The sequence below is a fragment of the Helianthus annuus genome, chromosome 13 (assembly GCF_002127325.2).
Source record: "Helianthus annuus cultivar XRQ/B chromosome 13, HanXRQr2.0-SUNRISE, whole genome shotgun sequence".
Classification (NCBI taxonomy): Eukaryota; Viridiplantae; Streptophyta; class Magnoliopsida; order Asterales; family Asteraceae; genus Helianthus; species Helianthus annuus.
This window is the reverse complement of record NC_035445.2, coordinates 14,346,055-14,418,143: the sequence shown is the minus strand read 5'-3', so window position 1 is coordinate 14,418,143 and position 72,089 is coordinate 14,346,055. Positions and strand designations below refer to the sequence as shown.

Sequence of the window (72,089 nt, the reverse complement as noted above, 5' to 3'; positions counted from 1 at the left end):
GGGTGTCACATCTGTATGGTACGCGCTGTACAATCTTTACAGATCACAAGAGCTTACATCACATATTCGATCAGAAGGAGCTTAACATGAGACAGCGACGATGGGTTGAGTTGTTAAACGATTATGATTGCGAAATCAAGTATCACCCAGGAAAGGCGAATGTCGTAGCAGACGCACTAAGTCGAAAAGAGAGGATTTAGCCCATAAGGGTTAGGGCTTTGGAGATGATTATACAGACAGACCTCTCGTTGCACATTCGTGTTGCGCAGAGAGAAGCTCTTAAGAAGGAGAATCTTGTGAATGAATATCTCCGTGGGATGGAGAAACAGTTGGTACCTAATAAGGAAGGAACATTGTGTTTTATGGGAAGAATTTGGGTTCCCCTCTTTGGTGGTCTTAGAGACGTGATTTTTTATGAAGCTCATAAGTCAAGGTACTCGATCCACCCAGGATCGGATAAGATGTACCAGGAATTGAAGGATTTCTATTGGTGGCCGCGATTGAAGGGTGATGTTGCAACTTATGTTGGAAAGTCTTTAACTTGTGCCAAGGTAAAACCCGAGTATCAGAAGCCTTCAGGTCTTTTGCAGCAACCCGAGATACCCATGTGGAAATGGGAGCATATTTCAATTGATTTTATAACCAAGTTGCCAAAGACACCCAGAGGTCATGATACGATTTGGGTAATCATAGACCGTCTGACAAAATCTGCGCACTTTCTGCCGATCAGGGAAAAGGATAACACTGGTAAGCTAGTTGAGTTGTACCTAAGGGAGATAGTTGCACATCATGGAGTGCCTATCTCGATTATTTCTGATAGAGATGGAAGATTTGTGTCAAGGATTTGGCAATCCTTCCAAGAAACCTTCGGTTCTCAGTTGAATCTGAGTACTGCTTTTCACCCACAGACAGATGGCCAGAGCGAACGAACGATTCAAATGCTAGAAGATATGTTTCGAGCTTGCGTAATGGACTTGGGTGGCAGTTGGGACACTCATCTACCTTTGGTTGAGTTCTCGTATAACAACAGCTACCATGCAAGCATTCAAGTTGCACCGTTTGAAGCACTCTACGGATGCAAGTGTCGATCACCGTTATGCTGGGCAGATGCGGGTGATAGATAGCTTGTTGGTCCCGAATTGGTTCAAGAGATGACAGATAAGATTATACAGATCCGAGAGCGCATCAAGGCGGCTCGTGATCGACAAAAGAGCTATGCGGACCATAGAAGGAAACCTTTGGAGTTTGAAGTGGGAGATATGGTTTTACTAAAAGTCTCACCTTGGAAAGGTGTAGCACGCTTTGGGAAGCGTGGAAAGTTAAACCCACGATATATTGGACCGTTAAAAATCCTAGAAAGGATTGGTCTTGAAGCTTACAAGTTGGATCTACCTGTGGAATTGAATGGAGTTCATGATACATTTCATGTATCTAATCTGAAAAAGAGTCCAACTCAAGAAACAGTTGTCATTCCTGCCGATGAAGTTCACATTAACGACACACTCCACTTTACCGAAGAACCTGTTGAGGTTACTGATTGGAAGGTTAAGAAGACTCGTAGGAGTAGTGTGAAACTCGTCAAGGTTCGATGGAACGCGCGTCAAGGCCCAGCGTTCACTTGGGAGCGTGAGGACCGCATGGAAGCAAAATACCCACATTTGTTCCCCAACTCCCCTACAGCTAGTAGCAGAGCTTAAATTTCGGAACGAAATTTTCTTAACAGGGGGAGAATGTGACAACTATAAAAAATCCAGGTATCCGTACAATTAATTAACCATGATTAGTGCCTAATGACTGTGCTGAATTACAATTAACTACTTTCTTATTACTGCATCATACTTACATGTGCATCACATATTTCATAATGACACATCATTATTACATGCAAACCGTATTGACATAAACGATGCACAAAGCACAGTTAGCGGATAACTCAGAAAAAATGCTGACAGAACTCAGCACATAGACAGACAATGTAATGAGACATAGAATAAGCCAGAAACCAAGTACTACACTAGTATAGTGTGTAGGAAAGTGAGGATCACAAAACTGTCATTCTAAATAATAGTTTAAGTGGCAGAAAGTGCCTAAAACCCACATAAAGTGCAGAATTCTACAAAATTCAGCAAAAATCAGCATTTTAACAAGCTAGTATCATGCAAAAATATGACTAAATGGTCCTGAATGCTTTCCTAAGTGTCGGGAATTAAAAGTGTCACAAAAGGGTACATAAAGAACACTAAACTGTATAGTTTAGCACTTTAATGAACCAGTATCTAACCGGACACTACCCGAAACACCAAATTTACACTAGAAGCATTGTTTTAATGTTTCCAAGCTAGTTATGATCCCCGAGTATCATAACACCGTATACAAAATATCTACTAACTAAAGTATGTAACTAACACTTGGTTTTCAACTAAATGGTAACTAATGGATTAAACCTACTCTACTCCCCCCCCCCACCTATGGACGGCCCATACCACTACCATACTTCAAGATTTGATTTCCTTATTTTAACGGATCTTGTTTTTGCTTTTTAGAGCATAATACACATGAAATAATTGAAGAACATGGATATAAGTATCATATGAGAGGTTAAGAGTTCATTACATTTCACACACCACTCTCTCTCCCTCTCTTGCTCTCACTCTCGGCCGAGAACAAGGCCACACACCACCACCATCGTCATCCAACTTTCATCCATTCCATACTCATACAAGGGTGCTAGAAGCTAAGTTAGGAAGCTTGTTGGGTTTGGAGATTGAATGACCTCTTTCACTTGCTTTTATCCACCACATTCATCATCTTCATCTTCTTGAGTTTCATCCCTAGCCTTGTGCTAGTAGTAAGGCTCTTATAATTTCTTGTTACTTCTTATGATATTGGTTAAAAGATAATGTATGTTGCTAATCATGAAGAACACTAATGATCAAGAAGATAATCTCTAACATAAAGCTCACTAACATAAGAATATATGTTGTTTTAGTATATGTGTGATACTTGATGATTGATTCTTGTGTTTATGATGTTAAACATCATATGGAACTTACTAGATTGTGATTAAACACATGATCTAGCAAGTTGAAGTGATGATCTTGTGAAAGAAAGACCAAGATGATCATACTTTATGTTTCACATGAACTTGAAAATAAGAATGATTTTGGGTATGATGAAGTATGAAACATGTTAGAAGTCTTGTATAAAAGTGATTTTAAACATAGTTTTCTCAAGAAACCAAGTTAAAAATATAAGTTTATTTGATCTTGGTTCTTACATAAACTTAGGGCTGTAAACGAACTGAACGAACACGAACAAGCCCTTGTTCATGTTTGTTCGTTAAGGAAATAAATGTGTTCACGAACGGTTCATGAACACTTACCAAACGAGATTTTACGTTCGTGTTCGTTCATTAAGGAAATGAGCGTGTTCGCGAACGGTTCACGAACACAAACGAACACAAATAAATTTAGCGAACGCGGCGAAGGATAAAGATAGATGGCCCAGAGAGTAGCACTCGAACTTGAATCCCTTATTGTGCAACAGTGGTTGATCGTATTCGCCGATGTAAATAATGAGAAATGAAAGGGAAATGATGCATAAACAAGGTGAAAGTGGGTTTCCTAGTTTAATTGTTATGATAATAAAATAAATAAAAATTTAATAATATAAAAAGTATAAATAAAATATAAGAAAGTACAAAGATCTTCAATTAAAACACAAACATATGAACATAAACGAACGCAAATCAACGAATGTTCACGAACACGTTCGCGAACACCTTACCGAACGTTCACGAACACAATCGAACGAACAAGACCTCTGTTCATGTTCGTTCATTTAACTAATCGAACGAAATTTCTTGTTCATGTTCGTTCGTTTATTAAACGAACGAACATAAACGAACTTCCCGCCGAACGGTTCACGAACTGTTCGTTGAACGTTCGGTTCGTTTACAGCCCTACATAAACTAATCTCATTTTTAGTAAATAAACAAGTGTAGAAACACTTGTGTAACAAGAAAATTTCATAAAGAAATATTTTTAGAAAATATGATTTGAAGTTGTAAACACCTAACTACTTTAAAAATGAAGCTTCCAAAGAACTAATTACATTTTAAATGGTAACAAGACTTACTAAGAACACTAGTAAGTTACTACAAGTCTTTATAAAAGTTCAAGTTCATGTTGGTGTGTAAATTGCATGATTTTGGCACTTGGTAAGTGTTGATTGAATTGTTAATTGTTTGGGATGATTTTAAAAGAAAATGATATGCTTTGAAAGCATAGAAACCTCCATTTTTAAGGGGAAACTATGGCAAAATTTTTGTAAAAATTAAATACTTAGAAAAATATTTCTAAACAAGTATTCACACGTATATTTTTAACCATGATTTTTATACAAAGTTCGCCATGATTTTTATTACAAAAAGTATAAATATTGGGGGTTGGTTTTTGCAAATAAAAATGACTAAATATGTATTTGAAAGATATATATTTAGAAGACACATGTGTGTGATTAATTGTATACTTTGTGTATTAGTTAGATTATTTTAGGACTTGAAATAGTATAACTTAACAAAATACCAAGAAATTACAATCCAAAATATTACCAAAAATCTCAAGGAATAAATATACAAGTTACACACATAATATTGTAAAACCGAATGAAAGAATATAACTTACAAAATATTCTGGAAAATACATTTATAAGTATATTTTTGGTAAATAATGTTTTGGATACAAAGAAATGAAAATATGATTTTTATGATTATCACAAAGTTATATCATATTTTGACAAGAAGGAAATATATAATTTTTGGCGATTAAAAATATATATGTTTCCTTGGAAATATTAGGCGATATATTATTTTTGGGAAAAATATATATTTTTTGGATAAACTTGAAATACATTATTTATGGATAAAAATAAGTTTATATATATTTTCTAAAATTAGACTTGAAAATATATTATTTTGAAACTACAAATATTTTTGCCAAAAGGAAAAAATTATAAATAATTTTTTCTAAGTAATAATTCTTAAATATAGATATATATATATCTTGGAAAATATATATATATATTAGTGGACTTTTATTAGAAATAATACTCCTGAAAGTTTAACACAAAATTAAGTATAAGAATACTTAACAATTACAAGAAAATACGTATTCTCGTACGTATAAATCCACACCGGAATATGACACCGATACATGGCAAAAATATACAAACAAATACAAATATACCCATCCTTGGGAAGGAAGTACAAGTATAATACTTGGGAAGTATTAAAAATAGGATATATTGTTTTAGCGATTATTCCAAAAATTAATTCGAGTTAAAATATTAATTATTATAACAAATAGTTGCATAACTTGGGATGTTATCGAAGACATAAAAGAAACGTAACTCAAAAACATTAATACTAAGACAAGGCACGACCCGTTCGTCTAATAGACATTAGTACATTGTAGGTAGTCGTGTTTATTGTAGGAACTTGAGTTACGATTGTTGAAGACGCAAGACTGTGAATTCATGTCCCCCCTTTTCTCTTAACTATTTTCAGCTTTATAACTTCGGGGGTGAAGTACATGTTTCAAATGATTACAAAATGCTTACAAACAAATACAATTGGTATGGTTAGCTTTGGAAAGTACAGTAGATCATGTGAATGGGTAGGCGCACTCTTAAGACCATTAATCCTCGTGTTAGGACCGAGGGGCATGAGTGATAGATCTATTTGGGTGTAGCGAGCCCACACCCATGAGGACCAGGGTGGCCCATGAGGTGACTATGTCTTACAGCCGGAGGCCCGGTACAAATTTGCTAGGTTTGAGCCTTCCTACGCCGTTGCACGCATGTCAATGGCCTTGCAAACCATTAATCAATCTGTTTCCTTGTTTTGCTTTCATACCGGGATTTACAAACATACATACACTATTCACAAAGGTTTTATACATAATATACACAAACACATGAACTCGCTCAACTTTTGTTGATGTTTTCAAACTACATGTATAGGGAATTAAGTGGATCTGGCGGGTGTTTGGATGTTCCAAGCTGCGTTATGAATAAAAGATGTCATCCGAAGTCATTAGGGTTTAGGAGATGTATCTTAATCCTGGACGAGATACATGGTTCTAAACTTGGTTTTATTTAAGGTCTTTTGTCGAGTCTTCGTGAACTCTTTAAAACATGTTGTGGTTTGTAATTTAGATTTGGAGTCTACGTTTCAGACAATTATGTTATGCTATATTCAAACTTAATTTATGGATGAACATCTAATGGTTTAATCATATAGTGTTGTTATGATTGAATGCAATGGTATTAAGAAGGTTACACCATAATCACGCTTCTGCAAAAGTCAGGGTGTGACAATTTTCACCAAACAAACTCAACATCCATTTTCACTACATTTCACTCTCATTCTTTCAAATCTTTTCAAAAAAATGAAAGGCTCAAACAAAAGTGAAGGCAAGAAAAAAATGGTAGGGTCCGGTTCGAAGGCGAGGGCTCAAGAAAAACGTTGTTCGGGTGGTTCTAGTGTGCCGTTTCATCCCCACCTTGGGTTTGCGAATCAAACCCAACTTCCATTTTATTTTAACCAACCCATGCATCAACCTTTCGGTTATGATACCCAACCCATCCAAAATTGGATGCAACAGGATCCGACGATAGTTCGACCCGGTTATTATGATTACTCCCTATATGCCCAAAATGCTTTTGACCCGTTTGTTTTTCAAACCCCAAGCTCACAATCACCGAGACCTTTTCAAACCCCAAGCTCACAATCACCGAGAGACATACAAGACGACTCCGATGAAGAGTTCGTGCCGGATACCCAAGAACAACATTTTGATGAAGATGAAGATGTTGCGGTTGAAGAAAATCCCGTGAACGAAAATGAAGCCGCACCGGAAAGAAAAGGAAAAGTGAAATGGGAAAGTTGGACGCCTAAACAAGAAGATGCGTTGACTTTTGTTCATTGCACTTTGAATAAAAAGAAAGGCAATCAACAAAAGGCGGATGGGTTTTGGAAGAAAGTTCTAAACCACTTCAATCAAACTGTCGGAGGAAGTAACCGAACCCACCACCAAGTTCGATCAAAATGGATCACGATGCAAACAAAATTGAACACATTGAACGGTCTATCATCAAGCGGTATACTTTATTTTTTTATACGATTTATTTTTTTAACGAAGTATTTGGATTAAGTTGTTGTAATTTATTATTTTAGGATCGTTTACGTCCTAGCGGGAGTGACGATGCTTTTGTAATGAAGCAAGCGCTAAAGGATTACAAAGGCAAAGAAAAAATGAATTTTGCTCATATTGCGGCTTGAGAGGTTGTTAGAACAAATCAAAAGTGGTCGTTGGTACCTTTGTTGGGTGAAGAAAGCTCCGGCTCGAGTCAAAAAAGAAAGTCTTCGGATTCGGGAAATTATAGAGCGGATACACCGAATGTCGAAGTCTCGAGCGGATTCGGTATTCCCGACATAAACGAGGATCCCTCGCCAAGACGACAAACGAGAAAGGAGAAAAAGGACAAAGGGACGTCTTCAAGAAGCGAAGATCCAAGAGATATAACACACAAATTTGAAGAGAACAACGCCATGAAAAAAGAGATAATAGAAATTAAACGTATACGAGAAGAAAAATAATTGACATTGGCGGATGAGCAACGAGAGGCGTTGCGACAAACAATGTTCGACAAGGACTTGGAGACGTTTAATCGGCCTACCGACAATGTTCAACCTGGGATGTTGGAAATCACACTCGCTAGAAAACGTGAGATCGCAGAAAAATATGGATGGCCTTGTGATTTTAAGTTTTTTTAAACTTAGATTTTATTTAAAATGTAACTAGTTTAAGAACCCGCAAACTTTGCGGGTTGGTAAAAGAAAATATCTTCATTATCATCATTGATATAAATAGAATGATTTTATACACAATAAAACACAAAGAAATATATTAGAGTACAACAACAAATTGAAATACATGAATATGCAACGATCACAATTCCTTGAAAATCTCGTCATAAACCATATTAGTTGTTCTATCCGTAGGTTTGTCGTCGTCGAACAAACAGAACAACAAACAATTACATAAATTCATCAAACTATCACCAATTCTGCCAATTAATCGCCTACTCCTTCGATCTGTTATTGACCCATAGTATTATAGCATGAAGTATGTTTTTTGGTACCTACTACACTTGGTTTAAGAGATCTAATTAATTATAATTTTTCCATTTTGCTTCCTATAAACATAAATAGATCAGACATGTGATACGGGTTGTATGACAAATCAAATAGCATAAAGTTATATCAGCCATGTTAGTATCTTACACATTAAATAGCTTACCAAGAATCGTCTGGTTCGGACCCTTGACTCAGCCAAAAATCTTCTGGTTTTGCCCCGTGATTCAGCCGAGAATCATCTGGTTCGGCCCCGTGATTCAACCAAGAATCATCTGGTTCGGCCTCGTGATTCAACCAAGAATCTTCTGGTTTGGTGCCGTGATTCAGCCAAGAATCTTCCGGTTCAGCCGTATCTAGATGTTTAGGTCTAGACATTATAAGATGCGGCGATAGCCAGAGCTGATGTTTGTAGGACGGAAAAGGAGTTATATATGAGTTCAAAAGCCCATGACACAGCTTATAGGAGTTCAAAGGATGACTTCTTGTAGCCTGCTGCGGATAGATGAAGATTCTAAAAAATTTAAAAAAATTTAAAAAACTTAATTAAAAAATTTAATCGTAATTATGTCATAGATCTGAAGATTCTAAAACTTCTTGGATGCAAATTTGAAGTGAAATTTACGCTAAATACACTAAAATTTCTAGAGGTAAACAAAGAAGCTAACAATTACCAAGTGCAGACATGCATATAGCATCTTCTGTTCTAGCCACTTGTACAGACATCTCATAATCATATATAACTAACTACTCATAGAATTTGACGCATACTTGAAGTAAAGTCAACTTACCAGAGCATTACATCTTACATTAACTCTTAATCAAGAAAAATATGACAAATCAACTTAAACTAAAAACTAATATAAAAGGTAAAAGAGAGAAATTGGTCTAGAGATTAGAATATATACAAATATACACTAAAACATCAGTATGAATGCAATTTACCTTCTACAAAAGTCAACATTTATCTTCAAGATGAGATGTGGGTTCTTACTTAACTCTTCGCATAACCTAGAAAGTGTAACCATAAATTTAAGTTCTTGCCAATAAAAAAAATTCAACTAATACTCCCGTATCTATGTACACATAGGAGGTATCTTCATACTTATTTTGAAACTTAACCACATTTCTATTACCCCTTAAAGCTTGCCATATCTTTACTTCAACTTTAACATTCTCGCGACAGCCAAAAGAATCAACTGTAAAAAAAGTAAATAGTATTATATATAAATCAAGATAGCATAAAAAGAAATAAAAGTAGGCAAATTGCTTGCTCCTCTAACTTTCCCAATTGAAAAAAAAAACAGTTAATAATAATAATCATAGATTCTTTCTCCATCAAACATTCTGAGTTGTTATAGTTTTATTCATAGATAGTGCTAATTCGAAATTTATTATAATGCAACATTATCATATTAACGCGTGGCGAAATTCGAGAACATTCCATTGGTACAACATGACCCGACAGCAAAACTATGCATATAGTATACGGAGACGAAATACATGATTTAAAAAAAAAACATATACCTTAATGACCCGCTTCCAGATGATAACTCAAAACGGTGCCTCAAGAGATTCATCCCACACATCTGCACTACCATTAGAGGCATCTTCGGCATTTTCCTCCATTGACAGCCTGATGTAGTCTCGATGAGCAAACCGATCCCACTCTGTTAACGTTGGATTCTCACGTTCCTGTATTATAAAAATGTTGATAAAATTTGTCAAAATAAATAAATAGCCCAACGATTACTTATTTAGCAAGCCATTTACATTTCATAATCATAATGAAAAAAAGCTCCATATAAAGACATAATATTTAAAAGAAATTGCGCCTGTGGAAAACTCAATGCATCGGCTAACATAGTTAGGGTTTGTGAATGATAAATCAAGATTAAATAATATGAAAAACGAATCATAAAAAAACATATATGGATCCAATCTAGGATATTCAATCCTTGCTATAGAGACCTAGGAACATCCAATTCACGAACTGCATACCAAAAGATTGTCAATGGTCAAACAACAACTTCATAATTAGATATAAAGACAACACAAAACCATTGATTTTTCTTTTGTATGAAGACCTACCAAGCGAGGTAAAGTCATAGAAGTTCCCCCTGTCAAAATACATTTCTGAAAAAAAAAGACATAAATCACACATCGACAACAACGAAACCAGTGAACAATAACACAATTTTATTGAATAAATTTAAGAAATAAACAAAAGATTAAATAACATACCTCTTTATACCTCCTTCAGTGCCTTGTTACTTTCCTGAATCATCTCCCTAAAAAGAAAAGTAGATGACCTATATCTTTTCAAATGGTGAGAATGGAAATTGACATGGTATTCAAAAGCAATAACAAATTTAAAATAAGTTGTCTCGGTATATTTGGAAATAAGTTACAATTTCCAAAATTTTGATAAGTATCCATAACAAATTAAATTTCAAATTTTGAAATAAAAAGTCAAAACATGCAACATAACTTTCAAATTTAAACATAATAATAATAACACTTTCTAAATTCAAAATTCTCTTTTATGGTTATATAATTTCTTGTCATCTTTTCACTAAAATAGTTATCTTTCATGAAGATCAATATAGAATAAGATACATATTTTAATAAGTCAAACAATAAATCATACCTTTTAGTTGTTCCCAAATGCAGAGCGCGATCCATCATTCAATTGTCTGATGTTGGTGAAGACAAAATCCTAAATCGATGCAGGGATCTGAATCGAAATATAGAAACCAAAAATTAAAAGAAAAAAAAACTATAACTATTGTATTTCCTAGTCAACTCATGAAGTTTTAACTTAAAAAACTACCAGGATCTGACTTCATAACAAACATATGCAAAAAAAAAAAAAAGATTTTTAAATGATAAAACAGATGAGAGTAAACAAACCCTAGATAGTATTCGAACCTGCAAAACCCAAAATTGATGAACAATCGATGCTAATTGGAACAAATTACTACAATTGAACATGATAGATTTGATTAAGACGAACATGATGAAGATTCATTGTTGTTGTTCAAAAAAATCAAATCTTTAGAAGTAAGACGGAGGCCAGGGGAGAACCGCAAGATATGGAGCGTCAATGGAGGAGCAAGGAATCTAGGGTTTGATCTTCGATTTGTTTGGTGAATTGCCTGATGAAAAAGAACGATTGAAAGAAAAAAAACCCTAAAAAACCCAAAGCGTTTTATGATTTGAAAAGCATAAATTTTGGGTTCTTGATAGGAAAAAGATGAACTAAAATGGTGAATGAAGTAAGGAAAATAGTATTAGAATTGATTGAAATTGAAATTAGGGTTTTAAGGATTGATTGAAGAGAAAGGAGAGAGCGTGTTTGAGAAGCCTCCTGATGAAAGAAAATAAAAGGAAAAAAATTCCCGCCCATGTACCAATTCTCTGCTCAAAGAGACATGCCACATCAATAAATGATTGTTTAAGAAAAGGACATGTGGCATTAAGTGTATTTTTTTATTAATAGGTAGATGCTTTATTTTTATTTATAAAAAAAACTTTGATGTTTTTTTCATTTTATCTTAAATTAAAAAAAAAAACAGAAAATAAAAAAAAGTTTACCACTTCAGCAAGTGTCTAAACCATTGCCAACACTTTTCAGCAAAGTTTAAACATTTTTCACTGATTGATATGACGCACTCTGATTGATTTTTTTTTTTTTTGTTTGCCACTCTAAGGTGTTTAACCACTCTGTACACAAGAATATTAGTACTTGTAACATATTTGCTTTTTTATGGTTTTCTCGACATAACATATTTTAGTAATATAATATAACGTTTCATAATTTCAAATATAACATTACGTGGTTTTTTATTCTTTTATCTGTGATTCGAAATATAAGACAACCGAACTGATATCGTCCGAACAAAAGACAACCGAACTGATATCGTTCGAACCACACCAGTAGCATACTCGTGTTATGGTCGCCTTGATGTGGTGGTATATAAGCTATAAAGCGTGCAAGTATGGTAACGATGGAGTCAATACCGGCCAGGCGGCCAAAGCGTCGATATTGATTTCACAGTTTTCAATCAATGCAAAGGCAATATCTCTTTGGGTTGCTATGCCAAAACGTTGGTACCATACAGATACTTTAAGAAACCAAACAATTGGAAGCTAAAGTTATTATATTAGAAGATTTTCTAAATTCTATTAAGCTATTTGCAAGTCTCTTTTTCTACCAACATTTTTGGCAGAATTCGAAAACCAGTCAACACGTATTAACAAACAGTGGTTTCAGTTGGTTATTCGTTCCCGCCAAGAGAGCTCTGATCAACAATGGCAAGAAGGCGTGTGTTGTTGTTCCTAAAGTCGTTGGATGCCTACTCGTTTTGTCAATCAAACGGTGTCTCTCGTCCTACAAACCCTAAGGTATCCGCCGTTGTTTTTTCTTGATTTAATGATCTTAAATTCAAGAATGTTTTAGTTTAGAATGTTACAGCACGTTTCGTCTACCTTAGCTGTAATTCTTGTCAATTTGAATCTTTAGGGTGTAATGCAGATGAGGTGTTTGATGAAATGCCCAAGTGAACAACCCCGTCTGTACAATTTTAATATCTTGGTTTGGTTGATTCATATACTGGTCTTCAGAAATCGCTGACCCACCTAAACTGAAGAAAGTCAGCTGGTTTGGTTCTGGTTCTGGTTCGGTTTTAACTGTTTGATTCTCACTGTTTGGTTTATGGTTTGGAACTTGGAATCGGTGTATATTGTCTGTGTTATGAACGATTCTTATAATTTTTAAAAATTTAATACAAAATTATGCCTTTTAAAAAGAATTACTTTTGCTGTGTAAAATCAGTAAGGTGAGTATAACCGTGAAAAATGGCCAGTTTGGCCAATTTACGGTTTGGAATTTGGAACCAGCGGTTCAACATTTATCATATATATTTTTTTTCATTTCAGGAATATAAGGTTATGTGTGTGTATATATTATTCATGAACAATCTTTATCATTTTAAAACTTGATGCAAAATTATGCTTTAAAAATGTTTCTCTTTTGTCTAAAACCACTAAACGGCCAACACCAAACCGTAACATAGTGAAAAGTTGCCGGTTCGGTAGACCCAACCAACCACCCGTCCGCTTTCAGTTTGTCTCTTTCTAAAACCATAGTTAGCGATTCAGCCCAAAATTTTCATCAAACCCGGTTGAAACGGAATTTGAACATCCGTAGACTTTGATTTTGTTTCTTGGATTTTTTTTTTTTTCATTTTCTAAACGCTGCAGGTATTGCATTATCTGGAGGACAGGTCCAGAGTTCATAAAAACGCCATAGAATTTTGCAAAAATGTTTTACAAAGAAAGTCCGTTGACTGGGATGCTACTTTTCGTAGTAATCTTTCACGACCCATTCGAAATGTGGATCTTGTTGTTACAGTAGGCGGTGATGGAACGCTTTTGCAGGCAAGCCATTTGTTGAATGATTCAATCCCTTTACTTGGAGTAAACTCTGATCCCACTATACCACAAGAGGTTAGCTCGTTCTTGAAGTGTTGATACCCTTGATTTCTGATTTCATATTCGGTTCATCATTTTGAAAACTTGTGGCCCGTGTGATTTGCTTAGGTGCAAGAAATGGGTAACGAGTTTGATGCTACCAGAAGCACCGGTTATCTCTGTGCTGCAACCGTCAAGAACTTTGAACAGGTGTGTCAAATACGATTACATAATTTCAGCAATTAACTAATGTTTGATAGAATGATTTAGGAGGTTCTGTGGAAAAGAAAAATAATTTGCAAAACTTTCGACCCATTTGAGCAGTTCTAGGTTGTTTTTTTTTTATTTTTTTTATTTTTTTTTTTATTTTTTTTTTTTTACATTTTTGACACGTTAGAGATAAAGTAACAAGTTTATATGAACATTATTGGATGTTGCAGATACTAAGTAACATCCTGGAGGGTCGAACAACTCCTTGTGAACTATCAAGAATGTCGATTCATGCAAACTCAACGCCACTGTCAACATATGCTCTTAACGACATTCTAATTGCAGATCCCTGTCCTGCTTCTGCTTCTAGGTTCTCTTTCAGGTACGAGTGGTTCTGTGTAATTTCTTGTGCTGGCAACATGGGTGAATTGGGTAACGGGTCAAAACAGGTTCGGGTTGAAACAAGTTATTCTGATTTTTTTTTTTTTTTAAAGAATTAGGAAAGACGACGGGTCAAGTTCGCCTCTAGTCAACTGCAGATCTAGTGGTCTGAGAGTCTCGACTGCTGCGGGGTCATCAGCAGCAATGCTATCAGCTGGTGGATTCCCTATGCCTATATTATCCAAAGATCTCCAATACATGGTGAGAGAGCCCATTTCACAAGAAGCAGCCCACTTGAGTTTAATGCATGGAACAATAAAACCTAAACAAGCCATGGATATTGACTGGTACACGAAAGACGGACTAATCTACATTGATGGGTCTCGTCCTGTTCATCCTGTCCGACATGGTGATACCATACAAGTATCTTCACATGCGCCGAGTTTGAAAATCTTTTTACCTGACCGTTTGTTACCAAGTGGGATCTAAGTTTTTTTTAGATTGTATACAAATGTTGCAAAATGCTTTCACTTGTTTTTCGTGATATATTATTGATATTAAAATGACCATTTTACCCTAATCTTTTGTCTTAGTAACAAACACGTCTTAAAGTTATATATTGATTGTGTGAATACAATGGAGAGGTACACGGGATAGTTATAAACCCAGTGGGCCATTAATGTTTTCATTGTAACATTTCCCATAAGCCCTTGCTGGTCAGAAGCCGGACCACGAGGCCAAGCACGGTTTAATGTTTACCTCAGTTTCGGTCTTTGGTCCGGATTTCAAACTATGCATTGCACACTCCTATGAAGATATATTTTGTGTAATAATGATATGTGTTTTTTTTTTTTTTTTTGAACGGTCAACAGAATCAATCCCGAGCACTCTCGGGGCACCCACTGGACAAACGGAGTACTCCGAGAGTAACCCGAGTCCACCACCAATTCCGGGGAAAACCCGATAACCCACCCGCCCGTAGGCATGACGGTGAAATTACCGGTAAAACTCGTTTGGCTCAAGGATCCAACCCAGGTTTCCCTAGGTCTTCTATCATTGCCCACCAATGCCTCACTCTGCACCAAGTGGGAGTTGACCTGCATCTCTCAAGAGAAATGCAAAGCTTCCACCACTTGATCTAGAGATCATTGACGTAATAATGATATGTGTTAAACGTAAAATCGAAAATGTTGAAGTCGCGCTAAGTATTTTGATGTAAACTTTGGTTATTGAAGATAGAGTAAACTGTCAAAATGGTCCCGGAGTTTTGATGACTTTTGCCACTTTAGTCCAAAACTCAAACCTTTTGAATCTGGGTCCATGTGGTTTCAATTTTGTTGCCATTTTCATCCAAAAGCAAAATCTGGTCAGATTTTTTAATTAACATCCAGTTTTTTGTTCTTTTTCCTCGCTTTTGATGAAGGGCAAAATGGTTACATTTTTTAATTTGTTATAATAAAACGTTAAAAGACCATTTTGACCTACATTAAAAGGGAGACAAAAGACAAAAAGAAGCTGGATGTTAATTGAAAAATCTGACCAGAATTTGAGTTTTGGAGTAAAGTGTCAAAAGTGAACAAACCTAGGTACTATTTTGACAGTTTACTCTTGAAGATAATATTATACCTTTTGACTTTTAGACAATATTTAACTTGTATGAATCGACACGCAACCACTTTTTTTTTTTGAAAAGTGAACTTCATAAAACCAACCAAAACCGACAACTATCACGAAGGCGGAGATAGAAGCCGAAAACCAAAACAATAGTTCAAATTACGTTACATCAAACAAACACCATCTACTCCAATCCACTACCCCCGCTTTAAATCTATGTTTATACCAAAGAAAACCCAATGACTTTATGCCCGCAACCAACTCTGTCACAATGGGCGCCTTACTATCGAAAACCTTGTCATTTCTAGCTCTCCACAATCTCCAACAAGCTATGATAATAATCCCCTGGAGGACCTTCTTCTTAATACCCGTCACCCCGCTATGCTCGTGAAGCTCCACCAAATCGTTGACATGAAAGACGAACGGTCTAGGAATATTACACCAACTAGCTAGAGAGTTCCACACCCCCGAAGCAATGGCGCAACCTGTCAGAACATGTTCTATATTTTCTTCAGCATCCTCGCACCACACACACGAAAGATCATCAATATTAATATGTCTTCGGGCAAGAGCCGTCTTGGTCGGAAGACGATCCAAGAAAGCGCGCCACATGAAGATGTTGCATTTGTTAGGGACCCAAGAACTCCACTTGAAACCAAACTCTGCGTTACTAGAAACCGGGCCACGTAGCCATTTTTTTACCCAAGCAATCTGAAAAATGCCGTCCGAACCATGTGACCAGATCCAAGTATCATCTCTATCCAACAAAGTGACCGAATGAAGCTGGTCTTCTAACCTCTGCTTGTCCGAGAGCTCCACTGTGGAAGAAGGAGCCCGAATCCAATTCCAAACCAACACACGAGAAGTACCAATACGCTTCAACCTGTCAGCGTCACCACCCATTTGGATTTTTCGAGACTATAGAGCGAAGGGTACACGGCCTTTAATGGTTGATTACCCAACCACGTATCCAACCAAAACCTCAATTGACGCCCATTACCAAGACTACCACGTAAAACGTCGTTTAAACCGATCCTATCCACCTTGTGTTTGTTCCAAAACGGGACACAATTCTTCCACACACCCGTGATTGCACTATTGACGGGAGCAATACCCCAACACCTAGCCGACCCGTGAATGGACACCAAAACCCTTCTCCACATCGAGTTAGGCTCATTCAAAAACCTCCAAAGCCACTTAATTAACAAGGCATTATTATTAGTTTCAAGAGGCGCAATCCCCAACCCACCGTTTTTAATGCTTTTAGTAACAACCTCCCAAGAAACCCAACTCATCTTCCTCACTTCGTCCGAACCACCCCATAGAAACCTCCGCATCAAACCCTCTAGAACATCAACCACCTTCTTCGGGGCCTTGAATAAAGAGAAATAATACGTAGGCAAACTATCCAAGACCGATTTTATTAAGGTTAACCGACCGGCGATCGAAAGAGTATTGGCTTTCCATTTGGATAACCACCGTTTAAACGTCGTCACCACCGGCTCCCAACTTGACACCCTGTTCATATTCGCCCCAACCTTGATACCCAAATACGTGAATGGTAAAATACCCGGCTTACACCCCATGGATTCGGCCAAACTCACTACCTCGTCGGCTTCCACACCCACTCCGTAAAGCACCGACTTGTGTAAATTAATCTTTAGCCCGGAACATAGATAGAAAATACGTAAGATGCGTCTCATGTTAATAAAATTATGTGAAGACCACTCCCCCATAAGCATGGCATCATCCGCGTAAAGCAAATGGGACAAAACCGGGCCATCATTAGGGAGCTTAACGCCATGAAACGCCCCTACATCACTAGCCTGATTCATCATACCCGAGAAAGCCTCCATCAAAAGGATAAACAGAAAAGGCGAAAGCGGGTCTCCCTGACGGATCCCTTTTTGGCACCCGAATTCGAAAGTAGGAGAACCATTCACTAGCACTGAAGCTCTAGAGGAAACCAAAATACCACGAATCCACTCACACCAAACCAGAGGAAAACCCATCTGAGACATGACCGACAACAAGAAGTCCCAGTTGACATTTTCGTAAGCCTTATCAAAATCTATCTTGAACAAGAATATTTTCCTATTTCTCTTCTTAGCCCAAGCAATCACCTCGTTGGTCATAAGAGGACCGTCAAGAATATACCTCCCTGATAAGAAAGCCGACTGAGTCTCTTGCACTATTCGCCCCAATACCGACTTCAATCGATTCGCCAAAACCTTAGAAACAACTTTAATAATGCTCCCGATAAGACTAATCGGCCTAAAATCCCCCAGATTAGATGGATCACTCACCTTTGGAATCAACGTAATGAATGAAGACCCAACCCCGGGACTAAACCGACCGGCCTGATGATAGTGGTCCAAAATATCCACAAAGTCCTTCTCAAATAAATGCCAGAAATGCCTAATGAATCTAAAATTAAATCCATCAGGACCCGGAGCTTTGTCAGCACCGCAATCAGAAACCGCACTCTTTAATTCCTGTAAACTGAAGACATCAACCAAGCCCTCGGCTTCCACCGTGGACAGTGAAGAAATACCGTAACAACCAAGCCGAGGCCGTATACCCATATTCTCTCTAAATTTATCGCGAAGAAATCCCATAACTTCTCGTTTAATAATAACCGGATTCGTCTCCCACCTCCCACCAACCTCCAAGCCCGGGATATAATTCGAAGTCTTACGTTTATTAATAAAGCCATGAAAATACCTCGAGTTGTCTTCCCCGTGAATAGCCCAATTACAACGAGCTTTCTGTTTCAAATCACGGTAAAGATAAACATCAAGTTCTCCAATGCGTCTTTTGATCTCAGACAGCGTCCACTTCTCGTCCTCGGCCAAATCTCTGCTCTCCATGGTTCTGTCTAACACACAAAGTTCACTTTCCAACAACCGTTTTTCTTCCAACTCTCTAGGTTTAACATCAGCAACCCAATTAGAGATAGCACTGCGCAAAGCTTTAAACTTCAATAAAAGAATCGCATCAGGTGACCCCTCAAGCGTCCCGTCATCGATCACCTTTCTAACAACCACCCCGAAATCCTCCCTTCCAAGCCAAGAGTTATAGAACTTGAACGGTTTTGGACCGAAATTTCTCGAGCTCGTCTTCAATAGTAACGGACTATGATCAGATTTATTTCTCTCTAAGGAAATGTAATCCACACTAGTCCATTCCAAAAAGAATTCCCAATTAACAAAAATCCTGTCAATACGGCTCATCTTGTCACCTGCAACAAAAGTGAACCGTCTCCCTTTCAAGGAGTACTCATGTAAGTCCGAAGTATCAATAAAATCATTAAATTCATTAGCCTCAACCACGTTGAAAACGGAGTTACGACGGTCATCCACACCCCTCACTGCGTTAAAATCCCCTGCCACTATCCATTTACCCACCCCTTCGCCAACCAGACCATTGATCTCCGCCCACAACCTCCGCTTTGGAACAATGTACTGAGGAGAATAAACATTAATAACATGAATAGGGGAGTCGCTCCCCTTGACCACACCGGAAACCACATGGTTAATAACCCACCCGAACGACCCGTAGCAGGAACCCATTCAAAGGAAAAATCACCAAACCCCCAGTACCTACCCAGATTAATCGAATCCATAGAACTATGTTGCGTTTCCTGAAGCAAAATAAAACTGACCTCGTGCTTAGCTCGCATACTACAGACCCAATCCGCTTTGCCCAGATTCCCCAACCCACGAATATTCAAAGAGATAAAATTCATTGACCACTAACTTGATAACCTTCATTCCTTAACACTTCTTTTACTTTCGGAACAAAATCGTCCAAGTTCTCCACCCCCAAAGCGCTACTTAGCTTCACAGTCTCCAAGGCTTCTACATCAATCGGCTGTTGAATACCATCCACCTCAACGTTAGTGGTCTCACTAGCGAAACCCTCATCAAGGATCAACCCGGGAGAACCATTAGCCACTGCACCCGAAGGTCTTTCATTTAGATCCGGAGTAACGAACACATCATCTCCAACACCTACGTTACTGTCATTCGAGTCATCGGTTCCTGAAAGAATGCCGATTAACTTATCCAACCCAAATATGTCGTTATTTTCCCTATGTCTCTTCTTCGGACGCTCTAGAGAACCACTACCCTCGTTCCTATTCTTAAAAAGAGACTTTCTGCGAAATTTCTTTCTGACGGTAGCCGTAACCGGCTGTACAGCCGACGTATCAGCTACACCATGATCAATACCATCCTCGTGAGAACCGCAACTATTATTTCCATCCTCACCATTCACCTCATTCACCACAAACTCACCTTCCTCACAAGTAGCGTCCATGTTCGTATCTTGTTGTATATTGTCCTCCAACTTGTCCTCCTCTTGGCACGTCGAAACATCATCCTCATCAAGCTCAGTAACCCCATCCGGGATCCACTCACCAACGTCTTCATCAACCCATACGTTGAACGTTAATTCTCTCCAAGCGATATCCACCCAATCGACAATCCGTTTACGAACCCTACTCATCACCCCAATAAGCGTATAGGAGAAATTATGATCTTCGTTCGACATGCAACCACTCATCAACGCTTCTTACCAACGGAACTTGTGTACATGCAAAAGTCCTTTTACAAAAAGAAGATAAAAACGACATTACAATGTTTATTTGTTTTATAATTACCATATGAAACAAAAACGACACCATTAAAAAGATATTTATGTCAAACCTAAATCGTAGGACAATCGAAACCTCGTCTAATCAACATCTTAACATTTGTGTATTGGCACGTTTTGTGGGCCATATGTTTTGGAACATCTAGAAGGTTATTCTTCACACTTTTGTAAAAATCTACAGCAAAATTTGTCAGATTATAGTTTGGCTCATTTGATATTTATTAAGGGTTAGCATATAACACGAAGTTTATTTGGATAGAAATTAATCTTAATCATCAATTGATTTAATCAAGGGCTAAGATTAAATGAGTGAAATTGAAGGGAAGAAAACAGTCGCGTGGGTTTGTGTAAAAGCATTGTAGTCAATCCAGGACAATAGTTTCTCTCTCCTTCAATACCCCTCATTTTTTAAACGTTAATAACTTTTTCATACGACATTATTTTTTTATAAAAATTGCACCAAAAAAGAGCGTTTTTTTTATTTTTAAAACGAGTATACTATTGCTGTATTTTCAAAAAAAAAATTCGAAAACCCAGTTGCGTAAAACGCAATGGAAAGAAAAAACGTAAAAAATGACTTTTTTCTAAAACGCAATGCACCACCAAAAACACAAAGAAATGTCTTATTTCTAAAACGCAATGGCCAAAAACACAAAGAAATGTCTTATTTCTAAAACACAATAGCCTAAAAACACAAAAAAGTGTACTTTCGAAAACGCAATGGACCGAAAACACATAAAAATGTGTTTTACCTAAAACGCAATGCACCAAAAACACAAAAGAAATGTCTTATTTCTAAAACGCAATGGCCAGAAGTAATTAAAATGTCTTTTTTCTAAAACGCAATGGGCTAAAAACACATAAAAATGTGTTTTACCTAAAACGCGATGCACCAAAAACACAAAGAAATGTCTTATTACTAAAACGCAATGGCCAGAAAACACTTAAAAATGTCTTTTTCTAAAACGCAATGGACTGAAAACATATATAAATGTGTTTTACCTAAAACGCAATGGACTAAAAACACTTCAAAATGTGTTTTTCTAAAACGCAATGGCCAGAAAACACATAAAAATGTCTTATTTCTAAAATGCAATGACTTAAAAACACAAAAGAAAGTGTTCTCTCTAAAACGCAATGACTTGAAAATACAAAAGAAAGTGTTCTCTCTAAAACGCAATGGACTGAAAACACATAAAAATGTGTTTTAGCTAAAACGCAATGACTAAAAACACTTCAAAAATGTGTTTTTCTAAAACGCAATGGCCGAAAAACACTTAAAAATGGCTTATTTCTGATGCAGTTTTATTAAAGCAATTTAATCAAAAAAAATTTCAAGCTGACCTGGCAGCTCGACCCCAGCTAGGGGCTCTGGCCCTTGGACCCTGCTCCCAGGGGCGCTGCCCCCGGACCCCGCCAAGATCGTAAAACACAATGACTCAGTTCAAAAACTCGGATCGTAAAAATGCAATTTAAAAATTTCTTACATAGATCGAAGCCGATTTCTTCAGATTTCTTCACCGATTGACGAAATTTGAATGTTAGAAACACTTATCAGCGATCGAATCGAACGAATCGAGTGATTCGCTTCAAATCATAGGGAAAAATGAGATATTGTAAGAAATTAAACTGGGTTTCTTCAAAAAAGTTGAAGAACACGTTGATTGGGTGTTTGAATCATTGATTGGTGACGAAAATCGCATTATAATGTAGTGATTAGTGTGATAGAAAGCGAAGAAAAGGTTGAAGATGGTGGGTTTTGAAAATGGTGGGTTTTGAAGTTACAGAGAAAAGGAAAAGATAAGGTAAAATTGACTAAAATATTCTTTCTCTTTGTTTTAAATTTTGCCACATGTCATAATCATATTCCTTCCTATTCTTTATAGCTAATAAACTTCCTATTTGATTCTCTCCCCATTTATTAATTATCTTTTTAGGTATTTATTCAATTATTTTTATGCATGATTATTGTTCATATATTCATGCACAAATATTATTTGTCTATTATAACACCGATAAAAAAGAGTATATAAATAAGTTAAACTAGTAATAAGGCCCGCGCGGGTACAACGCAAAAATCGAATGAATTAGTCCAAGAGTTATGTGATGCGTTAACCATACGAACGTGCATTTCAACGTATCCGATTGAACTCAATGTAACCTATATAAGCACTCAGATTGAATAACATAAAATAAATCGAATTTATACTGTACAATCATAACGTATTATACGGTATTAATTAGGGTTTTTTAAAAAGGAGAAAACCCACAATTTGACTCCGCTCATTTCGGAACAAAATTTACGAAAGGTACATAAAATAAGCACGAAAATGTATTATATTTGACCTGGCTCGTTTCCGAAAAAAATTTACGTGTATGTAATATGAAAAATGCAAGAAGTTTGATTTTTCTAAAATCACTTTACAAGTTGTAAAGAATGAAATTCCATAAAAATGAGTTTTGTGAAACAAAAACCATGGATTTAGTGTTAGTAGACTTTACTAAACAACATGTTAAATTACTACACATTTTTGTTAAACTTCAAGTCGATAACATATTGTGAAAATGCATATTTTTGGCTCATGGTAAGTTATATGTGAATTGTTGATGATTGATGATGGATTTTTTAAAAGAAAATGATATGCTAATAAGCATGGAAACCTCCATTTTTAAGGGGAAATTATGGCAAAATTTTTGTAAAAATTAAACACTTAGAAAAATATTTTTAAACAGGTGTTTACAAATAATTTTTTATCTTGGTTTTAATATAAAAATTTGCCATAATTTTTATTACAAAAAATACAAATATTGGAGGTTGATTTTTGATAATAAAAATCACTAAGTATATATTTAGGAAAATATATATTTGGATGTCACAAAATTTGTGTGCTACTTGTATATTGATTGTATTAGTTATATTAAATTAGGAACCTTGAAAATAATACACAATACCAAAATACTAAAAATTGTAATATAAAAAATTGCCAAAATCACAAGGAAATAAATATATAATTTATACCCGAATACTGGACAAACCGGACAAGGACATTGGACTATATATATATATATATATATATATATATATATATATATATATATATATATATATATATATATATATATATATATATATATATATAGTGGAGGGTTCAAATGAGAAGAAATTTTTTGTAAGAAGAAAAAAGAAGAAGTTTCAACCAATAAAAATGTTTCATTTTACTTCATTTAATATTGCATTTAATTTGAGTATAAGGGTAGATTTGTAAACTTACATAGATCATTAATTTTTAGTCTTTCTCTTTAATAGCCAACTATATTAAATTTGTAACTTATTTTTCAAAACATATATTTTTTCAAAAAATAAAAAAATAATAATTTAGAGTGTTGGACAAATTACTAGGTGTGTAGGATAAATTTAAATATGTGTAGCATAAATTTCGAAACGTGTAGGATAATTTTTTATGCGTGATTAGTGTAAAGAATGATAATCTTTATGAGTAATTAATTACTTAAATAAAGTAATAAATGAGATGAATGAAAAACTACTTAACATTTTACAATTGTACCCTTTGTTCTTTTTATTCTCAATTAAATTTTATTCTCAAATGAACCTCCCCCTATATATATATATATATATATATATATATATATATATATATATATATATATATATATATATATATATATTCTAGATATAAACTCGTAATTCGACAAATGTGATAAACGGTATTTTGAAACCAAAGAAACGGTAAAATATAAATTTTTACAACTATTACAAAATATATCACATTTTGTCAAAGGGAAAATATGTTATTTTTGAAGTATATATTTTCTTAAACAATTCAAAAATATATTACTTTGGTGAAAACTAAAAATATATATATTTTTCTAATTTTAATCTTAAAAATGTATTATTTTTAAGATATATATGAAAATATACTTATTTCTGCCAAGTAAAATTTATAGATATTTTTCTATAAAAATTCTCTTAAAATATTTATATTTTAAGAATATTAAGTTGGTGATTTTTAGTTGTATAAAAATAATATTCTGGAAAATTATGCACAAATTAAGTATAAATTACTTAATAAATACAAGAAAATACGTATTCCTATACGTACAAATACACACCGGAATACACTACCAATACTTGGCAAAATACCCATATACTAGTATGCCTACACTTGGAAAATACATATGTGAGAAATACATAATAAACGAAGTTAAAATATATTATTTATAACAATATCCCAAATAATTGGATAAAAATAGTTTAAGTTAAATATTCTTATTTTAACTTATAATTATATAATTTGAAATTATATAATATACATCTAACATATAACTCAAAGTATACCAATTCCAAAATAAGTCTTAATAAATAAGACTGCGTGTCGTTACACGACCTAATAGTCTAATTAAACATAACACGTGTGTAGGTAGTTATACGACCGAGGAAAAGATCTTTGAGTTTACAGGACACCAGACGCAAACTTGTGAGTTCATGTCCCCCCTTTTCTTTTAACTGCTTTCGGTTTTATAACTTACGGGGGTGAAATACATGTTACAAATGATTCAAATGGTATGGTTAGCTAAGGAATGAACTGTTAGATCATGTGAATGGGTAGGCACAACACTTAAGACCATTAATCTTTATATAAAGACCGAGGGGCATGAGTGATAGATCTATTTGGGTGTTGCGAGCCCCACTCATGGGACCGGGAGTTGGCCCATGTGGTGACTATGTCGTTCCAGCTGGGTGGCCCGATACGAAATGAACTTGCTCAACTTTTGTTGATGTTTTCAAATTACATGTATTTCAGGAAACTAATTGGATTTGGTGGCGTTAGAAAGATTTCCAGAAGATATTTCAAGTTGATGTCATCCTTTTGGAAGGGTTTGGTTAGTATATTTTATCCTCGATAAGATATACGAACCAAAGCCTTAGTTTAAAAAGTCTTTTATTTTAAAAAGTCCGTTATGGAACTTGTTACCTTGTATGGTTTGTAAAAATAACTTGAAGTTTGTTGGTTTAACTTAACAACTTGGGTTTGTAATATTTTGAAACTTATGTATGGATGAACATCGACTTTTAATCATTTATTTGTTTATTATAATTGAATGCAATGATATTGAACATGTCACACATCACACGCTTCCGCAAAGGTCAGGGTGTGACAGTATGGGGGTGATAAGGCGCCAAGGCCGGATTGTTTTACGTTCATGTTTGTTAGAAGATTCTGGTATTTACTTAAACCGAAATTTATGGAACTAATGTACCAGTTCTATGAGACATGGTGGCTGCATTTTGGGTGCAACTCTTCTTTTTTTACGCTCATCCCAAAGACTAGTGACCCAACTCGGTTGTCAGACTTTAGACCTATCTCGCTCATCGGGATAGTGTATAAAATGATAGCGAAAACGCTTTCTTACAGATTAAAAAAGGTGTTGCCATCAGTTTCATCTCAGACTCAATCGGCTTTTGTGGAGGACAGGAAGATTTTCAATGGGTCGTTAATGGTGAACGAAGTGATCTCATGGGAGAAAAAGCAAGGTGTGAAAATGATGCTTTTCAAAGTTGATTTTGAAAAAGCATACGACTCGGTGAATTGGAGTTTCCTACTTAATAATTTAAAGCTTATGGGATTACAAAAACGTTGGAGAAGATGGATTCGTGTGTGCCTTTCTTCGAGTATGGCGTCGGTGTTGGCGAATGGCTCTCCAACTAAAGAATTTGTGCTGAAAAGAGGTCTGAGGCAAGCTGGCCCTCTGTCACCTTTCCTATTTATTTTGGTTCTAGAGGTTTTGGAGGGTTTCATGCTATGGCCAACTGGTCTGTATGAGGGTGTCGCTCTTCCGAATGGTGGCCCAGTATTTTCTAATTTATGTTATGCTGATGACATCATTTTTGGGTAAGTGGAGGGAAAAGAATGTTTTAAATTTGAAGAGAATTCTAAGAGTCATGTACCTCGTTTCGGGGTTAAAGGTTAATTTAAATAAGAGTAGTCTTATGGGAGTCGGGGTGGATGAAGAGACAGTTGATAGGATGGCGAATAAGTTAACTTTCTAGCAGGTTCTTTTCCTTTTAAATTCCTTGGGCTACCCACTGGTGAAATATGAAACGGGTTAAGGCGTGGAGACCTACTGTCGATAAGGTTTTAAAGAAACTTTCTAGTTGAAGGCTAAAGTGCTTTCGATGGGTGGTAGAATAACTCTTGCTAAGTTGGTCCTTGGGAGTATGCCTTCGTATTATTTGTCTTTATTTAAAGCACCAAAGAAGATTGTTAAAATTTTGGAGGGTATCCATAGGGATTTTATTTGGGGAAGGACGGGCTCGAGAAATAAAATTGGATGGGTGGTTTGGGTTAAAGTGGTGGCGCCTAAACATTTAGGTGGGTCGGGGAGATTAGAAGTCTTAACTGGGCCTTACTTATGAAGTGGCGATGGAGATTTCATAATCAACAAAATCATCTTTGGGCGGATGTGTTGAAATCTCTTCATGGTTGTGATACAGATGAGGAAGGGGTCCCTTTAAAAAAGGGTAGTGTAGGTGTATGGAATGATATTGTCAAAGTTAAAATGGAGTTATTCAAGGTTGGGGTTGTGGATTCAGAAAAGTTGAGTCTGGTGGTTGAAAACGGGCAAGAGGTAGAATTTTCTGTGGCAAATTTTAGCAAGGATGTGGCTGAAAAAATTGGGTCTAAAGTAGAGGTTGGTCGTTTCGAGTGGATCGCATGGGTTCCAAAAAAGGTGTCTTTTTTTATTTGAAGGGTTATTAATGGGGGTATTGTTGTTAAAATGAAGTTGGAAAGAAGGGGAGTTTGAGTAGGGGGTACTATTTATGTTTTGTGTGGTTATGGTTGCGAGACTACTGAGCACTTGACCTCCTCATGTGTCACGACTAGAGCGATTTGGTGGCATGTGGGGATATGGTTAAAGATTCCAAACGTTGGGCAGGTTGATTCGGTTGTAGATTTGCTGGAACGTTTATATTTGTTAAAGATGGAAACGGGTGGTTTGCGTCTGTTTGTTCGCAAGTCTTTGAATTATTTGGAAATCGAGAAACGAAAGGATGTTTTAGGGGAAAAAATTTCGGGTGGTGCACATTGTGGAGAGGATAAAAGTCGAGTCTTTTATTTGGTTTAAACATCTTTTTCTTTATGTGAGTCTTGATTGGGAGAGATGAAGTTAGTTTAATATTCGTAATGTGACTATGTAATGCTTTTATCTTTCTTTTGTTTGGGATTTCCAGTTTTCTCGATTGGCCCTTTTTTTCATTTATGATTTTAATAAAATAGTAGCGTTTTAGAAAAAAGTTAAAAGTTCGTAAAAATGGAAACTATAATTATTAATTTAAACATATTTAAAGATGCTACCTACATATTTTAAGTGAGTACATCGTTTTAAGCCACCTCATTCTCAGACCATGGGGTATGGTGTGGTTTGGGTTGGACATTGGTTGATACGTGGAATTTCAAAACCCAAGTCTTCAACTCTCTTTTGAAGGGGGTATGGTGGGCGTGGCTTGGCTGGCGTGGCCAAGCCACATCAGCTTTTTATTTTATTTTAATATAAATATATATATATATATATATATATATATATATATATATTTATAACCAAAAACTACATAAATATACAACATAATTATTAAAATAAACATACAAAATAATTATCAAAATAAAAACCTTTTCATTCTTTGTCGTCTTCGTCGGTTTCGAACCCATGAATCGTTGAAACATGTTCCACCAAATCAGATCGAAGGTTGTGATGTATATCCCTTGACTTTATAAAAAATTCATTTGCCGCTTTATCTTCGTCTGTTACGTTACCTGGTTGGGGGTCATCATCATCATAGTAGGTTACGACCGCTCTACCTTCATCCTCCAAAATCATGTTGTGAAGAATGATACATGTGTACATCACGTTTCCAATCTGTTCCTTGTCCCATAGTCGACAAGGCATTACCAATATTCGCCACCTTTTCTTCAAACACCGAATGCTCGCTCGACCTCTTTACGTGCAGCCATCTGGACCCTGTTAAACTTTAATCTCTTTGGATCTGCGGTACCGTGTCTTGTGAACGATTTTACGAAAACCCCTCACTCTGGGTAAATCCCATCAACTAGGTAGTACCCGTACACGTACTCAACCCCGTTTACAAAGAAAGTTCCTTTGGGTCCTATACCATTTACCCGATCATTGAAAAGAGGCGAGTGGTTTATGATGGTAATATCATTATGTGAACCTGGCATACCGAAGAACGCATGTCATATCCAAAGATCTTGGGACGCAACCGCTTTAAGCATGATGGCTGGCACCCCGTGAAATCCACTAGTGTGAGCGCCTTGCCATTGGGTAGGACAAAGTTCCCAAGGCCATTTCATACAATCTAAACTACCTAGCATCCCGGGTAGCCCATGATAATCTGCGTGATGTTAAATGTGGTAAGTATTTATAAAGGAAAAAAGATTTTTTTTTTTTAAATTGCCCCCAACGGCTAGCCAACGGTTAGTTTGAATGGGTCATTCACAACCCGCCATGTCACCTTGCTCCCCCGCCCCACGCCCGGCTTGAAACCCAAACCCGAAGGGCCACGCCCCAACTCAAGCCCCGTACCCCATGGCCTCATGTTCACACACACAGCCGCACGTGCCACACTGCCGCAACAAAAAATATCACACAATTGCCCACCCTAAAAAAAGTTGAATATATTCGTTGAATGCTCTTAATTGCTCCCCTTCCCCCTTTCTTTCTTTCGGTCGGCCCCATTTACTCCTCCTTCTTAAACCCTATCATAATACATACACACGCATCTCACCACTCAACATAAGATATTATTACTATGAAGATTCAGTGCAACGTCTGTGAGGCGGCCGAGGCGGTGCTGCTCTGCTGCGCCGATGAGGCGGCCTTGTGTTTGTTGTGTGATAAGCACGTGCATGCTGCTAACAAGCTTGCTAGTAAGCATCAGAGAGTGTTGATTCAAAACTCAAATTCGAAGCTGCCCAAGTGTGATATTTGTCAGGTGTGATCAGATTTCTGTTGATTTCATAGGGTTAATTGCCTGTTTAGGATATCATTGATGAGTTTTTATTTGAGTTTGTTTATGGAATTATGTGTTTGTTTGGAAAGTAGGTGGATCATTTTGACTTGGATTTTTATGAAAATTAGTTTGTTAAATGACTGTTTGAGTCTTGTCTGTTGTATTTATCTGATATTTCGATATCATTAATTGTGAGTTTTTGATATTTTTAGTTATTAATTAATGATTGTTTACCGGATACGCGATTGTTAGTTATGAGTCTGTCTGATAATTTGGATTGTTAATTGTCTGAAGTCTGTCTGTATTGATCTGATATTTTGATACGATTAGTCGTGAGTTAGGAGATGATGGTTCGTATTGAGTTTTGATATTTCGTGTGTACTAATTTGATATTTTCGCTTGATAATCAATCAATAATATCTATTTATGATATGTTTACCAGATACATGATTGTTAATTATGAGTCTGTCTTCAAATTCGTATTGTGATATGAGTGTTTGAATTCTGTCAGTATTGATCCGGTATTTTGATTTAGTTTATCGTGAGTTTCATTGAGTTAGGGCATGCATGATAATCGATTGTTTATAGTGAGTTTTGATATTTTGAGTTTCATTGAGTTACGCCCCGCTTGCGGTATGCGCATATAATGTATATATGTGTGGGCGCTCGGGGGCAAAAGTGAAAGTGCGCAAATTTTAATGTTATTTTACTAATTTCGTGAAAATAACGTTAAAAGAGGGGGATGGTTAATCATGCATCATGTGGTGGCGTTGATAGCCGAAAGACAAGGGGGTGCATGCACTAATCGGCAGTTGTCTCAATTGCTGAGTGTTATGTGCCTTATGTCCAAGGCTTGATGCAAAACTAGTATCGAGCCGGGGGTCTCACTGGAAGCAGCCAGCCTCTCTATTCCTACGGGGTAGAGGTAAGGCTGTCTACATCTTACCCTACCTTAGCTTTGCTATTGGTGGGATTTACTGAGTATGATGATGATGATTAGTTTGTTAGTTTTGGTTACTAATCATCGATTTATAACATGTTTACCAGACACTGTCTGGAATTTCGGATTGTTAATTGAGTGTATGAAGTTTGTTTGTATTTATCTGAAACTAGTGACTGATTTATGAAGCAGTAGCTGATGGAGTAATAATACTACTGATCATCAGGAAGCAGCTGGCTACTTCTTTTGTCTTGAAGACAGGGCTTTACTGTGCAGAAAATGCGACGTTTCCATACATACACTTAATTCTTTAGTTTCGTCACATCAGAGGTTTCTGCTTACAGGCGCCAAAGTAGGTCTCGAAGCTGTTGATCCCGAAGCAGAAAGATCGCGCTCTGTGCTGTCAAAGACGGTTCAAATGCCAGCAACGAGTCAATCCAACAAAAATATGCCTGTTCAAGCTGCAGGAGCTGGCGATTTCGTACCTTCTAAGATGCCATTTTCCGGAGGTTCTTCTGCTGACAGTGTTCAACAATGGCAGTTTGATGACTTTCAAGCATTGACAGGTTTCAATCAGGATTATAACTACTTGACCAATGGTTCATCGAAGGTAATACGTCACTAATACCTTACTAAATTACAACACGTAATGAATGATTTCTAGGCTGATGGTATGATTGAATGATTTGTAGGCTGATAGTGGGAAGCTAGCCGAGTCAGACGGGTCACCGATTCTAGGAGCGATGGGTCAGGTCCCTGACGCATCTTGGGCTGTCCCGGAGATGTCTTCCCCGCCTAATGCTTTGCAGGATCTCAGCTGGTCAAAAAACCGTCACCGGTTAGGTTATAATACTTTTGTCCCAGATGTTTGCTACTTGCCAACGTCAAATCTCTATGGTTCTCATCAAAAATACCAGTACTTTTAAAAGGAGACGGAATTTCTAATGCGGGTTATCACATTAGTGTCATGAGGTGAAGAAGGTGTTTTCGAGCCCTGATGTCACCTTTCGAGTGTGTAGTTTACAAGTGTATACCTCAAGTTGAGGAAGTGTAGTAGTGTGTTGTGAGTTGAGGAAGTGTAGTAGTGTGATGTCACCTTTCGAGTGTGTAGTTTACAAATGTAAAGAAGAATAACTTACAAAAGGGACACATTTTTTTATAATAAATTTGATTTGGGTTTTATGTTCAATCTTAGATTCTAAAAGGCTTGAAGCCGCTGGATAAACGCCTCAGTGAACGTATAGAAGATTTTATGGATGAATGCTCAAAACGATACACTGATTATTTACAAAGAAATTTCTAAATTTTTGGACGTAGGTAAACCGGACTCGACCTGATTTATATCGACTTGTATTGCCACCTAAACTATACAAAGAGGGAAACCTGGTTTATATTGCCACCTAGTAAACGATACAAAGAGGGAAGAATCGGGAGTCGGTAACTACTGTTAAAATTAGCCATTTTACAACAAACACGAATCAAGTTTCTTTACAGCTCGAGAAGATGGTATTTAGAATCACAAAACGAAGGAACTCGACTCAGGTATCCAGGATTAGATTTATGGAAGCCAGTATTGGAGTAGGAATTGTTGGATCAAGATGGCAAGTATGCTGCCTAGTGATATATTGATCACATTGACTGCATCATTAGTGAGCTGCAAATGCAAGACTATGATTATTAGATTCATAAAAAATCCAAACGTGTTAGCGTTTAAGGTTTAGCTTACCCATTTGAATCCTTCTTTATCTTGGAGCACAGCTCCTATCACACTCTCGCCAACGTTTGCAATTTGTGAAGCCAACACACATACGACCACCTCAGCAACCTTTATCTAGTATCGCATAAAACATTGCTTTCGTAAGTAAGTAAGAACCGGCCGCCTTACCAGTTCACTCGCCAGGACAAGACCTTTTCTGAAAGAACTGATAATGTATCCAAGGACAAAAAGCGTCTTTCAGATGTATGGGAAATAATAAAGATGTTACCTTGCCCAGAAGGCAACCAATAGAGGCAAGAAGAATAGAAGCCAGAACCCCAGCAACGGTCCCCTCAACACTAACGGCCCCTTCTGTTCCCCTTGGGACAACCTTAAATGTTGTTACTAAGTATCTACATCATACAAATATCACAATTAATGGCCAACCCGAATAAAATTAATGGCCAACCTGATAAGGCGATAACCAAATATGAATTCGCTTAGTTACACCCTGAACCGAATTCTTCTTTGGTTAGGTTTTTATCGGTTTCGGTTTTCAGTTATAACCGAATAATGAACACCCCTACAATATATTGCAATTTACCGGAGGTACAAAAGTTGGAGGGCCTAGTAGCTAGGGCCTCAGGTTGTACCGTTAAAACTCGAAACGAGCCTGTGCCTAAACCGGAGCTCATTTAATAAAAAGCACGAGTTTCATATATCAAGTCAGACTAGGCTCGCAAGCCTAAACAAGCATACTATATATATAAATATAACAGCTTTATTTTATATAATTACAAATTACATATTAAAAAGTAGTATATATAAAATTATGAAAACTAATAAAATAATATATATCTTGTTATATATAAAAATTATAACTATAAATATAGACAAAAGTTTATACATATAATAACAATATATAATTAAATATATAATAAAGGAGCAGAGCTCGAGCTAGGTTAAACCAGGCTTAGCTCAGATCCTTTACACCGACCACAGGCTCAGATCAGCTCATTTACATCCCTACAGGTCGAAAAGGGCCATTTTATACTGGTCGAAAAGGACTCACTTGACCTTATGGACCAAAGATTACGGAACTTTTAAAGCACAATTTATTTTGTCAAATATGATTATAACACTTTTTTTCGTTTTACCTTGTTAGAGATAAAACACAATCTGACTCAAACCTATTCATAATTAAATGGGTCAAAACTGCTAGCTCTAACCATTTACATAATAAATAAAATAAATAAATCATAAAACCAGGATTACTTACGTGGTTTTACCGTACGCCTTTCCTATCTCACTAGAGACGGTGTCACTCAACTTGGTACAAAAACTAGCAACAAACCCAAGTTCCCAAAGGCGAGTAAATGATTTGCCACCAACTCCATAAATTGAAAGGAGGGCGCAAACACAACCCGCAGCACTTGAACCTATTACACTCCCAGGCCCTCTTCTTCCTTTTCCCTTCTCTGCAACACCTTGGGCTTCCTTTTGTGCCATTTTCACTTTGGTTACTGCTGTACCCTACAATTTCAAGATCAGAATGATCAAGAATATATGGGTGGTGTTCGGGTTTATCATTCCAAGGCCAAAATGATTAATTATTTATCAAATCTTTAGAGGGTGTTTGGATGTGCATGTTGAAAGCAATTTCAGAGTCCAATAATTGGTTAGTTTTTGTTTGATCATCAATAGTATAGTATAGTCACTCTTACTCCAGAAAATCCACAAGTGGGATTGCAAATTTAGTTTAACCAAGGAAATAACCACACATCCAAACACCCCTAATTGGACCCATGAAACAGGAAAAGATGAAACAAATAGAAAAAGGTTGCAGTATTCTCGTTTCATCTCTATAAAGCCAAGGCAGCATGGTTCTTTAAAAGTTTGACTTGTATGGTCAAACAAAGTAACTTTAAACCTATAACTTCTACCTTACTTTTCAAAATAAAGAAAAGAATGATACCCTTTTCAAATCATACAACAAGAACTATAATCACAAAAATCTTAGCTTGAATTTGTACCAAAAGTCATAAGAAGAAGTCAGACAGACAGACTTTCCTAAATACAACTACTACTACTACTACCTTTGGCTTCATGTGTCACAATCCTAGAAGCCCCAAGTTTTCTTATCTTATTTCACCCTTAGCTCTATTCCCGAGTTAACTTAACGAGGGATAAGAAAAGAAAGCAAAAGTGAGAAAGGAAAGGACGAGAAAGGAAAAAAAAAAAAAAAGATGACTTTCCCACCGCTTCCTCCCAAATCGGAAGGAAAGAAAAATTAAAGAATTTAGCCTAGTTTTCCTGTCATTTCCTTTCTTTTCCTTCCTTAAATGAAACTCGGAAACACGACATGTTTTCTTTTCCTTCCTTAAATGATACTCTGGAACACAAAATATTTTTACTTTCTTTCTGTTTCCTTTCCTTTCCTTCCATTAATAAACTCTGGAACACAGTGTAAATATCGTTTTATAATTCCTAAATCTTCACTATTTAAATTTCACTGCCTCAACAACATACACAGAACAGGACCAAATCCGAAAGACACTCACAATAACAAAGTAAACAGCAACAAGAAGAAACCCAGACGGCCCGAACCCGCGCCACGTAAGAGTACCCAACAAGAAGGCAGCAACGATGCCGGAAACAGACAACCCGGTTACAAGAACAGGCGATCCCACCAAAAAAATCAACAAATTACTCAAAACAGCAGACTCCCACGTGGGCGGTGATAACTGGACCAATTGAATTGCACTATGAAGGCTCACTACATTAGAACCGCTGCTGGATTGGACTCTGGTGGTGGGTATTGGTGAAGGTTTGGTGAGAATGCGAATTAGGGGTTTACAAGGTTTGTGAAATGATGTGAGGTTGGTACGGCGGAGGGACGGTGGGAGAGTGGTGGTGATGATGCTGGCCGTTGCCATTTTTATTTATGGTTTTTGGTGGTGGACTGGACGGACTGGAGAGAGTGAAGGCAACGGCCGTGCCTTATTGACGACTAGAAAGAAAGTTTTGTTTGACAGGATTTCAAAATGGGAGTTAAAATTGGGTCGTATTAGGTACAACTTGGATTATTAAATCGACGCATTCAAATTTAACGTGCATCGTATAGGCCTATATAATGCGTGTCAAGGTTTTTTTAAATTTCAAGTTTAGACCGTGGGTATGGTGAGGCGGGAGTTTGGGGCATAGGTTGACATGTGGGTTAGGGGGGCTTCGCTAGGCGAACCCACATTGAAGACGATATGATGGGGCCGGGGTATGGGGCGTGGCCAGCCCAAATGGCTGTTTTATATTTTTTAAAACTAAAAATTTAAATTTTTTAATGTTTTTAAATAAAGAAAATTACATAAAAAAATTCCTAACGCTTATATTTTTTCTTTATCTATTCTCTCGTCTCCAACATTAGTTCCAACTCTTCACCCTCTAGGTGATCAATGGGCTGGGCTAGAAATTTCCCCATGTGAGTCTTGCACGTGAAGCGAAGCGTCGTTGTGGATCGTTGAGCACTGTACAGATTATAGTTTGGTTCTGTCAAAAAGCTTTTCTCTTTTTAAAACCAAGTTCACTATAACCAATGACTCTGATACCAATCTGTCACACCCCCAAAATCCACCATGCGGAGTATCACCGCTTGGAGGCGTGACATGACCAGGATCGAGCCACCAATCATATTGAACAACGTAATTAAGTAAATAAAACCAACCACAATACAATTGGTGACCAAAAGAGAGTAACCAACTTTAAGTTAACAGCGGAAGCATAAAACGTAAAACCAAAACTTAAGTTCAATAAGTTCATAAAGTTCATATGTTAAGCACGGAACATAACAGTCCACATCCCACAACGACCTCCTCCTCGCGCAAGCTCCATAAGCATCTAACGACCTGTAAGGCATGTAACAACGAGTCAACAACAAAGTTGAGTGAGTTCACAGTTGGTTGTTTAGTTTTAGGTTGTTTCCGAAAACATGGTTTGTCTTTTGTTGGCTTACTTGCCGTGGGGGTTACCCCATAGCTGAAAATATGATTAACCAGTTCCTTCTTTATTACCCAAACCATATCCATAATCAGTGGGGGCTTCCCCATGTGAACCACTAGACCGTTACCATATCGACTACTAACGAAAGTAAGTTGTGCCCTACGACAATGTCTATCATCATTGACAGTTTGCCATAGTCCATTAGTACACGCCCGTCCGACTGGCACGGTGTGAGGTTTGTTAAACCTAATAGCGCTATTAACTAATGACCCGCTCGCCATTGGCCTCGGCGATTAAGTCGATATAAAATGAGGGACTTAATGATAGAGTTTTGTCTAGTAAGTTTTATGGTTGTTGTCCTACCCAAGTAGGACGAACGTACATATTCTACCCAAGGAGAATACGCAGGATTAATATTGGCATCCTACCCATGGAGGATGGCGGTACATATCCTACCCAAGGAGGATATGTAGGTTCCGTTTTAATTCTTTACCCCATTCCCAACCACCGGGAATCCCATACCTTAGAAAGTGTGTGAACTCACCTTGGTTTGCTCGGTTAGACTAGTTATTCTAATAATCAGAAATCAAGCACGTCCTAATAAGGTACAGATAACAATCAGTTTCTCATGCATAACACGTATCCTACATACGGTTTATCTACTCATTACTTCTATCACGTACCACACAATTCTAATGTCAAGATACTTTGTTAAGTTATATTATTTTACCCTAAAATAATATAACTATCTCACAAAATAAACAAGTATCCACCCAAGTGTTCTAGTATAAAATATATATTCTAAATATATATACGATGTGCACAAAATGCAACATATAAATTACATCAATTGTGGCATAAAACCAACCCTTTTTTAGTACTACTGATGGAAAAAGTGTGCTTTTGTCTTCCTTTTGTATTTTCAGGATTAAATGAGCTCAAATAAACAAAAGAAGCAAAAAGGCAGCTAAATCTAACATAAATACAAGAAAAGGAGCAAACGTGGCATGCACGACCTCCCGACAGCATCTTCCCAAGCAAAACAAGAAGACAGAAGACTGAACACGCCCCGTGCTCAATGAGCACGGGGGCGTGCCCAAGTGTCAGCAGAAAAGACAAAGTTGTAGAAGCTTCCATCGCCCATCACGGGGCCGTGCTCAGCGGACACGGGGCCGTGGTCAACCATAAGATTCGTGGAATCCAGGCAAATCTTGATAGTACAGATATATGCTTCTGCACACGGGGTCGTGCTCAGCGGACACGGGGGCGTGGTCAACTAATGCAGACAAACTGCATTTAATGAAGAAAGAGAGGAGGATGGACATGGGGCCGTGCCCAATGGACACCGGGCCGTGCCCGAACTTCTGTTCAGCCTATAAATAAGAGTGCTTGGAGCTCTTGCAACTCATCCCTTGGCACACCACCTCTCTCACACTTCACCCACCACCCACCACCATCACAACACCATCATCCACCACCATCATCCATTGTCCATCATAGAGTGTGTGAGTCGTCTCGGGATCCAAGATTGATCGTAAGAGTTCTTGACAATCAAAGGCCATGTTTGCCTAAGTCTCTTACATCACTTGGTGAAGACAAGTGTTTAGTGTAATACTTTTTATTTTTAATCTTTTGCACTTTTTAATTGGTTTTGTATTAATGACTTTAATTACTAGTTTCTTATGTTGAAAGTGATTCTTCCTTATCGTTTGTCCGTGGTGTCTTGGCATTATTTTACTGTCTATATAAAATAAAAGATTTTCACCATTCATATCTCCACGGTCTATATGGAGGTATGTTGGCTACCTGGTCGGGGGTTAAGGGAACGATTAGGTAAGAGTCTTGCATTGTTAAGTGTATAGATCCTGCAAAGGACCTGGGTCAAATTTAGTAGGACCTCTGTAAAACCCGTGAGGATCACAATGATATCAATCTAACTTTGTGAGAGTGCGGAAAACCAAACACAAAGGTGATTCAAGAAACAATATATAAACAGATCGAATAAAACACAATGAATAAACAAACCAAACTTGCATTCAACTTGAAGATGACTGATACAAGATCGGTAGGAACTCGGTTCCTTGCTATGTGTCGCCCCTGCTTCTATTCGGTATCAACAACCCTTAATCTATTGATTAAGGGTGTTTAAATACAAAACATAAGGGCCGAAACTACTCAAGCCCATGCGACACACTTACAAGCCCAACCCACATAAGACTAACCCAAAACATAATTAAACTAATTACAAGATCAATCCCTATATATTGTTAACTTGCATGAATAAACCTTTAGGTTCCAACAATCTCCCCCTAGGTTTATGCATACAAGTTCTTCTTGCTTCAGCTTCCTTGATGACCACCACTCATGTTATCCTTGTATCCACCAAATCCCTTCCTGTGAATATGCATCACAGAGGCTACAGCAGACGTCCACCCTTTAGCAATTTCTTCATATTTTTCGGTGGCTCGGATTTGGTTGCTTGCCAGTACTGCAAGATCTTCAGGTGCAAGATTCAATAAATCAATCTGATCCACCAGACAGTAACTTTCATCTCCATCACAAACGATCACAGCTTGACCAAGTCTTTCATTATATGCCCAGAAGTGCATCGTCTTCAACGCCCCTTTCGGAATCTTCCTTACCAACGGAATAGTCTTTTCTTTATCAGTAGCGGGCCAGTGTACTATCTTCATCCGCTTGTTGGTGTATGGATCCCTGATCCCTTTTGCTGGTTTAACTGTGGTATCTGCTGTACGCATCGAAGGAAAGCCTTTTGCCACTTCCCTTTTCAATCTCTCGAAGAACATATAACCAGGACCATTAGGCTTATCATCCACATAAGGTTTATTTACCAGATCTGTCAAATCAACCTTAGTGAATGACTGAAATTGCCCTGATCGCTTGTACCATTCGACTGGTCCAACCTTCCTCTTAATCCACCATCGTTTACGATCGTGATCATACCCCCAGCTAACTACACCAGATCTATTCCCTTTCTTGTCATAGAGAGTTTCACCCACATCCATCAAATGATGTGTAGCATGCGCATCTTCATCGTCAGGATTAGCATTCTTGTTTTTCAGAATCACAAACTCTCTCTTCTTCTTCAACCTTTCAGCTTTCGCTTTTTCTGCTTCTGGATCAGTAACCCGTTCAAAGTACTTTTCCATAGCAGCAGCCTTTTCAGCATTATCCTTCTCGAAAGCTTTCTTTCTGTTCTCTACATCGGTGGGATCAGAAAACTCTTGACCAAACTTCTTCTCAAGTTTGCCTCGCATATCATAAACAATATTGAATAACAGGCCAACATCTCCCTGTAGTTGTTCAATTTGTTGATCCTTCTTCACAATAATGTCTTCAAGCTGTATGATCTTAGCATCTTTATGTATGGAATCTTGTTCGAGCACAACCAAACGCTTCTTCATTTCCCTCATACTTATGAACTCATCATCATCGCTTGAATCACTGTCAAAAGGCATTCTGAGTGGTTCAACAGGTCGTTTACCACTAGAGCTGCCCGGTTCTTCATGAATAGTACCGGAAGATCCAGCACCAACAGCTCCAGGGGGCCCAGCTTCAGTACGAGTCTCAACACTAGATACAGCTTCAGTTTGAACTTCAATATTAGGCACTACTTCATTTTGAGCTTCAGCATTTGCCATAACTGTATCATCACCTTGAGTTCCAGCATCAAACTCAAAGATGTTGTCTGTAGTGATCGTGGTAGTGGTGTCATCAACATTTCTTTCGAAATCAAAATTGTATAAACCTTCAGCATCATCAGCAACAGCAACAGATTGATCTTTCCTTTGTTCAATAAACATTTCAGGTCTCGGATCCCGTCTTTTCCTTTTTAGTGGAATATCATCAGAATCCCTTGGGCTTTCTTCAGGCTCTTCAGTAGACACTGACAGATTAGTAGGAGGATTACCCATCGTGTCAGTCACTTTCTTTAACAACAGAGCCAAGTTCTCAGCAGAAATCACTGGAGTAACAGTAGAAACGGTTTCAGCATTAGCTTCAGGAGGAAGCTCTATGTTATCATCATCAGAATCACACGTAATCTCAACACCTTCATCGTCAGAGTTGATGGTGATACGCTCTGGCTCAGGCTCATTTTCATCTCTTTGCTGGATGTCATGCTCTTCAGCTACTATGGCACGTGCTGGTACGGCTAGTGCCCTGACTGGATTCACAGCAACTTCTTCAGTCTCAGCAAACTGACCGAACTTCTCCAAAGCAATCAAACCTTCAAACTTCTTTTCTGTTCCTTTCTTTGTTGTAAGTGCTCCAAAACAAGAAGGACCCATGGGCTTTAATTCCAGTGTGTTGCCCGATCTCTTCAATTCTGGATATCGAGCATTCAGAATCATTTGTACAAACCTAGGATACATCAGAAACTTATCCTTTCTAAGCCCGATAGCATTCCTCTTCATTGCTTCTAAGACATATCGCGAATAATTGAACGGCTCATTTGTAATTACGCAGATCAATGCCGCCGTTTGTGTTGTGTTTAGTTGATCAGTTCCTCCTCGGTTCTCAGTCATGCACAATAGGAACGTGTGCAATAATAAGCGCCAATATGGATGAACAAACTTCTTGACCAGGGGCGGAAATCTCCCTTCATAGCTTAGACGTGGCAAGATAGCTTCAATTACCCCAGCAGCAAGCTCGATTGGATCCGCTTCTTGATCATTAAACTGCAACACCTCCCTGATACCCTGCTCTGTCACAATAATCGTTGTTCCGTCAATTTCAGCAGCTATCGCTCCTTTGCCTTCAACTATTTCCACCTTCGCAGTCTTCCAGAAGTCTCGGATAAGACTTTCATACACTACCGGATTGTCTCGAAGAGCGTGAGCAATGCGGCATGTATTCAAGCCTTTAATCAAAGACGTGTACAACTCCTTGTGCTTTACAGGTGGGGGTGCCAAATACGCAACTTGATTGTGAGAAGCAATAAACTTGAGGTCCATTTTTCTGCAAATACACAAACAACACATAAGTTCCCAAATTTAACAGTGATAAAAATAAGAATTAAAAATAAACACTGTTACTGTTCACTCGTAACCATGAGTCGCAACCCAAGGTTTCGAGTCGAAACCGTGAGTCGCAACCAGGATTACTGAGTCGCAACCATGAGATTGCGAGTCGCAACCGAACAAGATGAGTCGCAACCATGAGATTGCGAGTTGCAACCGAACAAGATGGGTCGCAACCATGAGTCGCAATCTCGAGGTTGCGAGTCGTAATCGTTGGTCTCGAGTCCAGTTGTTCTTGATTTCGACTGGAATCTTCAAGAATTCGCCGGAAAACTCATCGGAATCTTCAAGAACTCGTCGGAAAACTCATCGGAAACTTCAAGAACTCATCGGAAACCTGCAAAACTTGAACAATGACGTCATAATTTCTGTTGATGATCTACCTTAATTGCGAGTCGCAACCGGAATTCGAGTCGGAATCTTGATTTCGGCCGGAATTGTTGAGAGAAAATTAGAGAAGATTTCGAGTGGATTATGGTGATAATGACTCGTGATCAGCATTTATATGGCCAATGTTCTCATGGGCCCAAATTTGTTGGGCCTAGGCCTTATGAACTTGGGCTTAATATCTTTTAGCATTTTGGGCTAAATAAAATGATTTTCAAAAATAATTTCAACCAACCCAACTAAAAAATCTGATTTTTCAAAAATAAACCATTAACCCATTGAGCATTTGTGTTGCAAAATAAAAACCTAAAAAAAACAAAAATAAATAATAAAATAAAATATTATTTACAAAAATAAAAACAGGAAATTTGCATAGATGCTCAGGGATCAAATCACAGGGTCTCGGGCATGACTTCACTTATCAACACTGATCTACTAGAGGATGATCTAGACAATTGCCAGTATATTTGTCCTCTTAAACTCATCTCCCTAGATCTTTTCCATATAACTGCCTGTATCTCCTTTTATCATGTTTTGATATTTTAATAATGAACACCCAAACAAATACTAATCAAATCCCGGAATTATACACAGCTCACTCTATCATGCAAGCAGTTTCCCTACCACATATTTCACAAGCCCAATCCAAATTTCTGAAATCTTAACTGGGAATAGGTTGAGAAAAGAACAGAATAGATCTTAAAATGAGATGATATAATATACAGATCAAATGAGTTTTCTCAATTTGATATAGGTTTCTTGGGTTTCTTTTGGGCACTAGAGGGCCTCTTTCGGGTGTTTAATTGATCTACAGATCGACAACGTACAGCTAGGTCAGCATGTATCAGGATGCAGCAGAAGCCGACGTTGCCTAGCACCTCCAGGTCAGCATGTATCTGGATGCAGCAGAGGAGGTACACGACTTTTTCAGATAAGATTTCAGAATCAGACCGAAATTGTGTGTATCGGGAAAAGCATACAAACATTCAAATAGACATGAGCTAATTCCAAGTGATTTTCTTTTCTGAGGTCATGTACTGGTTTAGTTCTGAACAGAAACAGCCATTGTTTCCAATCTTAAGGATAGAGCCTACCAACACATCATACTAGAGTCAAACAATTTCGATACTGGTCTTACATGAGTCAGCCCTTGACCATAAAGTGAAAATTCATTTCATTTCCCAGTCCAGCCACACTTCCTTTTGAAACTCTTTTTGTATTTTTTTAATTTTCCAATGTTTTTGTATTTTTCGATTTTTCAATGTTTTTGTATTTTTCGATTTTTCTCCCCCTAAATTTGTGCATAAATAAAAACTACCTAAGAATAGAAAACTGTATGAACAAATTTACCTACGAAAATACAAAACATGCTCAATCAGTAAAACGGATCATTTTTAGAAAATCCACAAGCACTCTGAATTTCGAGCTGCTGACAGGTTTAGTGAACAAATCGGCAGCATTTGCATCTGTGTCGATCTGTTCAAGCGTAATCAGACCTCTGTCAAAGCAGTCTCGAATGAAATGAACTTTAATATCAATGTGCTTGGTTTTGGAGTGAAAAACAGGATTTCTAACAATTTGTATTGCAGCATCATTATCACAGTAAATAGTAGTGTTAAGATATGTCAAACCATAATCCTGCAATTGATGTTGCATCCACACCACTTGAGAGCAAGAAGCAGAAGCAGCAACATACTCAGCTTCAGCTGTGGATATCGCTACCGTTTGTTGTTTCTTGCACTGCCAAGAAATGAGCCGATCACCCAAAAATTGACATCCCGCAGAAGTGGATTTCCTGTCACTGTCAGTACCTCCAAAATTGCTGTCAGAGAAAGCAAACAAGTCAAAATTGGAATCTCTCGGATACCACAGGCCAAACCGAGGTCTGCCTTTAAGATACCGAAAGATCCGTTTAACAGCAATAAGATGAGAAGTTTTAGGATTAGCCTGATAGCGTGCACAGTTGCAAACAGCAAACATGATGTCCGGACGGCTAGCAGTGAGATACATCAATGACCCGATCATTGACCTATATTGACGTTGATTTACAGACTCTCCTTCTTCATCTTCAGTCAACAATGGTCTCTCAGCCATAGGTGTCTCAGCAGGCTTTGCATCCGTGAACTTGAACTTTGCCAGCACATCATCCACATACTTCCCTTGATGAATCAGAATTCCTTGCGAACTCTGCTTGACTTGAAGGCCCAAAAACAGAGTCATCTCCCCCAGAGCACTCATTTCAAACTTTTTCTTCATAACTTTCTCGAATTCCTTGCATAGATCCTCGCTAGTTGATCCGAAAATAATATCATCAACGTAGATTTGAACCAAGATTTGATCACTGCCTATCCTCTTGATGAACAAAGTCTGGTCAATAGTGCCTCGTGTATATCCATGAGCCAACAGATGTTCTGTTAGGGTGGCATACCAAGCTCGAGGAGCCTGGTGTAACCCATACAGTGCCTTGTCTAACTTGTAGGCATAATCAGGATGATCTGGATGCACAAATCCTGGCGGTTGCTCAACAAAAATTTCCTCCTTCACATCTCCATAGAGAAACGCGGTCTTGACATCCATCTGATAGACAGTGAATCCCATGTATGACGCGTACGCCAAAAAGATCCGGATGGCTTCAAGTCGTGCAACCGGAGCATAAACTTCATCATAATCCAGTCCTTCGATTTGCCTAAATCCCTGAACCACCAGTCTTGCTTTGTTTCGAACAATGACACCTGCAGAATCCTGCTTGTTTCGAAAAACCCATCTAGTTCCAAGCTTACGCTTTCCTGCTGGCAACTTGACAAGCTTCCATACTCCAAGTTTTTCAAACTGGTTCAGCTCTTCGTGCATAGCATCTACCCAGCCAGGTTCCTGCAAAGCTATATCAATGGTTTTAGGTTCGATTTGAGAAAGATAACTAGAATATAAGCAAGTGTTAATGGTCCCTGATTGACTCCTGGTCAAAACTCCTGCATTTACAGGACCAATCACATTTTCGATTGGATGATTGCGTTGAACGCTCGTCGGTATGGCCAAATCTGGTACCGTCTCCTCTTCAGTGGTGGTGTTGCTACACTCCCCCTCATCAGGTGCACTTGTAGTGTGAATTACAGGAGAAGTGACTGTACAATCCTCAGGGATTGGATCAGGAAACATTGCAGAGTCACTGGTTGATGCACCTTCAGGGGATTGATTGACCACCGGTGTCGGTGTAGGATGTTGCGTGAACACCATTCCCGGCGGATCAACAGTATGATGCTTTACAATTTCATCTATCTGTACTTCGTCCTCTGTATCTTCAAACGACAATGGTTGTTTTGGAACAGATTCACCTGCAACTGAAACATCACTTGACAAAATGTTAAATGATTTAAACAGAGCAGAATAATCATATAACCAATCTGGACCGACTCTAGCGTCCGTAGCATTCTCTTCAAGCCATTCGATGTTGCACGACTCAACGACTTTCCTAGTTACTTTGTTGTATACCCTATAAGCAGAGCCTTTAGCATATCCAACAAAGTAACATTCGTCACCTTTGACTTCAAACTTTCCATTTGAGTCCATTAGTAATAACACACATGGACAACCAAAAATACGAAAGTGTGAAACTGAAGGTTTATGTCCTTCCAGAATCTCGTAAGGGGTTTTCATGTGACGTTTATTAACTAAAGCATGATTCTGGATATAACAAGCCGTGCTAACAGCTTCGGCCCAAAAGAAGCTAGGAAGCTTTGAATCAGCCAGCATGGTACGTGCTGCCTCAATTAGAGTACGATTCCTTCTTTCAGCCACTCCATTCTGTTGTGGAGTTCGAGGCGCACTGAACTGTCGATCAATTCCCTTTTCACTGCAGAACGTATCCAAAGTAACATTCTTGAATTCTGTTCCATTGTCTGATCGAATAACCTTCACCTTAGTACTCGCTTGATTTTCAGCCAATGTAATAAACTGTTTCACCAGTGCAGCAGTTTCGTTTTTGTGACTAAGAAAATACACCCATGTGTAGCGAGAGTAATCATCGACGATTACTAGACAGTAGGCTTTCTTCCCGATACTCAGCACATTCACTGGACCAAAAAGATCCATGTGAAGTAGTTCGAGTACAGCCTTTGTCGAGGGTACTGGTTTAGACTTGTGAGGTTTTCGATGAGCCTTCCCTTTCGCACAAGCAACACACTTCTCTACCAACATGAAATCCTTGATCGGAAGATCTCGTACCAATTGACCTTTAGCTAGACGATTCAGATTTTTCATATTCACGTGCCCTAGTCGACGGTGCCACAATAAACCATCATGCTCTGAAATCTTCGAGAATAAGCAGGTGATCTCTTCACATGGCTTCTTGTTCATATCAATGACGTAAGCGTTTCCTTTTCTTTCAGCTGTCATCAAGAACCAGTCTTCTGGAATAACAATCCCAGGCTTGAGAACATGACAACCTTTCTTCGTAAAGTGAACTGAATTTCCTCTATCACAAATTTGCGAAATGCTCAACAAATTGTGCTTCAGTTCTGGAACATAGTTAACATTTTCAAAGCTGAGAACTCCGTTTTGAACAGTTCCTTTCAACGTGATTCTGCCAGATTCACCTCCCGCAAACGAGACATATCCACCATTAAATTCTTTGACATTCACAAGTTGGGATAAGTCTCCTGTCATGTGCCTGGAACAGCCACTATCCATGTACCAGAGGCGCACGGTAGTCCTCCACAGCTGTTCCTGCACGAATAGCGGGATTAGTTAGATTTAGGAACCCAGCCCATAGTGGATCTGGGTTTTCCTTGAGCATCGAAATACGTTACCCTCTGCCAGATTAAATTGTCTTTGTTTAAGAATTTAGATAAATTTGCATTGACAGAATTTTTATGAAGTGTATGAGGCAGATTGGAATGCTTGGCCTTGGGTTTAGGTTTCCAATATTGTTTAGACCAGTTGTTAGCATAATTACCAAACGCTTGAAATCTGTTTTCAGAAAAATGATTTTGCTGATTTTTATGTCTACGTTTGGCTGCATTCCAATCTTGATCAGAAGGCTTGACCTTACGATGGTCGTTCTTCATTGTCTTAGACTGATGAGTCGTCATTGACTTAGAAGGACCAGATCGATTTGGTTTGACTTTCTGATGCTGTGCATGTTTAGTTTTAGACTGCACAGAGGAAGATGGAGAGACACAGTTTCTGGCAATGTGCCCAGCTATCCCACAGTTGAAACAAATTTGCCGTTTCACTGCGGAAGATTTTTGACGATTCACAGAGGCTGCGGGTCTTTTGGGTCTTGTAGATGGAGCTTGCTTGTTCTGTTTTGATTTACTTGCTTGTGCCTTCCCTGAGCTTGTAGATACCTGAGGATCAGAATCAGAACTAGCACTGGCACAAGCATGAGAATCCGAAAAATTTGATTTTTCAATTTTAACTGCTTCATGAAAATCATTTTGATTAGAGTTTTCAGGTGTTGACTTATGATTTTCTTCACAATCATTTTCTTTTAAATTTTCATTTAAGAAAACTTCTTTCTCTTTTTGCAAATCATTTTGAGTTTCAGTCTCGATCGAAGCTGAGACGTCATCAACAAATTTCGATTCCTTTCGATCATTGTCGTCCAATGATGTTCCCTCAGATTCATCAGTAGAAATATTTACTGAATTTGATTCACACGAAAAATCAGTATGTGATTGATTTTCCTGTGAAGCATCATCAGTGGTTTCACTGGATGTGTTCTGAGGAACATCGTTGGTCACACTATTTTCTCCTAGAGAATCAGAAATATCAGAATCACAACTTTCAGCAGTTTCAAAACAATCATCATCACACGCAGTTTTAAAAGGTTCATCACAAGCATTCACTGTTTTGCCCAAAACATCAGGCCCAAAAGAAGACGAAACATAACTATGAAAAGAGTTCAAAAACGCTTGTCCAAACACACAACCAGAATTAGTATCATCAAAAGAAGTTTTAGAAGAATCAGATTCTAAAACTTGTTCACTTCCAAACACATCTCCCCATATCACTTCAGGTACTTTATCTGCACATGACGAAGAACTGTTAGGATCACAAGTACCCTTTGACACAAAACATGTCTCTGATTTTACCTGCTCTTCAGTAAATTTGCCATTGATTGATGACTTACTGTTTTTGGAACTTTCAACATTTACCGAGGGCTTATTATTTTTGGGTCCGTATGTCATTTTACTTTCATTCAGCATCTCCTCCTCGGTCATAGGCAAGTAGGTATAATTGTTATTGTACGGAGGAGGAGCCTGATTATAACCCAAACCCGACCCTTTCTTTTTAGAATAAGCCAGTTGTTGATCACAGAGATTCTTGACTAATTTACTGGAGGAATCAAATTTTTTAATATTTAACTCATTAATTTGATATTTATCCCGAACATCCTCCAGTTCCTTAGTTACCTCACACAATTTTTCTTTAACCATGATGAGTTGTGCCGTGGCTACACTAACATCGTCTTTGAGTTGGACGATATCCTTACGCTGAGCTTCGATTTTCTCTTTGAAAAGTTTTTCATTTTTCGTTAAAGTGAAATTTTTGCGTTTAATTTCATTATAATCTTCAATTAGCTCAGCGTTATGGATTCTATAGGCCTCAACTCGTTCCCTACATTCAGAAGTGCAAAAAACAGAAAGTACCTCTTCTTTGGTGAGACCCTTAACCGGAGCTGACAGAATTTGAGTCATGAAGGCGAAGTTTTCAGCTGACGACTCCTCCTCCTGTGCAGCCTTCACATCGTCACTCACAGAAGCATTGCTGGCCATGAAAGCGATATTGCTTGGGGTGGCTTGATTCTCAGGAGCTGAAATGTTTAATCTTTCGATCTCTGAACTCCAGTCAAAAGGCGAATCAGGCTGAACCACCAAAGCTTGGGCCAATCCCACTTGTGGGCTTCCACTGTTGACACTATCAGCAGGCACACCAGTTGTAGTCACAAGGGCTCTTTCTCGATTTGGTGTAACAGGAGCAGCAGGCTGAGCTGGAGTTTGTTCATCATTCACCTTGGGTTTCGTACAGTTTCTAGCCAAATGACCCTGTTCATGACAATTATAACAACGATATTCAAACGGCATCTTTACGGGTCCTGTGAACTTAAGATTTTGCCATTTGTTTTTCCCTGTCTTCCTCACAAAGTTTTTAGCTCTAAAAGCCGCCATAGCCATCTGCCACGTGATATCCATTTCTTCCACATCCTCTGGATGAATTTGATCCAAATCATCCATGGAAAACTTAGGAGGGTCAAGATTTCCCGAAGCAAAGGCGTTCATGCAATTTATGACAGATGCTGCAATTTCAAGATTTTCCTTTGACTGCCTAGAGAAGAAAGCAACCATTTCATTGCTAGCAACAGAAACAGAAGGTGCAGCAGAAGTCTTTCCAGCACTTGCAGGGGAAGCTTGAGTGGAAGACCCTGAGTTGTAGACATTTGCTGAAGTGGGAGCAGGTTTAGTATTGCGAAACATTTGGAATCCTCCTTGAGACAGAAGAGCTGTATTGCTGTCACTGGATGCAGTGGGGGCTATAGAAAAACCGGCAGCCAGCATACTGTTCTTGTAGTTAGTCTCTCTCTGCTTGTCATCCAATTCACAAGCTTTAATATGCGAGATCATCTCAGACAGGGTGCATCTTGCAAGATCTTTTGTTTTCTTTATCATAGCAACATGATGATCCCAGCTCTTGGGTAATGCATTGAGAAGTTGCCTATTTGTCGAAGCATTTGTGGTGTGAATTTCTTCCATTTGCATTTGAGTCACCAGCTTGACAAACCTTTGGATCTGATTATCCACTGTTTCACCATAAATATGGTTGAAGTTGTTGAAATTCTGTTGCAGCAAGTTCCTTCTGCTTTCTTTCATGTCCTCATTACCTTCATACACTTCCACCAGAGAGTCCCAAAGTTCCTTGGCAGATTTACAAGTGCGAAATCCCATAGCAATGTTTGGACCCAAACCCATGGTCAGATAAGAAAGAGCTCTATCATCTTCTTCAACAATAAGCAGATCATCTTCCGTGTATTGATCACGAGGCTTCTTTACTTTGACTTCAGGTTCAGTAGGGCTTTCCATCATGATCTCTCTTGGTCCTCTCAATATGCTGCGCCATAGCTTGTAGTCTTTAACTTTCAGATGCTGTTCAAATCGCCATTTCCACTCGGGAAAGTCATTAGCATCAGTTAAACGTGGAATACGCGTTGTGGTTCCTAGCTTTGAATCCAATTCTTGTTGCTGAGTTAAAGCAGACAATTCACTGTTGGTGGTTGACATTTTTAATAAATCAGTTAATTAATTGATTGATTTAATTAAGTCCAAGTCAACAGTCCAAAAGTCCGTTTCAATTTGTCGTTGCGAGTCGTAACTGGGTTGCGAGTGGAATGTGCGAGTCGTAATGAGGTGATTTCGAGTCGTAATGAGGTGTTTGTGAGTCGTAATCGTAGACGGTTGCGAGTCAGGTCAAACTTGAATGCGAGTCGTAACCAATATGGTTGCGAGTCGTAACAGGACAGGATGAGCCGAAACCGTGGTTGCGAGTGATGATCAAAAAGCTGGTTGCGAGTCGTAACTGGGCGAGATGAACCGAAACCAAGGCTGATTGCGAGTCGCAACTAAACCGTGATGAGCCGTAACTGGGAGATTGCGAGTCGGAACCTGCAAAACAGAAAGTGATAAGGACTGTTTACTCGCAATCCCGATTTTTCAGCAGTTTCCAAAATTCAAAGATTTGGTAATCTTTGAATCTGTTGAACCAATATCCCGAGATTTCAGCAAACACCGAGACTGAAATCAAACAGAACCAAAATCAGTAATTTTTCAAGGAATTTTCAGGAACAGTCGATGAACAGATCTGCATACACACTTCAACAAATCGAATCAGTAAAATATGAGATTCTTGAATCTGATTGATATCAAACCGAGCCTTTGAATGGCTTCAATGGCTCTGATACCAATTGTAAAACCCGTGAGGATCACAATGATATCAATCTAACTTTGTGAGAGTGCGGAAAACCAAACACAAAGGTGATTCAAGAAACAATATATAAACAGATCGAATAAAACACAATGAATAAACAAACCAAACTTGCATTCAACTTGAAGATGACTGATACAAGATCGGTAGGAACTCGGTTCCTTGCTATGTGTCGCCCCTGCTTCTATTCGGTATCAACAACCCTTAATCTATTGATTAAGGGTGTTTAAATACAAAACATAAGGGCCGAAACTACTCAAGCCCATGCGACACACTTACAAGCCCAACCCACATAAGACTAACCCAAAACATAATTAAACTAATTACAAGATCAATCCCTATATATTGTTAACTTGCATGAATAAACCTTTAGGTTCCAACAACCTCCTTCAATGCCCAACGGTATTGGATGGCGGGGGTCCAAACTCTTTGACCCCCTCATAAGTTAAACTACTATTAAAACTTTAACCCGGCTACCTAGGACTGTATCCTTGCTGACTCAGACTACTTAGCCGAGGGTAACGTCGCCTTCAAAAGAGGGGCCTACCACATTATACATTAATAACTTAATTAATTATCTTTCAATAATCTGACCCTTTAGGATTGTATCCTTGCTGACTCAAACTACTGGGTTGAAGGTAATGTCACCTTCAAAAGAGGGGCCTACTACAATAACTAAGTTAATCCCTTAAACAAGTGCAAAAGTGCGAAAATAATCAAAGGTTACACTACACACGAGTGGGATCCAAGTGATTCATCTTGTCTATCTGTTTTTACTTTAATTTTACTTTTCAACATTTTAGTTAGTTTTATTTTTCTAGTTTAAAAACCTTTTTTCTAACATTTTGATTTGATTAGACGTTGTGGGATTGTGTTGCGACCCGAACGAGTCGATCAGAGGAGTTTTAATCTATTTCAAAGGCGGAAACAGAGAAATAGACTTCGAAACAGCTTGAATATCACTTTAAACTTCTTTTTGATTGATATAACACAGATTACAATCACTGGACAAACCGGCAGTACCTCGGTATCCAAATCATACACTGTTACATATGATTTCGCTCGAAAGGCTATATATAGACTTGGGATTCCGCTTGAAAGTGTCAAGGTGCATTTCAAGCGGAATTAGTAATGTTATGATTCTGCTTGAAACTACATAATGACATTTCAAGCGAAATCAACTCCTTCAAGCGAAATCACCTTTAATTCTGTTTTCTCAAACAAAGTGCCCTGATCTAATCAATCTAGTACAAGACTCGATACAAGACGAAGTCGACAGATGCATGCACCAACAGACTCCCCCTCAGATGTTGACGAGTCTTCAGTGTCGAGTCTTCTCATCTTCAATCTTTATCAATCTTTGGGCTTTACTTTTTCTTTCAGCACCAACATGCTCCCTTCTAACTAAACCTTCTTTCGGATGTCTTCAGACTCCCCCTTTCGATGTGCTGAAATTGTAATCTGGCTTTCACAGAATCAGGATCGTTATCTTGCTCTCAAGCTTTCTTATTCTCTTGATCAGATCTCTTAATTCCTTAAGATCATCAGCAGATCTCTTGATTCCTTAAGTTCATCAGCAGGTCTCTTGATTCCTTAAGTTCATCAGCATCATCAGCTCCAGGATTATAACCTGGCCCTTCCTGCACAAACTCTACCTCACAATAAACTACCCACTTGAGAATCCAATCTCAAAATGATTTACCATTAAAATTTTGTGATAAACCACTTGTCAAAAATATCAATTTTCTTTTCAAACATCTTCAAATAAACTTTCCCAAACCTGTTCATCATGTTCAGCACTCGGAATTTTGAAAATCAGCTTTCCAACATCAGTTGTCGAAAATCTTTTTGAATTTTTTTTTAAATTTATGCTAAAACACACTGAAAATCTTTTTGGATTTTTGAGTTTAAATGAAATGCAGTAAAGAAATATTTACAGACAATATTTTTGTGAGTTTGTGTAAGAAGATCATATCAGTTTATGAGACAAATCACCAACACCGTTAAGCTTCATTTCATTTTAAGTTCTAAACAATTCACTTAGATTGTCAGTATATTGGTCCACTTAAATTTTCACACAAAGTTCAACTGTTTCGAGATATGATGATTAATGTCTTAAGCACTTAAACTTATTCGCGTGTCCCATCACTTGAATATACTCCCGTATCCAGATCCCAATATTCAGTCTTACAGGTGAGTATACCTAGATGATATCTGTAAAAGGGTTAGGTGCGAAACCGTGAGAGATCAGGTCAGAACTTCCGTTCAGCAGAGAGATGACGGCTCGACTTTAGGTGTGTCCCCTTTAGAGGATCTTTTCTTCAACAGCACATAATTAGCATTTTTCAATGTTTCATCATTTTTGTACTGAGGGCGATGCTATATTTCAAGCATTTTGCAAAGTATTATACGGGGACTAGGCCATTGCTTCCGCAAAATCAGAAATCCCGGGATAATACCCCAGATATCACTGAGTATAAAGACCTAGTATCTCAGAAAGAGGGACCTTTCAAACAAGATTTCGGGGGTTACCCATATATCCAAGAAATGTTACCCACGATATAAGTTTGAAATTTTAGGTTTATATCTCGTCACAATCTACTAAATGTATAAAAACCTACTGGCACATCCACAGTGAGATCGTTTATCACATTTTAACTATCCAATTCTTTAGCATGCTGTGATCGTCCACTGATGTACTATCATTTCCTCTTTTTCACAACAAAACTCATTTTTCATTTTATCATGTTTTTGGATTGTTCAAATTTTCTAATGTTTTTGGATTTTCTGAAATTTTTACTCCCCCTAAAATGCAAACACATTAAAAGAAATTTGAAAACAAACTATACAAGAAAAATGACAACTGATATCGAATTGCTTCAATTCGCCATGCACTAGGCATAAACAATCAGAACTCCCCCTTTCAACAAACTATTTTCCCATTAAGATTTCAAAACACTCAAGTTTGTTTTAATCAAAATGGTTTTTCCAGAAAATAAGTTTTGTTTTAACCTCTTGTAGGTTCGGGTAAACTCATCACATTGTCCATTTTTAACCACATGTATGAGGATTACATCAAGTTCAATTTAATGACCTTGACGAATCACTTGTAAAAATTACCATCTGTACCACTTGTAAGAAAATCAAGTACAACTTAATGTCCCTGATTTACCAGTTGTAGGAATACCACATCTACACAAAATCATTTTACCAATAAAGATGTCGATTCCTGCTTCACACTTACCAACCTGGAAGCTCCGGCAAGTCACACTTAACCTGTAAAAATTAACCATTATAAGATTCATTCACAAATTCAATTATCAAGAAAGATGCCGATTCTTGATCCACGATTACAAACTTGGGATCTCCGGCAAGTCAGATTTTTAAGGGAAAAGAATTTCCACCCAAGTCTGACCAACCCTGGGTGATTTTAACTCTGATTCAGTTGGGTTATAAGTTGCCTTCTTTGTCGCATAAAAATCTTTAACCCCTTTGGTATTTCCTTCGACCATTTTCTCAAAAATCTTTTTCACAATGCCATTAAAAGTTTTCTCAACATCAAATTCCTTCTTTTCAGTATAGAATTGATTTGAGATCTCAACCTTACCAACTTTCTGCTTAAATTTTCCATCCTTCAATGATGGAAAATTATCATCATTCACTGAAGGTACTGATTTCTCTTCTTTAACCTCAACTTGTGGCTCTTCTGGCTTTGTGGAACCAGGTTCATCGCCGACTTTCTCAGAAAACTTCTTAACAACCCACAATTGGTTGTCCTTGGCTCTCTTTTTGTAAAATTTTTTCTTTGAACACTCACCAACTTCATAAGTTGAATTTTCAAAAATTTTGAATTTCTCAGTTGGTAGTTCAACATCAACAACTTTTTCTTTAAGTTTTTCAGAGACTCCCTGCTTTGTCTTAGTAGTTTGAGAACAGTTCCACGCAATGTGACCAACTTCATTGCATTTGTAACAGGTTCTAGTCTCTTTTCTATGAAAAACTCCAGTTCCTTTCCTCTCAGCAAGAAACTCCTTGTTTGATTGTCTCCAGCAAGGTTTCTTCTGTTCTTCCTCAGCACTTCCTCCTGAAACAAATTTTGTGTTTGTTTTAGAAATTTTATCATTTTTATCATTTTCTGATGGAATAAAGCCTAGACCTTTCTTTTTGAAATTACCGTTATGGTTTGGTTTCTTTTGAAAACCAGAACCAGAACTGTAACCTTTTTTCTTGTTTAACCGTTGTTGAACTCTTGAAGTGTATTTTTTAGGTTTTCCAGTAAGATTTAAATCTTTTATTTCAGAAATATTGATTTCTGTCATTTTGAAAACCTTTTTGATCATTTCAAATCTAACACTTCTTATTGGAAACTCTTTGTCAGAATATAATTTGTCAGAATCATTCAAAGTATATACTACTTCGAATGTTTCATCATTCAAATTTGATTTTGATAACAAAAACTCTTTACTGTACGCCCGTTTAACTGATTGTTTTGGACTGTTTACTGACGAACTTGAACCTCCAGACTCGGACTTTTACTCAGACTCCTCATCTGTATCCAACACCTGATCAACCAACTTTTTTATTAACTCAGACTCATGATCAGTGTCAGACGATGTGAAAATGACGTCAATGTTTTCTGGTAATTCATCGGTTATATCAGACTTCAGTTTTATATTGACTGCCTTTTGAACTTGCTCCTCATTTGGTTTTCTGGGAGAATAACCTTCCCAGATCGGAGGCGGACACTTGTTATAGCTAACACTCAGTTTCTTACCAGTATCCTTCTTCTTTGGCTTCTTATCCTGAAATGCTTCGAAACCTGTCACAGTTGGATAAGTTCGATCAATAAGATAATCAGAACTAGAATAACTCTGTAATAATCGTCTGATTCTCTCATTCTCAATTTTCTCAGTCTCCAACTCTTGTTTTATCTTGGCACATTCCTCAATGTAATAGTTTATAGCTTTTTCTTTTGTCATCATCGTTGCATTCATCATTGTCAAAGCGTCTTCTCTCTCAGAATTTGTCTTTTGAAGACCAGTTACTGTTCTATTCAATACATCATAAGATTCCTTCACGTAATTGAGATTGAACAGTAATTGTTCTTTCATCTTCTCAAGCTCAGCCAACTTCTCGTCTTTTGCTGCACATTCTTTGCAAGATTCTAGACACTTTGAGCAAGGCTTGATGACTTCCACAATTTTTTCTACTTCAATAATTTTCTCAGATTCAACAACTTTTTCAGCTCCAGTCACCTTTTCTGTTTCACCAATCTCCTCAGCAACAATTTTAACCTCTTCATTTTGAACAATCTCTTCTTTTTGAACAACACTTTCAGACTTCATTTGTTTTTGTTCTTTTGCTGCTCGTCTCTCCTTCAGCTTCTCCAAGCGATCTGCAAATAAAATTGAAAGCTTTCAGGAGATAGATGAGTTTTTGCAACATTAATATGTCTTTCTTCTTCATCATTACCACTGTCATCAGTTGGTGATTGAACAAACTCTATTGATTTATCAGAACTATCATCTGAAAAACCAGACTCAGATGGTGTTTGATAAAAAACAGTTTCCTTTTCTGAACTTTCATCTGAACTTAGTGAGCTTTCATCTGATGAGACAGACTTTTCTTCTTCATTCATCACACTAACACCAATAGCTTTCATCAACTCGGTAAACATATCTGGTTCTTTCAAAATTTTAGCAATGAAAGCTTTAAACTCTCCTTTTTCATCAACAAACATATCCCAGCTAAAACCTTCAGGTAACCTTTCATCATCTTGATTGATTAGGCATGCTTTGCTGTCAGATGAGATGTATTTATCCCAGCTGAAATTTTCTTGATTGACTAAACACGCTTTCTTTGAAGAATCCTTTATTACTTTTCTTCCATGAGCCACTTGTGGTTGTTGTTGTTGTTGTTGTTGTTGACCAACTTGTTGATATATGGCTTTCTGGTAGTAATCATCTTTTCCAAACGGATTCTTTGCTTCATTTGCTTCTCTATTCTTGCATTCCCTCTTGAAATGACCTTTCTCCCTGCATCGAAAACAAGTAACTTTAGATTTATCAAAACCCAAAGTTGAAACATGTGCATCAAGAAAATCATTTCTTCCAGTAATCATCTTGAACTTTTCAGCTCTTCTCAGGACACTAGCCAGACACCATTTGATGTCCATTAGTTCCAATTCTTCAGCGTCTATCTGATCGTAATCCTCTTTCGTTAGCATAGGATTTCCGATTCTCCCTGCAACCAAACCTTCATAGGATTGCAGCACAGTTTCAAGTAATGACATATGATCTTTTGCAATTTCTTCAGAAAAGCTTTGACCCTCTGGAAGATTCAAAGCTATATTGCACTATATCACACAACCACCACTTTTTGTACTTTGAGAATGGAAACTTGATGATGAACTCTTGGGATTAACACTCGGATATGAAGAAAATCCACTGCTGTTGTTTGAACCTTGATCAACATTTTCAGATGAGTTTCCAGCACTAAACGTAGTTTGAATTTTCGGACTTCTTTCAACCTCTTGAACACTGCCTTTATAATACATTTTCATGTCTTGTTGACCACTCGGATTACTCATCCTCGCAATCTTTTGCTGTTCCAGATCTTGACCCTCAATCTTCTCAATAAACTGAGAAATCGTCAAACCATCATATACTCCAGTGTTCTTTAAGATCATCAAGTAAGTACCCCACTCCTTTTGAGGTAAAGCGTCAGCTAACTTGTCGACCCATTCCTCTCGATCTTTGGTTATGCTTAACATTGACATGGATCGCACTAAATGGCAATATCTTTCAATTAATTTCTTTGTATCTTCCCCGGGAAAACTGGTGAAGAGATCAAATTCTTTCTTAAGTAATGCCTTTTTACTTTTAATCATCTTCTCACTTCTCTCAAATTTGATTTTAAGAGCATCCCAAATTGATTTTGAAGTTTTGTCATGTTGAAGCAATACGAAGATGTCTTCTTTAATGGCTTGCTGAAGTAGACTAATCATCATCTTTTCAGCTTTGTACATGACACATTCTTTGTCATTGAATTCTGAGATTTCTTTTTCAACTTGCAGATCCGTACGTGGTAGAACATACTTCTTCAAAATACATTCCCATGATCTTAGATGGTTAGCTTGAACCCAGTTTTCAAACCTATCTTTCCATCTGTAATACTCCTCAATGCTCATTAGCTTCGGTGGTTTTTGCATTGTACTAGTTTCATTTTCCAAATTCATGTTTTGAGCAATGGAAGCCGGAGTAGTCGGAGATGTGGCGAATGCGTTATAAAATTCTTCACTCATGATTGGAATCACGTTTTTCAAAAATCAGCACTTTTCAAGCGAAATAACCTGAAAAAAAAACAACTTCAAGCGAAATAAAGATTTCAAGCGGAATAAGAAGTTCAAACGGAATCACTTGATTTCATTTGAATTTCAAGCGAAATTATGTTTGAAGCGGAATCACTGATTTGAAACGGAATCAGTACAATTTGGAGCGGAATCACTGATTTCGCTTGAAATTTCAAGCGGAATAGCAACTTTGAAGCGGAATCAGACTATTTCAAGCAAAATCACTGATTTCGCTTGAAAATCTCAAGTGGAATAATGACTTTGAAGCGGAAACAGATATTGTTCGTTCAAGCGGAATTACCTTTTTAGTCCATTTTTACCACTTTTAATCCGAATTTTGTTCTGAAACTCTCAAGGGTTTGTTAAAACACAGTTTTACACGATATGTGAGAAAATTAGCCAATTTTAACCGTAAAAACTTGTTGATTTTGAAAAGAAGGTGTAGAAAACAAGAAAATTTTGAGTTGAATCAGTAGGAACTCCTCCTCCTGAGCTCTGATACCACTTGTGGGATCGTGTTGCGACCCGAACGAGTCGTTCAGAGGAGTTTTAATCTATTTCAAAGGCGGAAACAGAGAAATAGACTTCGAAACAGCTTGAATATCACTTTAAACTTCTTTCTGATTGATATAACACAGATTACAATCACTGGACAAACCGGCAGCACCTCGGTATCCAAATCATACACTGTTACATTTGATTTCGCTCGAAAGGCTATATATAGACTTGGGATTCCGCTTGAAAGTGTCAAGGTGCATTTCAAGCGGAATTAGTAATGTTATGATTCCGCTTAAAACTGCATAATGACATTTCAAGCGAAATCAACTCCTTCAAGCGAAATCACCTTTAATTCTGTTTTCTCGAACAAAGTGCCCTGATCTAATCAATCTAGTACAAGACTCGATACAAGACGAAATCGACAGATGCATGCACCAACAGACGTTGAGGATAAACCGGTACTAAAAGTTCTTGTGTCCTTGGACGACCTCGGTATCGTACCAACACTATACTACGTCCACGATGGGTGCACTTGCCCACATGTATGTTTAGTTTTAGTGAATATCGTGTTTATAAATTTAAAACTTGGCTAAAAAGTGTAAAAAGGGCTTAAAATATATACCTAAAATATATACACACTGACATGCATCAATATATTTAACCATTTTACTTGTAAAGACCTACCTCCGCTACGTTGTATTTTTGTAACAAAGCTCATGGCGAAGTTTATTTTGAAAAACAAAGTTTAAACGTATTTATGAACACTTGTTAGAAAAATAATTTCTAAGTGTTGGAATTTTTAGAAAATTTCGCCAGAGTTTCCTTTGTAAATGGAGGTGTCCATGCTAATAAGCATATCATTTTCTTTTCTAAAAATCATTCAACAATCAACAACTATTTACCAAGAGCAAACTATTCCATTTACAAACCAACATGAACTTGATGTTTCATAAAAACGCGTAGTAACTTGGTATGGCGTTTAGTGGGTTTAGTTACCCTCCATAGTGTGTTTACTTTATTTAAAATCTCATTCTCGGGATTTTTAGATGTTTACAACTTGTGAACATATTTTACAAAAATATTTATTTACAACATTTTCATGTGTTACTAGTGTCCATATACTTACTTTATTTCCAAAATAGTGTAAGGATCATGATCTTTCGAAAACCGTCTTTTAATCTTGGTTTATTTAGGAAAATCACTCACAAGTTTTAGATCTACAAGATCACTAGTTCACTTGGTTTATTATTTTTACAAGAAATCATTTTATCACCAAGTTCATGTCTAAATATGGAGGTGATTCTTTCATGAAAACCCCTAATCACCTCCTACTTGTTAAATTATGTTTTTAATCATAAGTTAACAAGTTTCATGTAATGATCAACAACATATTTCTAGTAATCAACAAGCAAGCATCAACATATATCAAACAACATCATACTAACATTATTTCTTCATGTATCATCTTATTTAAGCTTATGTTTCAAGTTTTAGTGTAAGATCTTATGGTGTTCATATGTTTTCTTCATAATAAACCTTTTAACCACCATAAACATGAAGTAAATAAGGATTAACAAGAAGCTTACAACTAGCTTAAAGCTAGGGAAGATCACAAGTGAAAATGTAGAGGATAAAAGCGCACTAGAGAGGTCCTTGATGATCCGTGAGTTCCACACTTCGTTATTCACCTTTGTGCACCTCAAAATGAACTTGGAATGGTTGGAAGGAAATCTAAAATGGTGGGAGTGTAAGGGGGTGTTTCGGCCGTGAGCTTCAAAGGAGGGAGAGAGGAGAAGGGTTGTGAAGAAGATGATGTTACTTATCCATTATATAATCTCTTAATTCCTTTTACACAATGGTTTAAATGTCCAAGGTAGTACAAACATGATCACTCCAAAATCCAAGGAAAGATTAGAGGAGATATTAAGAAGATTTTGGCAAATCTTGGAGTGGTGGGGCCCCTTGGTGCCGTGAACAATGAGGGGGGGGGGGTAAGTTTGTAAATTTTGATGGTAAAAGGTAATTAGTGGGAGGTTATGTGGTAAAAGTCTAGTGTTATGTGTTACATGTAATATGTAGTGAGTTATAGTGCTCGGGAACCATAACTAGCTCAGAAAAATAAAAACAGTGTTTCTTGCAATATTATAGTGTTCCGGATAATGTCCGGTTAGATACCGTTCCGTTAAAGTGCTAAGTGATTCCGTATAGTGTCTTTTATGTAACTTTTTGTAATACTTTTAATTCCCAACACTTAGGAAAGCATACAAGACTATTTAGTCAATTTTCTGCACAAGACTAGTATGTTAGCAAGCACACGTAAGTATGACACAGTAATCAGAAAGCAGTTAAGTAATTCAGCACATACATCAAGCACTTTAATTTACATTAATGAATCGTACGGATACATGAAATTTTGAGGGTTGTCACATTGGTTCAACCACATTTTCGGCGAATCGTCCTACACAAACACGAGCACGTTTATTCCGGAAAGCAGTGTGGTATAACATTTTTTTAACTTGTTCTATTTGTTTATGAAATACTTAGTACACCGTTTGTATTAGGAGGGGGCTCATGTCCCTGATTCTTACGATGAGAGAGGAAATGATGATCACGCGGAGGAGGTTGTGTCCGGCTTTCGTCCCCATCATAATGAATCGTTGTTGCCAGACCTCAACGAGGTAAGTATATATATGTATTTTTTTCTATTCGGCGTTAAACTTACCATTACCTTTTACCAGTTGGTTTTTTTAGTGTGTTATGCCCCGCCAACCGTTGTTACCAGATCTGAACGAGGTAAAAATATATTTACTTATTATTATGAAGGCTTTTAGATGTGCCGGTTATGATTTAACCGTTGTTTTTTTCCAGTTAGTCGTCTCTAGCTATGATCATGGTTACGGGTCTTCGTATTGTGAAGCCGGTTACAGTACCTCGTACGGACAGGAAGAATATGGCAATAACTTTTTCGTTAGTGGTGCCTCGAGAGTACAAGAAGACGTTGGTGAGCCTTCTTACACGCAAGAGTCATTAGGTGACGAGCAACCCGCTTACGAAAACGACATTTCTGGAGGCCCATCATCGAGCTTCCAAGGGTGATTTTTGAAAACGAGCATAACTTTGGCTACGGGGCTCCGTTTTAGGCGTTCGACCAGTCAAATTGAAGATTGAAACGAGGAGCACGTCATGGCAAGGCCCGAAGGGCCCTTGTCCAAGTTTTGCCCCCCAAAAACACATTCTAATGGGAGTTTTGGACACTTTTTATATTTTTTCGGTGTTTTATGCATTTTGTTTTTGTGCTTGTGTTTGGCCAATGACCTTTTTGTGGCTCATCTTGAATTTCAGTATCTATTTATGTATTGCTCTTGTAATTCCAATGGTCAGAAATCAATTTTGAGTTTAATCACTTCAAATTCTCTGCCATTTGGGTTGAATTTTGGGGGTTTGGGAAAGATCATCACGGATATTTGTAGAATCAACGTGATTTGTTCTTCGTTATCATTTCACACGCTACATCAAAAGGTGTAATGAGTTTTTCAAATAAATGATTGTGACTATAAATATTAAAGTTAAAGGTTATCCATTGGAATCCAATATAAACTAGTAGGTTTTCTCGCGCTTCGCGGCGAGTTTTCGGTGGGTTTCCTCGCGCATCTTGGCAAGGTTCGGTAACGGTACGATACCGGTATTTGAAGGTTAAAACCAGTAAATACCCGTACCGTACAAACTGGTACCAAAAATATTTCGGTTTGGAAAATTCAATACCGGTACATGGTACCATTTACTAATCCTTAGGTATGAGTACGATACAAACACTCGATATAGCAATCGAAAGAGATATTATGACGCCTGCATGTATTGACTAATGATATTTTCGTATGTGTTGATTCAGTTTATCACGATAAAGAGCAGAAAAATCAATTATAATTCACATGTTTGTTTTTTAATAAAAGTTAGTAAGAATTATAATTTTAGTTATAGTTTACAAGTGAAAAACTTGAAACATAAATTATAAAATCAAATGAAATTAAAAGAAATTGATTTGGATGCATTTTTGTCCTTAGTTATTTTGTATATTTTATAATTGAAGGGCACCGCATAGATATCCTTATTTTTAGTGGTCACATGGGCAAAATCAGAAAACACCTAAAATAAATGGGCAAAAATCGAAAGCCATGTTATAATTTGATATATATAATAATATAAAAAAAAAATAAAAAACGAAAAGTATAATTTACGCAGGATTCTAATTTAAAAAACTATTCATTTTAAAATATAAAAAACGAAGTTGAGGTCGAATAAAACACTCACAGGGTAGGATAAAAGTAGTTTAGCGAAGTTGAGGTCGAATAAAACACTCACAGGGTAGGATAAAAGTAGTTTAGCAAGTGAAACTCTCCTTCACTTTCACTTGACTACACCTTATCCTCTCCTCCTGTAGTGTTGAGGGAGGAAGATCAAAGGCGATGATTGCCTACGCAACTTCATCATCCGCGATGTTCGCAGCATCGCACAAGAATCCACTTCTCTCAACAAACCACACCACTACCACAACCAATCGTAACTTTCAGATCCGCTGCCAACGAAACCTTGCCCCTGTTGAGCAGCGTTGGATGTTTACAGATTCCAATTTCACCGGACCGGTAATTAATTAGCCAACCGTTACTACATAATTCTACTCTATACTCATTTTCGATGTCTAAAATTATATATATTATGCATTATTGGGGATGGATTTTCTTCATTTCAAATAAGTGTTACATTAATTCTTCATTATGTGAGAATTGTAGCATCTTTGGAAGGTCTTATGTCAGTTTTTATGATGAAATTGTTGTGAGTAATTCTGATAATATGTGCATGTAAAAAACGTTGTCACAAGCACTAGGCTCTCTGGAAATCGGCTCGTTTGTAAATGAGCCCAGCCGAGCCAGGGTAAACTTGCTCCTGGCTCATTGGCTTGTTCGTTCATTCGACTAGTTAAAATTGAAGCAAAAAAAAAAATTAATATATAAACTATGACCTGAATTTATTATATCATCATCATACTCAATAAATCCCATCAACAGGCAACAGCAAAGCAAAGGTAAGGTCTGAGGAGGGTAAGATGTAGACAACCTTACCTCTACCTGTAGGAATAGAGAGGTTGTTTCCAGTGAGACCCCGGCTCGATAGTAGTGTTGCATCAAGCCTTGGACATAAGACACATAACAGTCAGCAATCGGGACAAAGACCGATTAGTGCATGTACACTTTTGTCTTACAACTATCAACGCCACCACATGATGCATGATTAACCGCCCCAGCTTTTAACGTTATTTTCACGAAATTAGTAAAATAACATTGAAATTAGTGCACTTTCACTTTTGCCCCCCGATAGCCTACACATATATACATTATATGCGCATACCGCAAACGGGGCGTTGACCTGAATTTATTATATATAGGTTATAAATTTTGTAGTTTATAAATTCTGCATTATGTGTTTGTTGAAAGTGTTATATGTTGTTTCTATATATATATATCAGTATGTGTAAAAATACAAAGTTCTATTTTTTAAAAATAAATAAATAGGATGGCATGAGTTTTAACGAGCTGAGCTCGAGCTCAACATTTCCGATCGATAAGATAAACTAGCAGCTCGAAGCCGAGCCCAAGCCCAAGCCCATCCTGGCTCCGCTCGGCTCATTTATATAGCCCTGCTATGAATGGAATAAAAAAATGCACATCGATCTTGAATATCAAACAACCTAGCGAGATACCAATAATCAAATGTTGTAAACCCAAGGAAGAAAAAAAGTTGTAGCTTGACAACTTCCTAGAAATCTCAATATTGACCAAAATTTTTGTATATTGGATAATTATATCTTGTTGTAATCTGCATGTTTGACTTGACCTTATACGAAGTAGGCCGGCACCCTATTTGATCGTATAGCTGTAATACGCAAATGTGGAGGAAGTTAGCATGAAGTCCAATTTGCATCATCCTCATTGTTTATGTAAACATAGGTAGAAATATTTGAGATATAATTAGAAGTACATTATGTAAACATGATGATACGGACCCTCCATGAACCGCCAAACATCCGGTCAAGTGCAAGATTTGTCAAGTTCCCATGTTCCCACGTTCTTGTAGTTTAAGTCATGCATTTTCCCATGTTTACTTTATTTCCTAATTTCATGTTGCTCACGTAACAGTAGGTTACATGCACCAATGTTCTTTAAATACCTTGTTTTGCTTTGGAATGAAGATAAGAAGAAAATTATTGAAAAGTAATGTTTCGTTTCTCTTATCTAGTTCTTGGAGCCTAACCCACTCAACGGGTCTCTTGGGAGATTAGCCATCTTGAATCGGCTTCTATCACATGATGTACTATTTGCCCTGCTTGTAGTGTGCACATATAATGTATATATGTTTGGGCGCTCAAGGGGCAAAAGTGTGATGTACTAATTTCGTGAAAATACCGTTAAAAGCGGTGGATGGTTAATCATGCATCATGTGGTGGTGTTCATAGCTGAAAGACACGGGGGTACATGCACTAATCGGTCTCTGTCCCGATGGTTCGAGTGTTATGTACCTTAGGTCCAAGGCTTGATACAAAACTACAATCGAGCCGGGGGTCTCACTGGAAGCAGCCTCTCTATTCCTATAGAGGTAAGGCTGTCTACATCTATCCTCCTCAGACCCTGCCTTAGCTTTGCTATTTGTGGGATTTACTGAGTATGATGATGATGATGATGATGTTTTATGTACTATCTGTTTCGTCTTTGAGGATCCACAAGACCGGTCATAATAATATCTTATTATGAAGTATGCTGTGTATCATTCTGAATCATTGTCTGCTAATTTGAGTTTCACTAGTATGGTATACATGTTTTCCGTTCCACAAAATGTTGAAGGTTGGGGGTTGGCCAATTGAATTTGAAATGGAATCAAGCACTTATTTACTTACACGTCAACACCTTAAAATTCTAGCTGTTTTTGAAAATTCGTTAAGACCTATTTAGCAAAATTAGAACTTGAATCTTCAATATGCGGTGATGATTGATAACTTTGCACAAGTTTCAAGATGAAAGCATACAAGGTTTCTTTGCAGTATATTATTTTCTGTAATATAGTTTACTTGTATAATAAACATTCTTGTTTTCTTTGTTCCAGGATGTATGGAACAAGACATGGTACCCCAAAGCCGAAGATCATGTGAACACAGAAAAGACATGGTATGTTGTTGACGCCACAGACAAAATTCTTGGAAGGCTGGCATCAACGATAGCCATTCACATACGTGGCAAGAATCTTGCTACCTATACTCCTAGTGTAGACATGGGAGCTTTTGTCATCGTGGTATGCATGCATATCCCTGCTACTCAGAAATCACATTTACATTATTACATATCGCGATAATCATGCAAAATAGCAACATTAGTAGACCTTGTTTGGGATACTACAAGTGCTTAGCATAAAGTTATGATGTCGGTTAATATAGGTAAATGCTGATAAAGTTGCAGTCTCGGGCAAAAAGAGAACCCAAAAACTGTACAGGAGGCATTCGGGCAGACCTGGTGGGATGAAAGTTGAAACTTTGGATCAGCTTCAACAAAGGATTCCAGAAAGGATCATTGAGCACGCGGTCCGTGGGATGCTTCCCAAGGGAAGGGTGAGATATCACAGTTTCTTCTTGTTTCTTGGTTTTAATATGTTTTTTATAAAAGTTAACTTGTTTTGCAGCTTGGAAGAGATCTTTTTACTCACCTTAAGGTGTACACAGGTCCTGACCATCCACACCAAGCACAAACGCCGATCGACTTGCCTATAAGAGACAAGAGGATACAGAAACAAACCTAGCTTCTCCTTTTTTCGTTTTTGAATTATCAATTTATCATTTGAGAAGCATATTTCTTCTTTCTTTCGTTTTTGAATCAGAGCTCTGATATCAATGTTACATATCAAACGAGAGAACTCAACCCAAAAGACTTGTCTGGTGGGTGAGAGAGCTCATTTAGTATATAAACCCCACATTGATTGCCCATACAACCGATGTGGGACAAGTCCCATATCTTGCAATGGTTTCGATCCATAACAATCGACCCTCCTTAAGGGCCAACGTCCTCGTTGGTCACGGCTGGCTCTCTCCAGGCCACCACTCTGTGGGCCATCACTCCGAGTTTGGCTCTAATACCAATGATACGAGGTAGAATTGAAGAACGAAATCAGAGAAGGAAGAAGAGAAAGAAACAATCAGAAGTTTTAGCTCAATTATTCGATACCCTTCCAACTGATTACAACGGTATATAACAGTCATTAACTACCTAACTAACAACTGCCCAACCATTACAACTATAGTCCCTCTAGTACAGAATATTACAAAACAGACCCCTCACATATTAAAAACTCACATATCAGATTTCAAATTACTGTAATGCCCCTTGTTTTGCAAGTTAATTACTGCCAATATAATTCTCAACTGAGATACTATGCATTTGTACTAATACCATGTGTCAACTGAGAAAGTTATTTTTATGAAAACCTACACTTAAGATCATTTCGTATAAGGAAAAAAAAATTATATATCTAACCTTGCACGTTAATCATGATTAGATTATAAGGGTGAAGATCAAATAGGAAGTTTATTTGGCTAGAAATGATAGGAAACAATAAGATTATGACATGTGACAAAATTTAAAATAAAGAGAAAGGGTATTTTAGTCAATCGTATCCTTTCTTCTTCCTTCTCCCCCCAATAACTTCAAAACCCACCATTTTCAAAACCAACCATCTTCAACTATTTCTTCACTTTCTATCTCAGAAATCACTACATTATAGTGCGATTTTCGTCACCAATCAATGATTCAAACACCCGATCAACGTGTTCTTCAGCTTTTTTGAAGAAACCCAGTTTAATTTCATACAATATCTCATTTTTTTCCTATGATGTTGAAGCGAATCACTCGATTCGTTCGATTCGATCGCTAATAAGTGTTTCTAACATTCAAGTTTCGTCAATCGTTGAAGAAATCTATGTAAGAAATTTTTGAATCGCATTTTTACGATCTGGGTTTTTGAATCTAGTCATTGCGTTTTACGATTTTGGCGGGGGTCCGGGGGCAACGCCCCTGGGAGCACGGTCCAAGGGGCGGCACCCCTGGCAGGGTCCAAGGGTCAGAGCCCCTGGCTGGGGTCGAGCTGCTTTAATAAAAAGGCATTAGAAAATTTAATTTTCCAGAAATTGACTCATTTCGAAGACAAAAATTCGTAGGTAAAACACATTTTTGAAGTGTTTTCTGGCCATTGCGTTTTAGAACTAAGACATTTTTATGTATTTTTTGGCTATTGCGTTTTAGAAAAACACATTTTTGAAGTGTTTTTAGTCATTGCGTTTTAGGTAGAACACATTTTTAGGTGTTTTCAGTCCATTGCGTTTTAGAGAGAACATTTTCTTTTGTGTTTTTAGGCCATTGCGTTTTAGAAATAAGAAATTTTATGTGTTTTTTGGCTATTACGTTGAAGTATTTTTAGTCATTGCGTTTTAGGTAAAACACATTTTTAGGTGTTTTCAGTCCATTGCGTTTTAGAAAAAAGACATTTTAAGTGTTTTCTGGCCATTGCGTTTTAGAAATAAGACATTTCTTTGTGTTTTTGGTGCATTGCGTTTTAGGTAAAACACATTTTTATGTGTTTGCAGTCAATTGCGTTTTAGAAAGTACACTTTCTTTTGTGTTTTTAAGGTATTGCGTTTTAGAAATAAGACATTTCTTTGTGTTTTCTTGCAATTGCGTTTTACAAATAAGACATTTCTTTGTGTTTTTTGTGAATTGCGTTTTAGAAAAATGTCATTTTTTAGGTTTTTTTCCATTGAGTTTTACGCAACTGGATTTTTTTCCATTGCGTTTTACGCAACTGGGTTTTCCAAAAAAAATTTCGAAAATATAGCAATAGCATACTCGTTTTAAAGGTAAAAAAACTTCGTTTTTTTGGGTTCAATTTTTATAAAAAAAAATAATGTCGTATGAAACAGTTATTAACGTTTAAAAAATGAGGGGGAATTGGAGGAGAGAGAAACTATTGTCTTGGATTGACTAGAATGCCCCTAGACAAACCCACGCGCCTCCTTTTTTTTTCCTTCAATCTCACCCATTTAATCTTAGCCCTTGATTAAATAAATAGATGGTCAAGATTACTTCCTAGACTTGTTACCCAAATAAACTTCCTATTATATCCCACCACTACATTACAAAACCAAATCTCATAAACACCTACAGAGCAAACATTCCTGTGAAGACATGAACTACTTTCCCTAAGACTACTAATATTACAAATACGCAATGACTTGTGTGTATTCATAATATTAGTAGTCTTATACAGAACCCCTCTAAGATATACAAAAGGATAGTACTTTCATAATTGCAAAGTAACTTTAATCAAGAGACTTAATCAAAGAACCCCTTTAAACATAAGCTTTACCTGTGATCACAAAGGTAAACATGTATTAGTTTATGTTTATTAAGAATGTAAAATACTAAGCATGGGGAAGGTTCATTGGGAAACACTAAAAAAAGTGGGGAATAGCGGGGAACCGACTCAAACGAACTCCGATTGGACTCATTCCAGCGGCGTTGGAACCGGCTCGTCGAACCCTAACTAAGATCTCTTAACCCTAAACCCTAAATCCTAACTCCTAAACTCTAAACCCTAAAGCTAAAAAATAAGGCTAAAACCTAAGCTAAACCGTAAAATATAAACTATAAACCCTAAAAGCTAAACCCTAAAGGCTAAACCTAAAGCTAAACCCAAAAGCTAAACCTTAAACCCTAAAGCTAAACCCTAAACTCTAAATCTAAACCTTAAAGCTAAACCCTAAAGCTAAACCCTAAAAGCCAAACCTTAATATATTTAGGATTTAGGGGTTATGATTTAGGGTTCAGGGTTAAAAGATCCTAGTTAGGGTTTGACGAGCCGGTTCCAATGCCGCTAGAATGAGTCCAATCGGAGTTCGTTTGAGTCGGTTCTCCACTGTTCCCTACTTTTTTAATGTTCCTCAATTAACCTCACACTACTACGCATATATAACATCATTGAAACAGGTAATTGCCTTAAAAACTTACAACCATGGGTACATGTCAAAATGTATTGTGTATTTGCTTTTTTTTTTCATCACTTAAATTTTAAAATTTCAATTTTATTGTCCGTATATTAGTAGAAACTCCTTCAACATTGTGATTATTCTTCAAGTTAACTAAATTTCACCTTTATAATATAAATTTATCTTTATTATTAAAAACATAGCGTTTTTACCTTCAATTACAGACTTGACACTATCAACTTGAGCTTGTCAACATTTTACCTTCCTGTAGGGTGTAACGCCCAGCGTCCCTAAACTTTAGACTCTTGGCAAGATTAGTCCCTGAACTTTTATCAATTGTCAGTTTTGGTCCCTGCGGTTATGTGATGTTGATACTTTGATACTTTTGGTATGAATCTTATTGTTGTTGATGCTCAATACTATGGTGCTCGATACTTTACTTTAGAAACTTGATTCATGATACTTAAACTACGAGACTTGACACTTAATCTAGAGACTTGACTCTTGATGCTTAATCTAGATACTTGATTCCTTATACTATGGAAGCTAGATTCTTTATGTTGATTCGTGATACTTGATACCTGGAAATCTAGACTCTTGATTTTTGATACTTGAGAAACTATGATTATTGACTCTTGAAACTTATTCGGTGCTTGACTCCTTAGACTCGTGAAACTTGATTCTTGGGTGAACGAGAGACTGGGGCCTTGTCACTGGCGGAATCTATTAATCTTATAAACTTTTGATGTGAATGTTGTAATCTAGTTATTCTATAATACGCAACCCTAGTCTAACTCGCAAAACGAATCAGAAACGTGGACACGAAAAGGTTGGACTGGCCAGAGTGGCAATCCGATTGGATTGCCACCGACCGGATTACCACTCGACCGGATTGTCACCCTATCGGATGACCACCCGATCGGATGGCCATCTGATCAGACAGCCACCCGACCCGTTGCACTGTCACCTCCTCTCCTCACTCTCACACTATGAATAGGAGCTGTCACATCAGTCCTTCACTGATGTGACAGCCCTGGTCGACTCAAACGCACAAACACCTTTCTCCTCCATTTTCTTGGCGATTTCGGTACGTTTTAGTCTAGATCTTTGTACTTCTTTGACCTACATTTCATTCTCTACGTGATTCTCACTTGAAATCACACTTTTCACCGTGAAATCTCTCGGATCTGAGACCTTGAAGATGATGTCATCATGGTGGTGTACAAACTACTATGTGATGTCATTCTTTGAGAGATCTAGCTAAGATCTAAGTGAATTCATACGTTATTCATCAAATCTAAACTAGAATCTAAGAGTTTTGCTAATAAAACTTAAGTTTTCTCCATCTTTTCTTCAAACTTTAATTTTAATCAGTGGAAAACAGGTCTAAACGGACTATAGATTTGATAAATAGTCTAGAGTCGGTGTCGATCTGAGTTCTTACCGGAAAAGACGAGCAAAACACGGATTCCGGCAAAAACTCGTCAGAGGCATACGACTGATCGAACAGGGGTGATTCCCACCCGATCAGGAACGCTGTGTACTGATAAGTTACCGTTGTCTCGATACGTGTCGTGCCGTCACCGTTAAGCTAGAAACTTGGAAATTTTACAAACATGTTAGACAAGAACAAGGGTCGCCCGATCGAGCGGCAACCCAATCGGACAGCCGTCCGATCGGACAACCACCCTATCAAGAGACACTTGCCCTTTTACCTTGAAACTTTGATACTTAGAACCTTTTGAACATGGAAACTTGGAACCTTGATCGAACGGCAACCCGATCGGACAACAATCCGATCGAGCAACCACCCGATTAGAGGAACCAGAACACTTAACACTCGGATCGAGTGGTAACCCGATCGGACAGCCGCCCAATCGGGCAGCCACCCTATTCCCCTCACTTATGAATCTCAACTCAAGTGGCAACCCGATCGGACGGCCATCCGATCGGGCAGCCATCTGTCTTCACAACACACCTAAATCACTCGACCGACTGGCAATCCGATCGGACAGCCATCCGATCCAGTGACTGAATTGACTCTTTTGAGCAGCCTCGTTATTTTTCCCGACTCTTATCTTATTATAATCTAATCATGCTAATTCTAAAAAGAGCTCCCTTTGATCCAATAACAGTTGCAACTGTTAAGCAATCACTGTGAATATACTCGATCCCTTTTACTTTAAACTTTTGGGGTGTAACATGTATTCTATGAAACTTAAACTTGAGTCTTGAACTCTAACCTATGTGAACATGAAACTTGTGATTCTTGATTCTTGATTCTTTGTGTTATGTGACGTTTAATCCAGAGTGTGTAATTCTGCCTTAACAATAGTAGCGCTATAGGAGATGCACCTCTCCCATTATTCTCAGGGGATATTGTTAGGAGGATTCTAGTTACCTTGAGTCTTGGGTAAACATTGTAGCATCGGGATACTTGGGCTATCACTGCGTGGACTGCGACACTAGCACGGCTAAAACTATTTTATTGCTTACACTGTGGATATGAGTTGTTTTAATCTATTATTCTATTATCAAACTTGTATACTCGCC

The 72,089-nt window shown here is 37.5% G+C and overlaps 5 protein-coding genes across 6 annotated transcripts; 3 read left to right on the top strand and 2 right to left on the bottom strand.

The window, feature by feature from the left end:
• The first annotated feature begins 12,201 nt into the window (after window positions 1–12,201).
• LOC110897516 (NADH kinase) lies at window positions 12,202–14,843 on the top strand. The gene is made up of 5 exons (XM_022144264.2): window positions 12,202–12,604; window positions 13,463–13,708; window positions 13,802–13,882; window positions 14,113–14,264; window positions 14,377–14,843. Exons 1-5 carry the CDS (start codon window positions 12,512–12,514, stop codon window positions 14,750–14,752), a joined length of 948 nt encoding a protein of 315 aa, XP_021999956.1. The 5' UTR covers window positions 12,202–12,511; the 3' UTR covers window positions 14,753–14,843.
• A 14,422-nt stretch (window positions 14,844–29,265) lies between these two features.
• On the top strand, window positions 29,266–31,708 carry LOC110897515 (B-box zinc finger protein 22). Of its 2 annotated transcripts, XM_035982111.1 has the most exons (4): window positions 29,273–29,396; window positions 29,445–29,561; window positions 30,746–31,129; window positions 31,212–31,701. In XM_035982111.1, the coding sequence occupies exons 1-4, from the start codon at window positions 29,379–29,381 to the stop codon at window positions 31,443–31,445; spliced, it is 753 nt and encodes a 250-aa protein (XP_035838004.1). In that variant the 5' UTR covers window positions 29,273–29,378; the 3' UTR covers window positions 31,446–31,701. The 2 variants fall into 2 exon arrangements, with proteins under 2 accessions (XP_021999955.1, XP_035838004.1); XM_022144263.2 differs by having other exon boundaries at window positions 29,266–29,561; window positions 31,212–31,708.
• A 177-nt stretch (window positions 31,709–31,885) lies between these two features.
• On the bottom strand, window positions 31,886–35,252 carry LOC110897514 (protein VTE6, chloroplastic). The gene is made up of 5 exons (XM_022144262.2): window positions 34,777–35,252; window positions 33,495–33,748; window positions 32,505–32,628; window positions 32,246–32,350; window positions 31,886–32,173 (listed from the first exon to the last, which is right to left on the bottom strand). Exons 1-5 carry the CDS (start codon window positions 35,149–35,151, stop codon window positions 32,078–32,080), a joined length of 954 nt encoding a protein of 317 aa, XP_021999954.1. The 5' UTR covers window positions 35,152–35,252; the 3' UTR covers window positions 31,886–32,077.
• A 12,176-nt stretch (window positions 35,253–47,428) lies between these two features.
• Window positions 47,429–50,905, bottom strand: LOC110897513. Its single transcript, XM_022144261.2, has 2 exons — window positions 48,288–50,905; window positions 47,429–47,662 (listed from the first exon to the last, which is right to left on the bottom strand). The coding sequence occupies exons 1-2, from the start codon at window positions 49,911–49,913 to the stop codon at window positions 47,645–47,647; spliced, it is 1,644 nt and encodes a 547-aa protein (XP_021999953.1). The 5' UTR covers window positions 49,914–50,905; the 3' UTR covers window positions 47,429–47,644.
• An 11,860-nt stretch (window positions 50,906–62,765) lies between these two features.
• Window positions 62,766–66,469, top strand: LOC110897512 (50S ribosomal protein L13, chloroplastic). Its single transcript, XM_022144259.2, has 4 exons — window positions 62,766–63,102; window positions 65,615–65,800; window positions 65,943–66,113; window positions 66,185–66,469. The coding sequence occupies exons 1-4, from the start codon at window positions 62,926–62,928 to the stop codon at window positions 66,299–66,301; spliced, it is 651 nt and encodes a 216-aa protein (XP_021999951.1). The 5' UTR covers window positions 62,766–62,925; the 3' UTR covers window positions 66,302–66,469.
• The last annotated feature ends 5,620 nt before the right edge of the window (window positions 66,470–72,089 follow it).

What these genes read in the sequence shown, in the direction of transcription:
- LOC110897516 (XM_022144264.2), top strand. Translation starts at nt 12,512, where the DNA reads ATGGCAAGAAGGCGTGTGTTGTTGTTCCTAAAGTCGTTGGATGCCTAC. An exon ending in CTCGTCCTACAAACCCTAAG is followed by an intron (nt 12,605 to 13,462) that starts GTATCCGCCGTT and finishes TAAACGCTGCAG; the next exon opens with GTATTGCATTATCTGGAGGA. An exon ending in ATCCCACTATACCACAAGAG is followed by an intron (nt 13,709 to 13,801) that starts GTTAGCTCGTTC and finishes TGATTTGCTTAG; the next exon opens with GTGCAAGAAATGGGTAACGA.
- LOC110897515 (XM_022144263.2), top strand. Translation starts at nt 29,379, where the DNA reads ATGAAGATTCAGTGCAACGTCTGTGAGGCGGCCGAGGCGGTGCTGCTC. An exon ending in CCAAGTGTGATATTTGTCAG is followed by an intron (nt 29,562 to 30,745) that starts GTGTGATCAGAT and finishes ACTGATCATCAG; the next exon opens with GAAGCAGCTGGCTACTTCTT. An exon ending in TGACCAATGGTTCATCGAAG is followed by an intron (nt 31,130 to 31,211) that starts GTAATACGTCAC and finishes AATGATTTGTAG; the next exon opens with GCTGATAGTGGGAAGCTAGC.
- LOC110897514 (XM_022144262.2), bottom strand. Translation starts at nt 35,151, where the DNA reads ATGGCAACGGCCAGCATCATCACCACCACTCTCCCACCGTCCCTCCGC. An exon ending in TTGCTGTTTACTTTGTTATT is followed by an intron (nt 33,749 to 34,776) that starts GTGAGTGTCTTT and finishes TTGAAATTGTAG; the next exon opens with GGTACAGCAGTAACCAAAGT. An exon ending in AAGGCGTACGGTAAAACCAC is followed by an intron (nt 32,629 to 33,494) that starts GTAAGTAATCCT and finishes TGTATGATGTAG; the next exon opens with ATACTTAGTAACAACATTTA.
- LOC110897513 (XM_022144261.2), bottom strand. Translation starts at nt 49,913, where the DNA reads ATGTCAACCACCAACAGTGAATTGTCTGCTTTAACTCAGCAACAAGAA.
- LOC110897512 (XM_022144259.2), top strand. Translation starts at nt 62,926, where the DNA reads ATGATTGCCTACGCAACTTCATCATCCGCGATGTTCGCAGCATCGCAC. An exon ending in TGGGAGCTTTTGTCATCGTG is followed by an intron (nt 65,801 to 65,942) that starts GTATGCATGCAT and finishes CGGTTAATATAG; the next exon opens with GTAAATGCTGATAAAGTTGC. An exon ending in GGATGCTTCCCAAGGGAAGG is followed by an intron (nt 66,114 to 66,184) that starts GTGAGATATCAC and finishes CTTGTTTTGCAG; the next exon opens with CTTGGAAGAGATCTTTTTAC.